Raw genomic sequence first — 72,089 nt, 5'->3', positions numbered from 1 at the left:
AACCTGTCTCTGGTGGATATCTTCTTCATTAACACAACTGTCCCAAAAGCCCTGAGTGGGTTGCTGCTCGCCGACATGCACATCTCTTTCAGCGGCTGTGTGGCACAGATGTTCTTCTTTGCCATGTTTGGCATCACAGATTGCATACTACTGACAGTCATGTCTCTCGACCGCTATGTGGCCATCTGCATCCCTCTACGGTACACAACCATAATGAGAAGTTCAATGTGTGTTCAGCTAGCCTCAGGCTCCTGGATCATAGGGCTAGCCTGTTCCCTTAGCATGAACCGTATGACCTTTAGCTTACCCTTCTGCAGGTCGCGCGAAATACCTCACTTCTTTTGTGATGTTTCATCACTCACAAAGCTGGCTTGTGGTGACACATTTATCGCAGAAGTTGTGATTACAGCAATATGTGTCTTGGTCTTAATGGTGCCTTTTATACTCATTGTAATCACGTACACATTCATTATCTCAAAGATCATGAAGATCCGATCAGTCAAGGGCCGATGGACAGCTGCCTCCACATGTGTTTCTCACATGGTTTCTGTAGTGTTGCTTTACGGCACAACAATACTTACGTATGCACAACCCAATTCGAGGCACTCCATGGATAGGATCTTTTCTGTCTGCTATGCTTGTTTAACCCCCATGTTGAACCCTCTGATCTATAGTTTAAGAAATAAGGAGGTAAAAAGAGCTCTTAGAAAGCAAAAGTTGGTGAACATTTTTTCTGTGCCAATGTGAAGAAGAGATGGTGTATGCTTAGTGATGTACTGTACTGTCATTGATTCAGTCACTCATCAATAAATCTATTCATGTATTCGGTCATTCATTGAGAGCTAATTAATTTTGTCATTCATTTATTTGGCTGTGAAAGTGCTTGTCCATCTATTGATCATTTGTCAACTGGAAACTACTCACCATGTTTGCATATCGCACAGTAATTGTATTTTGATTAGTAGGTTTCATTATGCATGTCCTGATAGAGCAAATATTATTGAAAGAGTTGTAAGCACATAATATTACTATGTAAAACATAGTAGTAAATATAGTGTATTAGTATAGTGAACTGTTTATTATCTTATAGGACCAGATCATGGCAATCAGTTGACCACTTGGTCCAAGCAAACCCATAATTGCTTAACATCGGATATACATTATAAAGGAACTACTTACAGTATATGTTCCCTGTGACAATCTTCAATTAGCCGCTGCTTTTAGCCTTGTATTGCCAAGAATCATCAGAAATAAATGGGGTTGAAGAGGATGTTCTTATGCGGCACCTACTCTATGAAATGCAGTCAATAGTCTTCTCCGGGTTGTCGAGGATCACTTGATCTTCAGGAGATTTTTGAAGACCTGCTTTGGCCATTTTTCCATAACTCACTAATAGCACCAATCAATGAATGAATCAATCAAGCAGTATATGTATATTTTGAATAATCACCTTGGAGGGGTATCCAGGTGCTGTGGGTATCAGTCGAAGAGCCAGGTCTTGAGTTCCTTCCTAAATTGGGTCAAAGAGGGTGCAGTGAGGAAGTAGAGGGGGAGTTTGTTCCAGGCTGTGTGGGTGATGTGGGAAAATGAGCGAAGTCTAATTTGAAATTAGGCTGTTTGTAAAAACGCAATAACTTAACAAAATAAAATAACATTATATGGGCATTATATTTTTTAAGCCCATGTTGAATGCTCTGTTAGAGTTTCATTAATACCTATATAAAAATAAGCAGATGTGATGAACTCATTTTGTGTTATTGTGAAGGGTGCATATGATGTGCTTTTAGATGCACTGTACAGCTCTATTCACATTAATCTGTAACCATGTGTACAAAATGAAAGGTGTGGAACAGCGGCCAGAGCGGCTGACTCCGGAGCACAGGGCTCACTGTTCGATCCATGGTGCTGACTGCAGCTCAGCTCAGCATCATGTAACTCTTGACAATAGCTCACTAAATCTCCCCGATGGCCCACAGTGCCTTGACACACTTAAAGGGTGATATATTTTCACTTTATAAATAGGAATTAATTATTATTTAATACCAGAATTGTGTGAGATATTAAAAGGCATTGGAAATCACCCACTGTGAAGGAAAACTAAATGAGAATGACTTTCTTGTATTGCTAATGACAGACAAAAATACAGACAACTATCAGGTTCTAGGAAAGGCTTGGAGCACTCAAAATATTCAGTGATAACAAACAGGAGAACAAACATCAAAAGCAGATATATTAAACTACAGTATAAATCAACTAGAAATGAAAAATATTCAAATAAAAATAAGAAAATTCCTCTAGTGTCAAACCCTTGTAAAACTTCCAGTTGACTAGCCTCTTATTCTTGATCAGGTTTCTCGCTTACATGTGTTCATCTTCAAATGAATTCCAGTTGATTTAATTACATTTTGTACTTTTCATATTAGGCATACTAATCTCTAATGGTAATTTTTTTGTTATATTGTTTGATTTTATTAACCTATGTAATGCCACTTTTATAGAGATGTAAATGTACAATTATACTGGAGAACCATGCAACAACTTCACCAATGGCTTCATGAACTTCGTCGCACTACTACTTCCTCAACACTAGTATTCTCATCCTACTCGGATACCTGAACTTCCACTTGAAAGGCAATGCCGACCCCAAATTAAATGCACTAATTGAAGATCTTAGAGCCCTCTGCCTCACCTAATGAGTAAAGAGATCAACCCATTTTAACAGATATCTCCTGGGCCCTATTTTCACTACCTTTGACAACACCCGAGTTAGGGAGCCCGCACCAGTGTCCAGGACAGAGGTAGTCCTCATCAAGTTCAGCATCTGTGTCCTAGTTCAAACACACCCCCCCAGACCAGTCTGGCACTGCATTACTGACAAGGACTGAAACACTGCTCTCAACACCTACTGACCCAAACATAGAAACAGCCTCCCCAAAGCCATCAAGAATTTCAATTTTTGGATCACTTCCTCTGTCAACGTCCCATCCCCCTTCAAGCACGGCAACACAAAGATCTAGACTCCAGGCCAAATGGTACATAGAGGATGATGAATCATTTTTTATTCTTCAGTTAATAAAAAAACATTACAATATTGTCATAAAAAGATATTACAAAAAAAAAAACGTCATGAGGAAATTTTGTATAAAACGAGAAATATTAAAATGCTAAAATAAGATTGACTCATCCCACAACTAATCAAAAATCTAGAACATGAGCACATTCATACAATTATTACACCTTATTGACCTTAGTTAGGTTGAAGATTCCCATGACAATGAAAATCTACCAAAAAGCCTATAAATATTCATAGGTGCCTGTGCAGAATACAAAATTAAACAGAGGACCTGATCACAATTTGGCGGTCTCGCTGCTGTCCTGCCATGGCGGTGGGACTGACTACCTCATGGAGCTGAAGGCCTTCCCACCGGGAGTATTTACATGTGGCAACTGGAGACAAACGCCTACCACTGCCAGAGTCATCCCAGCTGTCTGACAGTACTCTGCCATCGTCGGGCTGGTGGTATACCGCCAAGACGATTTAGATGTTCCCGAAGAGTTGGCAGTCTCTTGTTGTCAGAGTCCTGACAGAGTGATGCTTCACTGCTGTAAAGATAAGTAAGTAGTACATGTTAATATCAGAAAATGCATATATATGCTGTGTATGTATCCTAATGTACATGTAGGTTTTGTGTACTGTCTATTTTATTGCACGTAAAATAACATGAGCAAAAAGTAACTGTTACCATACACTACATAGAAGAAGTGACAGAGAAGCCTACCTTTAATTCTGGCAACAACAGGGTTGCTGAGCGTCGTGGTCTGGGGCAACAGCACATGAAGGACCTGGACAATGGCGTCTGACACGAATTCTGAAGTGTGACCCCCAAGAAAGGTGAGTTTTCACCTCCTTTCCTTCCTTTCTGTCAATTTGTGCATGGCCGTGTTCTCGCCAGGAATAGCTCAATGGAGAGGCAGATTGTAATCTGGATGGCTGGAAGCTTGGCGGGACTCTCTCCAAGACCCGCCTTTGGCTCTCCAGCCATCAACGCGGGAGCAGGAGTCTCAGCAGAGGCGGCAGGACTGCGGTGGTCTTCTAGCCAAGTTCCCACCATGATCTAAATCAGGCAGCTAAACCGGCAAGGTAGCGTGCAGGAAAACTGATGAAAAATCAACCGGGGGCATCCATTCTGCCAAGATCGTAATCATCATTATAAAGCAATGGGGTGACCCAAAAGTAACCGGCAGGCCCTGGGTATCTAGCAATGCAGACTACAATGGTCCAATCAGAAAAAGAGAATATTGCACATCTGAGGAACACATGAATCACCTCCTCCTTGTTAATTCAATCACATAAAAATGACGTCAACAAATCTGAACACACACACCAAATTTGTACTCTTGTAAGTTTTTAAAAATATATCACAAAACAGTATAAATATACAATTTACACTGTATTTATCTCAAGAGGAGGGTTTTGTGATAAAGCAGGTGCTCAAAGAAGGTGCTCATGAAAAAATTAAGAGGATAAAGGAAAGAGGAGGTTTTGACTCATTACATATACCATATATCTTTATTTAGAAGCCTGCCTTAGCATATTCTATACATAGCAGAGTCCAATTCTGTTTCATCAGAAAGAGGTACAATATTGATTTCAAATTGCCTCTCTGTGAACCATCTGTTAAATCGAGGCTTTGTATGTGATGTCAATGTTTCCAAACAAAGGAAAGGGCCATTAATTGCCTCAACAGAGGATCTTCTTCAGGACTGGGTAAGTGAGTAACGAAGAAGCAACCTATTAAATAAGGGGCAGTTTCATGTGATTAAAACTAAATAAAAGAGCCATGTGTGTCAACAACTTCCTTCAGTTGCATGTCCTTATTTTTAACCGGAAGTGGGAAGCGAAGTACTACGCCTACCGGTGTGAAGACTCGGGGATCAAACCAAGCTGATTGATGTAAAGTGATGGGTTATTCAGTATAGCTTTATTTCGATATAAATATCATAAAATCAGAAAACACTACATCAATACAGAAAAGATATGGGCTAAAAGTGTTAAGAACATAATACCATTCGAAACATGGCTGTTTACTCCTAAAACATCTCATTGCAAGCTAAAATAACGGATTAAAAAGATTAAAACATAAGAACAAATATTTCATATTAATCCGTAAGTCTGAGGATTTAAAACACCAGTAGATTAACCCTTCATACTACTGTGCATGCCAGGAGGAAATCAGGATCTTAGACAGGCTAAGCTTTGTAAGGCCTTGTATCTGATCTTCCAGGCACAACCCAGATATTTTGCGGTTCCACAAACAAAAAGTGTTCTTGGATCCGATTTTAATATACGCAAAGCCACTTGGTTGTCCAGGGTGCCTAGTTGTTTGCAGATGGGCACAAGCCACCTGGACCTTGCTATGGCATATCCTGGGCAGACAAACATCAAATGTGCGACACTCTTCTTTATGGACCCACAAGATGGGCACTCATCGGTCGTTTGGTATGGGGGACACCACTTTGCAGTGAAAGTGTACCAAACCTGAATTGCATATATAGTGCCATATCTCTAGGGAACTGGACTACGCCCAAGAAAGGTTCGAGTCCGCTTGTGTGTTTAAACTGAAAAAATCCTTCAGTAAGTCTTCCCATAGTAGGGTTGCTAACATCTCTAGCATGTACCCAGTTCCAATAGATCCGTTTGAGATCAATTTTGCTCGGTGGGGTTTGGGCATCCCATAAATCCTTAAGGCCAAGTGTTGTCATTAGGGCCCTAAGGTTAAAGATCCATTTGATGCCCTTGTTAACATCCAAATGGAGTATTTCAGCAAAGGCTTCCGCATAATTAGAAAGCTACGGGGTGTTCCTAAGTGTCAGAACCACTGGGCCTTCGACACGAGTAGTTAATGCAATTTACACATATGAGCTGGAACAGGAGATGTGGAAAATGCACAAAAGATCGCGCTTGGAGTGCCTTGCTGCAAAGAAGAAATTCCAAGATGGCCGCCCCGGTACAATCGCGGTAGCGGTCTAGTCTTTATCTTCACACCTGTGTGGAGCCTTGGTGGAATGCGCTCTCCCTAACGAATGCGCACTTCACCGAAGCGTCGCCCGAGGTCGGAGCTGAACTTGCGCGTCTCAGGAAAATCTTAGAACTTTAAAGATAGTGATTATTTCAGTTTACAGTAAGGGTTTTGGAGAGTCATAGCCTTGTTGCCTAGTTCTTGCCCGATACTTCCCCCAGTCAGGAGATTTCAAGACTCGTGTGAGGAACTCTTCCTGACGTAACTACTCCGCCTCAGCAACTCTTGACAGGAGTTAACTCTAGCGGCCCGAAGGAAGAAGAACACGGAGTCGACTTTCGAAAGCTAAGTTATATGTTGTCTATTTGTGGAAAGAGTGTTACAAGAAATATATTGCTAGTAGAAAAAATAAGAAAAGACATAGTCACAATATAAGAAGAGAAAACTTACCTGAATATAGAGAGAAAAACTGCTAAAGTATCAAGCTAAAAGAAAGGATGAAAACAAGATAGAATTACTGAATAAATGCAATAACAAGAAGACTAACATAGAGAAAGAGTGTTACAAGAAATATATTGCTAGTAGAAAAAATAAGAAAAGACATAGTCACAATATAAGAAGAGCAAACTTACCTGAATATAGAGAGAAAAACTGCTAAAGTATCAAGCTAAAAGAAAAGACGAAAACAAGATAGAATTTCTGAATAAATGCAATAACAAGAAGACTAACATAGAGAAAACAACTACGCAGAACATAAATCCTAGTGAAGGAAAAGACGACGAAATCTTACCACAACGAGAAGAATAGAGAGCGCTACATTAAAAATACTGGTAGAACTGTACAGAACCAATAAGAGAAAACCATTCCAGGCAGTCAACTACCACCCACACGAAGAGAGGCTAGTTCAAGAGGATTGAGGGGTACGTTCCTTCCCAAGGGTACAACTAAATATTTATAGAGTTAGCTAGACAAGTGCAGAGTAGACTAGGGTGCTAAGTATTGTGCTCTATTAGTTCCCTCAGGCATCGTTCAAGAGAAGGTCTATAGAACGGACTGATCAGAAGAAGGGTGCTGTGGAGGAGATCCGAAGAATCCTGAACCAGTCTCTTCTATCTTTTATTATTTTGTCCATTCCCCCTTCCCCCTTTGGGTTTGTTTTAGAGACGTGATCTAATTCAGTCCCTGGAGGATCCTGGAGGGGGCATTGGGATCTAGCATCTCTGTTCCTGTGCAAGTACATGGTAAGAATTCCTCTGTTGTAGATGCTGACAGAGTGAAGTGCCCACGTTTTAATTAAAACTTGCACCCGGACAGAATGGCTGAAGGAATAAACTTGTAAACTTGCAAACTTTGGGATCCGTTTTAGAAGCTATACAAAAAGAGTTAGTAGCAGTTAGAGAGGACAATCAGAGTTTACGACAAGAAGTAATAAATTCTAGGAAGGAGACAGCAGAACTGGCCCAGAGAGTTAAACAACCATTTGGCCCAGGGAGAGAGAGCATAAACCCATCCATTGGAGACCCAAATAAAGTAACCACACAAGTCATACACTCTTTATCCCCTGTCATTCCTTTGGCAACCCCAGAAAGATTTAGCAGAGACCCCCAGAAGGCCCAGGTTTTCATTACTCAATGTTCTCTACACTTTATGTGCCGCCCTTCAATTTTCCCTGATGCACAATCTAGAGTGGCCTTTGTTTTGTCATATTTAAGTGGTGATGCAGCGTCGTGGTCCATGCCCTTGGTTTCACGAGACGACCCACTTTTGCAAGATTATGACCAATTCAAACAAGAATTCCTTCGAATCTTTGATAGACGAAGAATTTCTCAGGCAGTAGATAATGAACTGCTTGAACTACGTCAAGGAAATAGAGACCTCGTGGCTTATTTGGCTCAGTTTAATAAATTAGTAATGGAAACAGACTGGCCAGAAAGCAAAAGAGCAGCAATATTTTATCGAGGCTTAAGAGATGAATTAAAGGACGTTTTGGCGCAAATCCCAAATAGACCTACAGAAATCTCAGCCCTGATAGACCTGGTTTTAGAACTGGACTTCCGTCATGGAGAAAGGAAAGGCGAAAAAAGAAGAGATTTCAAACCGATAGCCCCACGATTCGACAGATTAAAAATAGAAGCTGGAAAGGTTGCAGAAGGAACATTGAGCTCTGAACCTATGCAAATTGGAACTATAAGAGGTCCACTTTCGAAAGATGAAAAGGATAAAAGAAGAATCGGCAATTTATGCATGTACTGCGGCTCAAGTGGACATTTTGTGAGAAATTGTCCAAAGAAACCAAAAACTTCCTTTAAACCGAAGGAAAACTTTCAGCACCACCTGTAGAAGGAGTTGGACAGGTGGATGCTAATTAGGAATCAACTCCGAAAGGACACCAAGTGGCGAATACCTTGCAATCATCGTCACCACACTTAATATTGTCCATGACGATAAACTTTCGACAAGTTACATTGACGGGAGTGGCAGTAATGGTGGATTCGGGAGCCACCGGAAATTTTTGTGATGTAAAATTTGCAACCAAGATTGGGTTGAAGGCCATCCCAAAGACCAAGAGCAAGCCAGTCCGAGCGGTGGATGGAACGAATCTTTCCTCCGGACCCATTGTGAGCCACACGGAATCAATGCAAATGATTTCTGAAGATGGGCACAGAGAAGATATCCAGTTTAATTTGATTGATGCCCCACAGTTTCAACTCATATTGGGGTTACCATGGCTCACTGAGCACAATCCAGCCATCGATTGGAGCACCAGAACAATTGAAATGAATTCGAAATATTGTGAAAGAAACTGCTTCAAGATGGAAGAAGGAACAACTGAGGAGAATCCGGCAATCTCCTTGTGCATGGCAGAAGCTTCGGTCTGCGTCATAAATTCACAGGAAATACCTCAAGAATACCAGGATTTTAAAGATGTGTTCAACGAGCAAGAAGCCGAGCAACTACCACCTCACCGTGTTTATGATTGTAAAATAGACTTCGAACCAGGCTCCAATATGCCTTGTAGTCGGGTCTATGCGCTGACGGAAAAAGAGCACCAGCACCTGAAAGAGTACATAGACAAATATCTGGCGAATGGGTTCTTCCGACCTTCTCAATCGCCGGTATCTTCACCTTTGTTTTTCGTGCCAGAGAAGGAGGGAGATTTGAGAATGTGTATCGATTATCGAGCAATTAACAAAATTACCAAGAAAAATCGATATCCTCTTCCGCTCATCTCCGTCCTATTAGATCAGGTCAAAGGGGCACAGATCTATACAAAGTTAGATTTGAGGGGAGCCTACCATCTAATCAGAGTGAGAGAAGGCGATGAATGGAAGACGGCATTCAGAACAAGGTTTGGATTATTCGAATACCAAGTTATGCCGTATGGACTGTGCAACGCTCCAGCTGCTTTTCAGCACTTTATGAACGATGCTCCTAGCAAATTTATCGATCAATGTGTAATTGTGTACATTGACGATATTTTGATTTATTCAGTCGATCAGAGCCAGCATCGGAACCAAGCGAGAAAGGTGTTACAAAAACTCAGAGAGAATCGACTGTTTGTGAAATTGGAGAAGTGCGCCTTTAACGTGTCACAAGTGGAATTTTTGGGTTTTGTGATTTCACCATCTGGAATCAACATGGATAAGAGAAAAATTCAAGCAGTAATCGATTGGAAGTCTCCAACAAGTGTCAAGGAGGTTCAGGGATTTATTGGGTTTGCAAATTTTTATCGAAGATTTATCAGTGAGTTTTCACGAAAAATACTCCCACTTACACGCCTGCTCAAGAAAGGAGTACATTTTGAGTGGTCGAATGAAGCTGAGGAAGCCTTTGAATCCTTGAAGGAAGACTTCACTTCGGCGCCCATCCTGTTGCACGCTGACCCAACTGAGCCATTTTATGTAGAGACTGACGCCTCCGATCTGGCAGTGGGAGGAGTTCTTTCCCAAAGGCACAAGCAAACGGGTCAGCTGCATCCTATTGCTTATAGATCTCGAAAATTGACACCTGCTGAAACTAATTACACCATAACCGAAAAAGAGCTGTTAGCTATAAAAGATGCCTTCAAGGAGTGGAGACATTATCTCATGGGAGCTAACCATGTGGTAACAGTCTTCACTAACCACCGTAATTTGAAGTTTTTGAAGTCAGCCAGAACGCTCACGCCTCGACAACTTCGATGGTCTCTGTATTTCGCTGACTGCGACTTTGTGATTACCTACAGACCAGGAGCTCAAAATGGGAAAGCAGATGCCTTATCTCGAATTGGAACTGAAGAAGAAAAGGGGGTGCCCAAAAATCAAACAATAATTCCAGATTCCAAAATAATTTGTGCCACCACTCTTATTAATTTGAAGGAACTAATCGCTCAGGTCTTAAACCCAGAAGACATGCAGAAATGGGTCCAACAAGAGGATGGAAGAGAAGTCCTAAACCGTTTACCTTACCATAAAGGAGCCCTATACTTGCCTACGCGTGAATTGCAAACTCAAGCACTGTACGAATGCCACGATGACCTCTTGGCAGGTCACAAAGGAGAGCTCAAGACTGCAGACCTGGTAAAGAGAAAATACTGGTGGCCTCAAATGAATAAAGACATTGAACAATATGTCAAGACATGTGAGATTTGCGCTCAGGGAAAATCGGAACGGCAAGCTCCAAAGGGTTTGTTGCAACCTATGCCAACCCCCCCTTTTCCATGGCACACAATCACCTTAGACTTGATAACTGACTTGCCTTCCTGCCAGGGGTTTAATACAGTTTTAGTGGTGGTAGATGCATTTTCAAAATTGACTCATTTCCTAGCATTGAAAGGGGTTCCTACAGCAAAACAGTTAGCTACTCATTTTAGCACACAAATAGTGAAACTACATGGGATTTCGAGGGTCATCATTTCAGATCGGGGTTCACAATTCCTGTCCCATTTCTGGAGAGCTTTTGTAGAAGGTATGGGAATTGAGAATAGGTTTTCAACCAGCTATCACCCAGAAACAGACGGTCAGACAGAGAGGGTGAACCAAGAGTTCGAGCAATACTTAAGACTTTTCCTGTTAAAACAAGATAAGGATTGGCCAGATTACCTATGGGCAGCAGAGTTTGCTCATAACAATGCAAAAAACGTATCCACTGGTTATTCTCCGTTTTACCTAAATTATGGGAGGCATCCTAATTCCACAGTCCAAGAAGTTGAAATCTCAGTTCCAGCAGTTAAAGATTTAGTCTCTCATCTTAATCAAATTCACCAAACAGCATCAAGGAATTTGGAACAAGCCAAAGAAAAATATAAAATCTATGCAGACAAGAAAAGAAGGGAGGGCCCTCCCTTAGTAGAAGGGGATGAAGTTTGGTTGAATACAAAGAACCTCAGATTAAAAGGAAATCGAAAATTCCAACCTAGGTTTATTGGTCCCTACCCAATTGTGAAAAAGGTGAATCCAGTAACCTATAGATTGAAATTGCCACCCAAGCTTAAGATTCATCCAGTCTTCCACGTCTCCTTGTTAAAACTAGCTTCCCCAAACTTGAGGAAAGAACTGCCCCCGAAACCTATTCAATTGGAGTCGGGAATGGAGTTTGAAGTAAAAGAAATTCTGGACTCAAAAAAGGTTAAAGGAAGGCTGTACTATCTAATTGATTGGAAAGGTTATGGGCCGGAGGAGCGGTTCTGGGAACTTGCATCTGATGTTCACGCTCCTAGACTTGTGAGAACCTCTGTTGTTGGGGGGTACTGTCAGAACCACTGGGCCTTCGACACGAGTAGTTAATGCGATTTACACATATCCGAAAATGAGCTGGAACAGGAGATGTGGAAAATGCACAAAAGATCGTGCTTGGAGTGCCTTGCTGCAAAGAAGAAATTCCAAGATGGCCGCCGCGGTACAATCACGGTAGCGGTCTAGTCTTTATCTTCACACCTGTGTGGAGCCTTGGTGGAATGCGCTCTCCCTAACGAATGCGCACTGCACCGAAGCGTCGCCCGAGGTCGGAGCTGAACTTGCGCGTCTCAGGAAAATCTTAGAACTTTAAAGATAGTGATTATTTCAGTTTACAGTAAGGGTTTTGGAGAGTCATAGCCTTGTTACCTAGTTCTTGCCCGATACTTCCCCCAGTCAGGAGATTTCAAGACTCGTATGAGGAACTCTTCCTGACGTAACTACTCTGCCTCAGCAAGTCTTGACAGGAGTTAACTCTAGCGGCCCAAAGGAAGAAGAACACGGAGTCGACTTTCGAAAGCTAAGTTATATGTTGTCTATTTGTGGAAAGAGTGTTACAAGAAATATATTGCTAGTAGAAAAAATAAGAAAAGACATAGTCACAATATAAGAAGAGAAAACTTACCTGAATATAGAGAGAAAAACTGCTAAAGTATCAAGCTAAAAGAAAGGATGAAAACAAGATAGAATTACTGAATAAATGCAATAACAAGAAGACTAACATAGAGAAAACAACTACGCAGAACATAAATCCTAGTGAAGGAAAAGACGACGGAATCTTACCACAACGAGAAGAATAGAGAGCGCTACATTAAAAATACTGGTAGAACTGTACAGAACCAATAAGAGAAAACCATTCCAGGCAGTCAACTACCACCCACACGAAGAGAGGCTAGTTCAAGAGGATTGAGGGGTACGTTCCTTCCCAAGGGTACAACTAAATATTTATAGAGTTAGGTAGACAAGTGCAGAGTAGACTAGGGTGCTAAGTATTGTGCTCTATTAGTTCCCTCAGGCATCGTTCAAGAGAAGGTCTATAGAACGGACTGATCAGAAGAAGGGTGCTGTGGAGGAGATCCGAAGAATCCTGAACCAGTCTCTTCTTTCTTTTAATATTTTGTCCATTCGCCCTTTGGGGTTGTTTTAGAGACGTGATCTAATTCAGTCTCTGGAGGATCCTGGAGGGGGCATTGGAAACTAGCATCTCTGTTCCTGTGCAAGTACATGGTAAGAATTCCTCTGTTGTAGATCCTGACACTAAGGCGGGCCCAATAGATCAACGGGCGAAGTTTTGCCAAGTCCTTGAAGTGACGCCTACCCAGGTCATATAACAGTGGGGTTAAAGGAGTACCCTGGGGCAACATGGTCAGTTCCCTAAAGAACTTATGTTCTGAGCTGCTGATTTCATCCAGATTGTCGAAACCCCAAAGCTCAGCACCGTACATGTAAATTTATAAATTGTAAATTTGATACTTGTATAGCGCACTACTCACCCGCAAGGGTCTCAAGGCGCTTGTACGAATACCGCTGTGGAATCCATCCTGGCTTTCCCTGAGAGGCGTCCACTCCTGGGCACCCTCAAGGTGGAGGCCAGGCATCCTTAGCATTGTGGGGGCCATTGTGGAGATTAAGCAAGCTATTGCCCAGAGTTGCAGAGTGGGACTCCATGATTGGAATAGGCACCGAGGCGAGAATTATCAGGTCCGTGGAATTTTTTAGCCCAAGACCCGCCGAGGCGGAGAATTGAACCCTGGTCCCGGGCTAGACCTCTGCATCAGGGTCTGCCGCTATAATCATTGAGCCACACTTCTCCACGTGGCCGAGCTCACTGCCTTTGCTCCATACACAATGAGCACCGGGGCCACAGGTCTCGTAATTGAGGAACGATGTTCTCTACTCAGTGTCCCGGCAGTATGTTTATGATTCAGGAGCATTTTATTAAGGTGGGGTCTCCAAAGCATATTATCTGAGAGCCGTATCCCCAGGTAATCAAACATGGTGACTCTCTCTAGGTATAACCCATCTAATAAGATATTGTTCCTGAACGATTTGTGGGGCTTGCAGGTCATGAATTTTGTTTTTGATGTATTAATTACAAGCCCACGCTTATCGCAAAAGGTTTGAAACCTGTTCAGGAGTTTTTGCAGTCCTAACGGGATCTTGGAAATCAGCAGTGTGTCGTCAGCAAACAAGAGCATGGGCACCTTGTTACCAGCCAGGGCCGGGGCATCATTTGGTACATCTTGTAAAAAGCTAACCTCCCCATTCATATACAAAAAGAACAGGGTGGGTGCCATCACAAGGCCCTGGTGAACTCCCCTGTTTACTGCGATCTTTTCAGTGAGTTGCCCCTGGGACCCCCATCGTACCTGGGCATAGTTGCCCTCATGGAGCCTCACTAAGAGGTTAAGGATCACTGGGGGCATGCACAGGCCTTGCAGTGTTTCCCACAACCTGTTCCTGGGAACCAGGTCAAAGGCAGTCTTTAAGTCGATAAAAGCGAGATAGTGGCTGCCTTTGCCTAATACTACCACCTTCCAATGTGACAAAAGCAATCTAAAGACCTGGTCCATCGTGCCAGTGTTGGCCCGAAACCCTGCCTGGAAGTGCTAGAGAATGTGCTTCTCCTCAGCCCAGGATTGAATTCTTTGTAAAATGACCCTGCCAACTAACTTCTGCATGCTGTCAATAAGACTAATCGGTCTGTAATTCGAGGGTTCCTCTCTTTCCCCCTTCTTAAAGATTGGAACAACCTCCGCACCCTTCCATGACTCTGGGACTGGGCATCCTCTTACAATAGAGTTGATAAGGAGGAGGACGTATTCAGCCCATTTATCCCGATCAGCCAAAAAGAGGTCTCCAGGGAGACCATCTGGGCCCGGAGCCTTTGCGGGCACTAGCCTGTTTATGGCAGATAAAACTTCCTCCAGTGCAAAAGGGTCGCTGTCAGGGTCCTCAGGGCCCAGAATACAGTGTACTGAAGTGATCAAACCAAGACTGCGACGGTATATGATTAGCAAGCTGATCTGTTTCACCCTTACTTGTCCGTCTGATCAATGTCCAGAAAAGTTTGGTGTCCCTTGCTAAGCTCGCGTTTTTGAGGTCTTGCCATCTGACCTCGTCCCAATCTACCTTTGCTTGGCTCTGGGCATCTTTATATGCTCTCCTTGAGAGTTTAATAGCTACACTATTCTTTGTCCTTATGGCCACTGCCAAGGCCCTCCTCTTGAGTCTACAATCTTTGTTATACCACCAGTGAGCACTTGTGCTACAGACTTGGTTGGCCTGGTAGGGACTAAAAAGTGAGTGCTAATTTGTCCAATAGTTTAAGAATCGATAGAAAGAGCCATGGAACGATCCGCTCCTGATTCTTCCTGTAGCTCATTAATGCAATTATGCAATACCTGTTTAATAACATCCAATTTTCAGGCTGTAGGGCTACATTGGGCTATTTGAGAGCTCTTCTAGAATTGAAGGGGATCACCTCTTTAGTGGTAAACTGAGACTGCTGGGGCAGTGTGGTGCTGGAAGAGACCCAAAGGGACCTAAGAGACATGCACTGGGGGTTGTTGTTACTGTCAAGTGTGTTCCCCACCACCATATCTAAGACGTGGCTCCACAACCTAACGTCCACTAGAATATAATCAATACGTGATGGGCAGGTTACTCTATTATAAGTGGGGGCTCCCTGTAGATCTGACTTAGTCCTCCCATTTACTGCCCTTATACCATATTCCATGGTGAGTGCATTCAATTGGATGGCCAATTGTGACCATCTTTTGACCGGGGAAATGGATAGTGGGGAATGCCCCATTGGCTGTCTTTCTCTTTGCTACCTATTATGTCCTCTGTACTGAGAGGCTCAAATGTGCTATTAAAATCACCTACAACCAAGACTCTAGATTGAGACCGACAATCAGTTAGATCATGTTTGAGTTGTGTAACAATAGGGGAAGGTGTGCCCCCAACTGTACCCCTTATATATACATTAAACAGATCCAGCATTATCCCCCCACTTGAGCCCTTCAATGTGAGCCTCGTGATATATGGGCTTGAAGCATGATGAATAGATACTCTACAATTCAGGGCAATTTTGACCCATACTATAGGACCTCCAGAGGGGCGACCCTTCCCTGTGATGGTTGCTGGAGTGTGATAGCAACTGTAACCTGTTTTATATAAAGGAGCCAAGCTCCAGGTTTCCTGCAAGGCGCAGATATCGTAGTCCTCCACAAGATTATTCTAGTGTGGGAGGGATAGTTTGCTACTAGTAAAGTGATGGGCTGTGGGCGCTGTAGCATACTGGCCGCTGCAGTATAACTGTAAGTAGTGTTAGTATGCGTTTATCCTATACAGGGAGTGGGAAGCAAACTACTCACCCCTACTGGTCTGAAGACTCGGGATTTAAACCGTGAGCTCATTGCTGTAAAGTGATGTGCTCAGTGTACTATTTCAATGTAAGTCATAGTCCAATGTTAGTATGTAATGATACTATAATGTAAGTATGTAATATTAGAATGTAGGGCTGTCATGAGGGGAATCTTGGGGAGTTTGTACACGGTGCTGGAGAAGACGGTTGCCTTGGTGTCTGGTCCTGTTGGTGGCTGTTTAAGCTGTCTTTTTTCCTGCAATAAATCTACTTATCGGATCCACTGCTGTCTTCCTGTTCACTACATAAATTTGGCTAAGAGCGGGAGAAGGTGAACTTACCAAGATTTTGCACTTGCTTGCATTGTGCTGAAGACCCGTTTTCTTGGTGAATCTGTTTCTTCTCATCCCAGGGTCGTGTGCTGAAGACCCGTTTTCTTGGTGAATCTGTTTCTACTTTTCCCAGGGTCATCGGCTGATCGAACTATGTAATCCTACCTCTGGTAGGATTTATATTTTTTGATTTTGGGCTTCCTCTGCCTCTTCACTACATTCTGGCTGCTGTACTACACGTGTGCAAGTACTGTTAGTATGCGTTTATACTAATTCTTTAGTTATGCAGTAACCAATGCATCATGGCCCTATGGAGTGCCACCTCCCAGGCGCAGCTCATACAATGTCCCGGGGTGTGCATCCGCGGGATATTTATGTTTGCTATTACAGGGCGGGAGTATGGCTTCCACCCTGTGATAGTAAATCCTCAGTTGCCTTGATAAAGCGAGAGGAGGAAAACAGCGTATCGCTTAAATAAAGCGGATCCAGATGGTAAAAATGGAGACAAAAAAATGAAGCGGGGTCTCACCCGTTCATTTAAATGAGCCCCCTGGTGGGTAATGTTCCAGGGCCAATCCTATTATTATATTATGGGGTCTCGGGATCTTAATCTCACATGTAAATTAGGCGCGGGAGGGCACAGAGACGTTTCGCAGACTAGGGGATCGATACCTCCCCGGGTATTGTTTATGAATTGTTCAGGGGGCTTTGAGGCCAGCTCAAGACCGGTGATCGGCAACCTCCGGGGCTTTATTTAAATATGCAGAGTGGGCCTCGCCAGTCCTTGAAGCCTTCGTGGCTCTAGGCAGTGCCTTATTGGTTCTGAAATCACACGGGCAGTACTCATGGTGTTATAAAGTGATACACTCATAGAACCCTTGCCATTGTACAATTACCCAGGCTTCATTTATGTAATAGTCTGTTGGTTTATATTTGGTAGGTGCACCAGAAAATTAAACAAAATTTCCCTTATAACCTACTATCAACCGCCGATTTTCCCAATAAACTACAGACAAGTGTTGTCAGAAAAAGAAGGCCCATACACTCAGTTATCTATTGGTAAAAAAAAATTACTTTTATTAACACAACACAAATAAATGGAAATGTAACTTTATTAGAACAACAGTAAAACATGAAAGAAGTGGGTGGGACTCCTCCGGAAGCAGGGTACAAAACCTACAAGACTAAAAAGAAACATAAGAATGTGTGCCATGTCTAAGAGAAAAAGAAAGATAGTGAGAATGAATGGAGGAAAGCGAGAATGGGACAGAGAGTGGGTGGGTGGAAGGGAGAAGGGGAGGGAGAGTGAAAAAAACAGAGGGAGGAGGAGACAGAGCACCGGCCTACTGCACCCAGCCCTCATTGTTCACCTCCCGTCACCCGTGTGTCTGGGACACTGGGGTCCGCGAGAAAGAGTGCAGTCCAGCAAGTCCTTAAACTGAAACAGAGATATGAATGAGGCCAGAGATTACATTATTATCTATTGAAACATCGTTTGCCTGCACCTGTGCACCCAGGCTGCTGTACCCCAGCCCCTTTCTCCGCACTGTGTTCAATTGCAGCTCCTGCGCGCCGAGGATTGACTGTTCACCTGCCACCACTGGTGTGTCCAAGCATGTGCCGGTGTGAGCTCCAACCCCAGGGTGCCGCTATCAGGGTGGCCCAGCAGGTCTCTGGTCGGGGACGGTGTCTTGAAACCACGGTGGAAGACGTCAGAAGGCCCAGGGCATCATCACAGGGTGAGCACCCGCTCTGCGCATTTTGGCTCCACTAACCCATTGTCTGAAAAGGGAGAAAAAATATAATGTTGGAAATGTCTTGAGATAAATGAAGGTTTCTTTCAACATTAATAGAGAACACGAGTTGAGTGCATCCTTCCTTCTTGAAGTACGATCTTCGAACTGTTAGTGGTAATCGTGGTTCAAAGAGGAGTTGGAGTGCTCAAGAATACCCAAGGTTAAATAATAATATGTTATGCCAACGTTCACATACAAAGGAACAGAGCGCATGCTAGAAGGATAATGTGCGTGTGTATTGCAGTGGCGCAAGCCTGTGTGCATGTACACTTAGTAATCATCTCGCTACAGTGCCCCAAATGCCAATGCCATGTGTCTGTATGGCAGCGCGTCCCGCTGGCTCAGGCCTACAGTACGGTCCAGCAGGTCCTTAAAATGAGAAAGAGATGCAACTGAATGAGGTCAGAGTCAAAGCACGTGGTGCAGTGAAATATACTTTAGGTGCACAGGATACTCTCTTGCAGTTCTGTGGCGCTGGTAATCTGAAGCTGCTTCTCGCTCTATTGTTCTTTAAACATGACTTAAGCATTGAAAGTTCCGCTTCTCAAGAAGTCAAATAGGTCAACGCGCAAAAAGGAACAGGGAAAGGGAAAGAAGGGTGGAAAGGAAAAGGAAAGGTCGCCAAAGGAAGGAAAAGGAATGCTGGTCCAAACGCTCTAACACTCTCTTACTGACTCTAGTTGTTGTTGCAGAATTGGCATCTTGTTCTCCTCAGGAAACTAGAATTCTTACTGCGACAACCCTGGCAAGCTGCTACCAACTTGCGCTGAGAGTAAGAAATAAGCGGCAGCTCAGGAAAGCCGCTACTGACTTGCGTTGGTTTCGGATGACAGAAACCGCTCAGATAAGCCGCTACCGGCTAGCGATGACGTTCGGCTCCGTGACAAACACTGCAATGCCCCCCTAAGCCTAGAGAGGCAGCCGGAAAGGGTAATAACCCTTCTAGAGTGCTGAAAGTCCGCCTCCCACTCAATTAAGAGGAGTGGACCAAAAACAAAACTCCTCACAGAAAAGTCACGATTGAAGTGTGCAGATTACCGTGCGCTCAACCGTCTTGTAACATCCTGCCTCAGATGTACAGTAATTCAAGGAAAGGGCAGAGGCCATCTTGAAAGGTCCAAATGCCCACTGTAACACTATAAGTTCCAATAGAGATTTACCATTTGAGGCTTCACAAGAGTTTGCTGTCTTTTCGACTTTCTCAGTTTACCCTGAACTACAGATACTACACTAATCTGGTTCCTGACAGTACCCCCTCTCAAAGGCTGATTTATCGGCCCAGGTTCGAAAGGGCACCGTATGTGAAATCTCCACAAAAGTCGAGGAGCATGGACATCTGTAGCTAACTCCCAGGACCTATCCTCTGGCCCATAACCTTTCCAGTCCACTAACTAGTAAAGCCTTCCTTTAGTTCTATTAGAATCGAGTATATCTTTCACTTCATATTCAGTATGCCCATCTATCACTAGAGGTGCTGGAGGCTTAGCTATTCTGGTGTTTGGAGTGCATTTCTTTACTAAAGAGACATGGAAAACTGGATGAATGCCTGAATTGGAGGGCAATTTTAATTTTACAGTGACAGGACCCAGCAACTTTTCAATCACATAAGGTCCTACAAAATGTGGTTGGAATTTTCGATTACCCTTTAAATGGAGGTGACGCGAAGACAGCCACACCCGATCTCCCACTCTGTATTCTGGTGCAATCTTTCTATGTTTGTCTGCCTGTCTTTTATAACTCACTTCAGCCTTGACTAAATTGGACTCTGCTGACTTGCGAGTATGAAGAAGATCTTTCATTAGGTCTCTTACTGCTGGAACCCTCATGTCTCCCAGCCCCATGAAAGGATTGGGATGTCTGCCATAGTTTAGGAAAAAAGGAGAAAACCCAGTGGACACATTTTTAGCATTCTTAAATGCAAACTCTGCCATCCATAACAAATCAGACCATTCACCTTCCTGATCCAGAAGGAACATCCTAAGATATTGCTCCAACTCTTGGGTGACTCTTTCGGTTTCACCGTCTGTTTCAGGAAGATTACTGCTCGAAAGTCTGATCTCTACTCCTAGACCTTGCATGAAGGCTCTCCAAAAAAAAACACGAACTGGGAAATCACTATTTTTGGAACCCCATGTATCTTGACAATGTGCTCACTGAAATGTTTTGCCAACTCTTTAGCTGTGGGAACCCCTCTTAAAGGTATAAAATGGCTCATTTTAGTGAAGGTGTCTACAAAAACGAACACAGTATTGTACCCATGACTTGGAGGCAGATCGCTTATTAGATCCATAGTGATTGTGTGCCAAGGTTGGGACGGAGTGGGTAAAGGATGTAAGAGTCCTTGTGGAGCTTGTCTCATGGCTTTTCCTCGAGCACAGGTTTCACAAGTTGCCACATATTGTTTGACACTGGACTGAATCTCTGGCCACCAAAAATATCGTTGAATGAGTTTGAGAGTCTTTAGAACCCCTTTGTGTCCTGCTAAAGGTTGGTCATGGCATGCTTGCATTGCTTTTAGTTGAAGTTCTGTAGTTGGTAAGTACAAGGCACCTTTAACGTAATGCAACTGTTCAAAGATTTCTCTTCCAGCATCTTGTTGAATCCAATCCTGTATCTCTTCTGGAGTAAATGTTTTCTTTACCTCTTCTTTAAAATCCACCAAATCAAGAGTATAGATGATCTTAGTCTCTGGAATGATAGTTTCTTGGGTTACAGAAGGCTCTTGAATTTCGGTTTGAATTCGAGACAAGGCATCTGCCTTCCCGTTCTTATTTCCCGGGCGGTAGGTGATCACAAAATCGAAGTCTGCAAAATAGAGAGACTATCTTAAAAGACGAGGGGTCAGAGTTTTAGCAGATTTCAGAAAGTGCAGATTCTTGTGATCAGAATAGACCATAACTGTATGTCGAGCACTCAACAAACAGTGTCACCACTCCTCAAAAGCGTTTTTGACAGCAAGCAATTCTTTTTCAGCAACCGTATAATTAATCTCTGCAGGTGTTAATTTCCTAGATCGAAAAGCCACTAATCTGGTTCCTGACAGCCGCACAGCTCCCCTCCCACTATTTTCAAAACCCCGGAGAGATGGTGTTTCCTAGGGCTTCAGGGAGCACACAAAGCCCCCCTACACATTTAATTAAAGCCCCGGGGGTGGAGATCCCCGGGCCTTGGGGGGGCCTCGCCCCCCCAAAAAAAAATTACAAAACAAGCCCTGGGGAGGTGGCAATCCCTGGGACTGTGGGAGGGCCGTGTTCCCTCCTGCACCTAATTTACATAGCCCCGGGGAGGTGGCAGTCCACAGGGCTGCGAGGCCCGACAGGCCCCCGCAATATAATTATAGGATTGCCCCCGGAACCTGGCCTACCCAAGGCCTCATTTAAATGAAGTGGGGCAGCCCCCGCTTCTTTTTTTTTCTTTTTTTCATCCGGATTCACGCACCGAGCGCGCATTCTGACGTTTTTATTTTTAAATAGAAAATACTTTTTGGGCCTGAGGGTCCTTGTGGGACCCCGTGAGCAGAACTAGGCAGTCAGGGTGTTTCTACCCTGCCCCCTTTTCTTCTCTTTTAATCTTTTTTCAACTGTTTTCTTGTGACTCGGTACTACCGAGTCACAATGTGGCTGCCAAAACTTCCTGGTTTGGAGTGTTGGCAACCAATCACAGTGAAGCCCGTGGTCAGGGCAGCCAATCACAGTGAGGTAGGTCGGGAGGGTGCGCGAACCCACCGCTGACCCAGATATCAAAACTTTATTTTTTTTAAATTTCTCTGTAACTGATGAACAGATTTACACCATGTAAATAAAAAGTACATTTCTGAATCAAGCACTGTCTTTTTGCCAAATTTGATGTGATTCCGTTCAGCAGTTCGGGCTGTAGCCTTGGCGAAAGATTCCTATGGAAAATAGATTTTTTGATTGTTAGTTTTTTTAATTTCTCAACAACTACTGAACAGATTTATACCATTTAAAAGAAGGTCGCTTTCTGAACCAAGCTCTACCTTTTTGCTAAATTTGGTGTAATTCCGTTCAGCAGTTCGAGCTGTAGCCTGTAATAACATTTCCTATGGAAATTAACATGGATAAAACACTTTTTGGGACCCCCCTTGTTTCTCAGCCCCCGCTTGTTGAATCACCCCCAAACTTTCAGGCTAGGAGCTGACCCGGATTTACCTTTTTTTTGAGGATTTTGCGAACATTCGTCAAACGACGCCAAAGTTATTAGCAAAACAAAAAATGCTTTTCCTATGGAAACTAGGTTGTAACTATAACTACCTACTGGCGCCCGCCAGTAGGTAATATATATATTTGTATATCATTATGACTAATGTTTTCGGTAGACAAAGCAATTTTTATTTTGCTATTAACTTTGTCACCATTTCACAAATCTTCATAAGTTAGTCCAGCTGCTGTCTGGAAAGCTTTGGGGTAATTTGTCAAGTGGGGGATGAGAAAAGGGGCTGTCCCCAAATGCTTTTTCCTCATGCAGTGTTGATGGGATACTTAAAGTTCCAGAAACAGGTACAGCCATAACCACTGCTTTTTGGGATTTGGGGTAAATCTGTTCAGTTGTTTCACGTTTTCAAGGGAAGAAAAATATAGATATCTGGGTGATGCAGATCCTTCTTGGATCGGTGGGTACCCACGGATACTGGTGAAAAGCAAGGACCTGATTGGCTGGCCACAACATAAAAGGACATTTTTGACCACCATTTTGTTTTTTGCCTGGGCCACCAGGGAGAAAACGTTAATAAAAAAAACACATAAAGGGGCAGTAAAGATGTATCCTGGGTCCATAGGATACTTGGAGGAGTCTCATGAGCAAACAATTCTTCAATTATTTGGGGGGGCGATTTGCTAATACACCATGGTACACAGTGTAACCCCCAGTGTAAATCTGCCATGGATCCATGGATTCAAAGCCCAATGGAAAAAAAACTTCACCAACTCACACCATACCCCCCCCCCGCGTGTAGCCAAAGGGAATACACAGCGTGGGGTTTGGTAAATGGAGGGTTAGCCGCAGGGCCCTGCTGCAGACCTACCCCCAGCATGCATGGCCAAAGGTTGTGCACGGTGGTGGTGTATTAATGTACGGTAATTTTGTATTACTTTACGTAAAAATAAAACATATAATAGAGCAAACGTTACAAGGCTGTTGTAGTTACCACACAAAACCATTGAAAATCAGCAGTCTTGGTTTTACTTATAGTTATACTTATATGAATAAACTGTAACTTGTGCAGTTGTGTAACTTTAGGCCATGAGTTATTGTTTCTGAACATAAGAATACATATAAGTATATGGGCACCGCTGCCATGCACTGCTTATGACCTCATACATTACATCACTCATGGCATATTCTAGGACACCATTTATTAAATCACTGATGACATCTCAAATGACATAATTGATGACCTCACTGTTACCATCACTGATTACATCAATGACGACCGCCCGCAGAATTGGTAGAATTTGGCGACTCTGTGTTACTCTTGTAAAGCAGAGTTCTGGCCAAATTCTGCTAATCACCACCATGGTTCTGATTGACCATGTCGAATGCTGCTGAATGCTGCTGATAGATCCAACAGCACCAGAGCTGATACCTACCCTTGATCATCTTTCCATCTCAGATTATGCAACACAATCATCATTACAGATGTTTTACTGTGCTAGGGCAGGATGGAGAAAGGTAGTGTTCTGTAGGTCTTTTTTATACTTTTTATGCCACTGTCTTTCTAACTGACGTAATTTGAGTCTAGCCTCCTTCATGTACTTTGTGTATCATGGTGCCGGTTTTGCACTGTTAATTTGAAGTCATTATGGTACATTTCAGACCTTTCAAATCTACATCAATCCAGAAATTGAAGTTTCCAGTAACCATTATTTGTGAGTAGTGAGACACAAGTTGATAAATTAGTTTAGACTGGAGTGGAAATAATACATTTCCACCTTAAATGTCCAAATCCTTCCCAACTGGAGTTTAGAGGGGAGTGGGAACAGTACATGTAACCTGTTCAATGAGTAATACATTCCCCAGTGTAGCTTAGATTGAAGTAGTAATAGTTAATTTAACCCATTTAATGTCCAACACCTCCCACAATGTACCATACATTGGAATGCTAATAGTAAATATTATAACCCTTCAATGCGCAGCACCTTCCCTAATGTGGGTTAGATTGGACTGGAACTGTTACATAGCATTTGTATAACATGTATTTAATATGCATTGTTTTATTACAGCTGGGTGCAGTGCAATGGTGGCAGTGTTTTATAAATAATAAATAAATATTGGTTTTGCATTACTTTTATACTTACATATGATCTTTTTACCCTTAGTATCACAATGTTGATTTTTATGCATATTTTGTTTATATGAGTTTGACACTTTGTTTAACACCATTTGCATTGAGAACTGCTTAAAAAAAATCATACATGTTTTACTATTTTGAAAATACATATTTTACATTTTTTTTATATATTTTGAAGCAATATGTTTCCTACAATGTTTTTTACAATTAAATATTTTAAACCTTTTCCCCAACTTATTTATACTTAGTATATATTAATAATATTGCTCCCTCCCTCTGTCCATATCCCGGTCCCACCCGTGTCACTCTTCATTTCCAGCTGTCGCCTGCTTGCTTCTATAGTCCTCCCAATGGGCCCAAATCTTTTACCATTTTTGGGGCATCCCCTATTTTGATAAATGAACTTCTCCGCCTGTTGGCACCAATCCATGTTGTGCTCCTAGTCTCGTACCCTGGGGTGCCGCCACACCCCATGCATGTGCAATATTTCTCTTTGCCACTCATGAGGCTAGCATGAGCCATGTTCCCACGTGCTTGGGCCACCTGTCCTCTTCCATTAACCAGAGTATAAACCATCTCACCTCTAACGGGACATAGAGACCTGTGGACTCAGTCATAATCTTGACGAGTTCCTCCCAATGCTGTTGAATAGTGGGCCATGCCCATATTATGTGAAGAAAATGAGTATTCTTTCCCTCACCCTGGCACACCGGTCAGAGTATCCCCATTGATGCTGCAGTGTTGAGGAGGCATATGAGCTGTGCAATAGTCTAAGTTGACTCAGTCGGAAGCACACCCTTATGAATATCTCACTATGGCACTGTAATCCCTCTGCCTAGTCATCTCCCTCTATGAGCCCCATGTCAGATTCCCGTACCTCCTTAGGGGGCAAAGGCAAAGGGGTCTGGAGAGTTATTTATGTGCTTGACCCTCTCTACCATCGGATCCAAGAGGAGCCACTCCTCCTGAGGGGAGTATTCAGGTAACTGTTCCCCATCCAGAACATGACATCTCAGGGCTTGTTTTAACTGTAGGTACTATAAACGTTCTCTGTCTGCCATTTGAAATTCAGGTTTGAGGTCCTGGAAAGAGATCATTCATTGCCCCATCCTGCCATATTCCCCAAGATGATCAATGCCAATAATACTCCATCTTTGGAAGTGGCCCACCTCCCGCAGCCCATCGTAATTTTATGACCTCACGCCATGTTCACACCACTGTCTGTGTGTGTGTTGAGAGTTGTCTCTCTCGCAGCCCTTCCAAAATAGCACCATTGGGAAAGCTCTTCTGCCCATGGGCTGCCGGTCCACACGGTATGCAGGCTCAGTGGTAGCCATAAATATTCAGTTGTTGATATTTCCCAATGTATTATTTGTGATGCCAGGTAGGAGCATCTATTTTCCGGGGCTGCCAGTCCACCCTCATACACCACCTACTGAAGCTTGTGCGGTAATTTAGGTGGACTCCAAGAGCAGGCTGCACAGTTCGCAATCTATTACCCAAAATAAGTCATTTGAAATCTTATAGGGGGTAGTCCGTTGCACATATAATAAGCAAAGTGGGGCCATCATTTTAAAGAGGACGGCCCTACCCATCAAAGATATCCGAAGGTGCTGCCAATATACAACATCCCCACGCAATCTCTGCAGTTGCCGGAGAAGGTTGAGAGACAAAAACTCCCCTCAGACTTAGTAATGCAAATGCCCGGATATGTGAACTCTTTCCTCTGCACCAGTACCTAGCAGGCAGTCATTGGGGGGGAGTACTCCGGCCAGTGGGAACACCAAGGACTTACTCCAGTTTAACTGGTATACTGGGTAGCTTCCAAACAGCTGGAATATGTGAAGGAGTCTATGGATCATCTGTCGGTGTTTGTGTTCATATAAGAGGATATCTTCAGTGTACAGAGATACACGCTATTCCCATACTCCCTCTCCCATGATGCCGTGGACAAGTGGATCATGCCGCACCCATGCTACAAGTGGTTCTAGCGCTAGCAGGAAGATTGAGGGGGCAGGGGCAACCCTGACATGCAGCTAGAAAGGCCTGAAAACCGTCCCGTTGACCCTGACTCTTGCCATTGCTTCACAGTACAACAGTCTGACCCATTCAAAAAATTTGCCACTGAAGCCCGTTCCGGACTGCACTGCAAACAGGTATGGCCACTCTATGGTGTTGAAAGTCATAATGATACCAAAGGGGATGATAGAGGAGGCGCTTGAGCAAATCAAACACTCACCCCCAGTCAACTGATCTGGGTTTAATCCATCATCATTCTTTAGCTCACCCCACCACCCCAGTTCAGACATGGCCATATGCAAATCAGTCTGACCCTGTGCCTCATGGGAACAGTCCAGCCCGAACTACCTAGCCATGTCTTTCCTGGACCGGAAAAAAAGCATCGTGGGACCGGTTTCGGGTTCATAACCCTCATCAGCCAGGCTATCTTGAATCCAGTGGCAAAGTGAGCAAGGGACCCACGTCTGGGCATACCCTGCCAACTTAGGGCGTACAAAGTGATACCAAAGGGGATGATGGAGGGAGCGCTTGAGCAAATCAAACACTCATCCCCAGTCAACTGATCTGGGTTTAATCCATCATCATTCTTTAGCTCACCCCACCACCTCAGTTCAGACATGGCCATATGCAAATCAGAAAGGGACCACCTCACAGGGATAGCCAGGACGGGTTCCCCAGCGGTCTACAGCGCCGGGATGCCCCATTGCTGGGGTAGCTGTGCGCTTTACAAGTCTACAACATTAACATTATTAACATTAAAGCAATATCAAGATACACATAAGTCAAAAAAGCACCAAAACTACAAAGACATTTCCGTATGCAGAACCCCCACACCCTGCACCGTTGACTTACAACTACTGACAATCCCAATTCCCAGAGTGCCTGTTGCCCGGTAGAGATTATTACCATAACTAGGGATAACATTGACAAGTCCAAAGTTATGGGGATTAATCCTCATAGGTTCTTTAGAGCAAAAATGAAAATTGATGGTTCCCTGATAGAGCAGACCATTCATTTCAGCTATCTGGGCATAAGGATGTCAGATTCACTAAAATGGGGGATGGAATTAGATACAGTCAGACTAAACCAGCACACACTCTTAATCAGAATGAAGCACAAGTCCATGGCAGGAGGGGCTGTGTCACAGGCCATTAAAATCTATCAAGCCACCACAGTGTCAGCCACCCTTTATGGGGCAGAGATTTGGGGCTACACTGATGCCTCCATCTATCCATTGGGAAAAGCAAATGTATTAAAGGTCTTTTTAATTTGCTGCAAAGCGTCCCGTTCTTTCTGTTGAAATTTATTCCAGCCCTTGACCCCATCCACTTGGTATCTTTTCTCAAACCATTGTTATATTGGGTGAGAGTTTGGTCTATTTACAGAGAGGTACTCATGGAACTGATTAATTGTAACAAACTCATCCTCACCTCATGGTCATAAAGCAGTTTAAATCGATTAATTTGAGAAACGTATGGATCACTCATGATGAAGTAACTAAAGGTTATAAGCTCTTCCTAAATAAAATCTGCTGGATCGGGCTTTGACTGGAACCTGAGTTTAGCACAGGAATGGGTCCCTAACAGGGCAATTTCTGCTTCACAAATGTTCACCCAGTGTTGAAATCCATTTGGACAAGATTTATCCTGCCAGGGCTTATTGTCTTCATTTCCAGTTCAGATCTGACACCCTACCCTTAAGATCCTGTACCTCAAGATGGTGCAAAATGGAGTGTGATCTAGAGACCTGCCTTTTGCCCATCATCAAAGGAAACAGAGAACCACTTTCTGCTTTTTGGTCCCAGATATTCCATTTTACGCACAAAATGGATAATTGCATTGTGCAAGTTGGAGGGTGTTGAAAACTAATGGGGGGCAATGCGATTATTGAAAAGTGACAGGAAAGAGCCAATAGTATTTGAGGTCTCACGTTTTGTTTGGGGGCTTGGTCGATACGAATGAAAAGTCCAACATTAAGGAATCCGTAACCATTATTGATGCTACTTATGTATGAGGTGTACTTCTTAAAAATCCAGTACCAATAGACTAAATTGTTTTTAGCAATTGATTTTAATCTTGCCTCATTTTATGTGAACTTTTAAAATTATTTAGAAACATAATATTTATGGACATTGTGATAGGGATTATCCTTCTCTTGTTGTGGCTAGTCTCTTAGGCTACTATTGAGGTTTATGTTGAAAGAGGTAACTCTTTTCCCTGAGATCTCCTACCACGCTTATTGCATTGCTTACTGTTTATCATAAAGTTTATATATCATATTTGTCTGCTCTATGGTTTATTCATTATAATGTATGTATTGCAACTGCACTTTTATAGACATCAGACTGAAGTAAAGCATATTGATCATGAGTCATGACTAGGGTAGGCTAGAACCACATTATCAAACCAGTTAGCGGCCCTTTACCCCGTACGCATTACATGTGCACTTATTGTCCTCTCACACCAGTCAATGTAAGTCTCTGCACTTACATACATTCAGGGCTATCCAGTAGTCCACCACCCATCTACCAGACCAACATCTCGGGAGGCATCTAGGTTGTTGGTTGCTAGCCCAAGCTCCCACTTACCACGGAGTGCTATCTCTTAACCAGACTCAGTGAGTGCTCCCTCCGGGAGGGCTTGTAATTCACCACTGCTGCCGGTTGTCCCTCTGAGCAGGCCCTTCTCATTCTCTTCATTGTCCCTTGTCCTTGTCCGGCCTCTGCTGTTTCTTAGTCTCCCTTCTGCCTTCCAACCAGGTCCACGCTTCCTCAGATGTCTTAAAGTACGATGAAATGTCATTATACAGTACCCTGAGTTTAGTTGGTAACAGCATCATACACTTGATGTCAGGAAATTGCAAGCGTGTGGACTTTGGGGAAATTTTCTGATTTGTGCTTCCGATGTTAGCACCCTTTGTAATCATGTATGTCTCCCTTACATGTCAGAAATTGGTTCAGATAACTGTTTGGCATATACATCATGAGCAATGTTTGTTTGTTTTCTTTTTCCCAGAAAGAACTGAGGTTTCCTTTAAACATTTTTATTGTCCTTTCTGCAACACATGCTTATTTGATTACTTGCATGTTTTAGAAACGTTCGTTTCCACGTGTTTGCCAAGCACGCGTTGAGACGCTCCCCAATGGCTTGGAAACACGTGCGCTGCTGGGAACACCTGGTAATGCCTATAAATAGCCTGCGCGCTATTAATCGTGGCTTGACTTCGTCTTGAACTGCCGAGTGAATCAGGAGGACGTCGTTCATCAAGGCGCCATCAGGAACGAGACATTTGCAAAGGCCTCTCTCCAGAAATCCAGAAAACCGTGCTTGGCAAGCAGGAGAGGGCTTCAGTTAAGTCCCGAATTACTCGGGTTTTGATTATTTCATTTTCCTTTGCACGCGCGCCTCGCGCTAGACTATTTTCCTGCCAGCAGTGGAACCAAATGACATGAAAGGGGGCGCTCGCTATTTCAGAGCTTGAAGAACTTGGAAATGCACTCTCGTATTTTTTGGGCCTTTGATTTTGACAGCAAGAGACAATGCAACGGACTTTTAGGAATTGTGTAATTCGAATAGAGTGCTTTATTGTGAAACGCTTGAGTTGATTTGAAATACTAATTCCTATCGATATTTCATGCACATTTGTATTGTGTTACGAGTATATTTCAGAGTGGTCAAAGATGGTTATGAAGGCACTAGTCAATACTAATAGGTAGTACATAGGTTGTTTTCCAAAGGGGTTTTGTCTTTTCAGGAACAAAGCAAACCAGATTAAAAAGAACACTAAAGGGAATAAGTGAGAAGGTGAGCATAAGCGGAAAGAGTTTAATTTAATGTTCTTAACGAATGAAAAGGATTTCATGACAGTTTTGTTTCTTACTACAGTGTTGTCTACGGTCCAATGCCAACGGTTCTAACACTCAGAAAGAGGTGCATCTTTGAAGGCAATTGTACTATTAATGCAAGGTGAATTAGCATTTTATACAGGAATTGCTTATTAGAGTTTGTCGTCGAATAGACCTTGTGAATGTGTTATTGTATTTTCTTTAGCCCCCAAAAGAATGCGAGCAAGCTTCTCTAACAAGAATCCGGCTGGCCCAGAAGAGAAGTAGCAGTGTCTCTTTCTTTGCGTGTTGTTCGTTGTCCCAATCCCCTTCCCTTTTGGCGTATCTGCCAACATCATTGCTAGTATCAGTGAGGTTGAGAGATAGTCCAGGAGGGTTTGGGAATATCGTCTCATCGCCCCTGTCAACTACCTGGATTTCAGGTGAGTGGTTCGACATACACGACAGAAAGTCAAGCCATAACATTTACAGTTGACCTGGGCGATGGATTCCCCTGTAGATAAAAATATCCCATCCATGCAGGAGTTGTCGCAAGTGCTACAAGGCCTAAGACAGGAAAAAGCCGATTTAAGACAGGAAAATTCCCAGTTACGTAATGATTTACAGCGCTATAAACCTCGAGATAACCCTTGGGATTCTACAGTGCGACCCAAGGTGGTGCTACAGCCATCCCGTTTCACTTTTCAGGCTACCAATTCAGATGCTCCTTCGGTTCCACCTATCAATGTTTCAGTCACCACTCCTACTTCTGTTCCTTTAGCTCCCCCGGAGCGGTTCCTTGGGGATCATGCAAAGTTTGATATTTTCCTTAATCAGTGTCAGTTGCATTTTTTGTGTCGCCCAGCGGCCTTTCCCAACGATGAGGCTAAGGTGGCTTTTGTATTATCATATTTGGGTGGTGTCGCAGCAAATTGGTCTATCCCTTTTGTGGATAGGGATGACCCTATTTTACATGATTTTTCTCGTTTTAGATCTGAATTGCGTAAACTGTTTGCTAGACATCAGTTCATACAGGCCAGTGATAATGAACTCCTAAGTTTACGACAAGGTTCAAAGGATTTACTGACTTATATGACGTCCTTCAATCGTTTAATAGCTGAAACTGAATGGCCTGAAGAGAAAAGAACGTCGTTGTTCTATCGTGGGCTGCGGGATGAGCTCAAGGATGTTCTGGCTCAAATAGTTGATCTTCCTACAGATTGTTCTGATTTTATGGATCTAGTGGTCCGATTAGACCATCGGTTAGGGGAGCGTAAAGGGGAGAAATTGCGACCCAACGCACCAAGAGTTTTAGTTTTTAAAAATGAAAGAAAGGAATTGACCCATACGCAGGCGTAGATTGAAACTCTGTCTGTACTGTGGGAAATCGGGGCATTTTGCCCGAGAATGCTCTTCTAAACCACCTATGCCCCGGAAAGTAGTTGGTAGCAGTGATTCTCCTTTGGTTACTGATGATCCTTCGGGAAACGTACTGGCCCGATAAGGAATAAGACCCCCCTATCGAGCATCTTGGTTTCCCGGGTCTCCCATCAAAATTTAGCTAATACTATGACGAGTGTCTCTCGACATTTAACGCTCATTGTCACCTTACTTTTGTCTAATCAAGTCAGGAAGGTTATCCCTATTCTGTTAGATTCAGGAGCTACTGGAAATTTTTTAGACATCAGTTTAGCTAGAACCTTGGGTATTGCAACATCCAAAAAATTGGTTCCAGAACCTGTTCGAGCAGTAGATGGATCTGAACTAACTTCAGGTTTGATCCAATTTCAGACTCAACCATTAACCATGGTTTGTGCTGATGGGCATTCTGAAGAGATTCAATTTGATTTGATTGACACACCTGATTTTGGGGCTATTTTAGGAATACCTTGGCTTCAGACACACAATCCCAAGATAGATTGGGTAAAAAGGACAGTAACCCTGGATTCTTCTTTTTGTGCTCACTCTTGTTATGCAGATAAGAGGATGCCCATCGCTCCCTTACATTGTGCCTCTATTAACATCCCGTGTGAAGAACAAGAGACTCCGGTACCTCATCATTACAAAGATTTTTCTGATGTCTTTTCTGAGGTGCAAGCCACGCAACTTCCACCTCATCGGTCTTTTGATTGCCGAATTGATCTCATTCCAGGAGCTACCTTACCTTGTAGCAGAATCTATGCTCTGTCTGACCCAGAAACACAATATTTACGGGAATATCTGGATGATTTACTCTTGAAGGGGTTTATACGTCACTCTACCTCCCCAGTAAGTTCTCCTTTATTTTTCGTTCCGAAGAAGAACAAAGAACTCCGCGCTTGCATAGATTATCGCGCGTTAAACAAGGTCACAGTTAAAAACCGATACCCTCTACCACTCATTCCTGTCCTCTTGGATCAAGTTAGGAATTCCACTATCTTTACCAAACTTGATCTTAGAGGTGCTTACCATCTTATCCGTGTAAAGGAAGGTGACGAGTGGAAGACGGCTTTCCGAACTAAGTTCGGACTGTTCGAATATACTGTGATGCCCTTTGGGCTGTGTAATGCGCCTGCGGCGTTTCAATATTTCATTAATGAAGTATTACAGGATTTTTTGGATGTTTGTGTCATTTGTTATATAGATGACATTCTGATCTATTTCACGTCTACTGAGGAACATGTACTCCATGTCAGGGCAGTGTTGCAACGTTTACGAGAACATCAGTTGTTCATTAAACTAGAGAAATGTATGTTTCATGTTTCCACGGTTGAGTTCCTTGGCTATGTACTCTCTCCTCAAGGTATTGGCATGGATCATTCTAAGGTTCAGGCTATTTTGCGTTGGGAATCCCCTAAGTCGGTGAAAGATATTCAACGTTTTTTGGGATTTGCTAACTTTTACCGACGCTTCATTCCAAGTTTTTCTTCTTTGGTGACCCCAATCACGCAGTTGTTAAAAAAGAGGGGTCCGCTTCTGTTGGTCTGATGTGGCTGAGAAAGCCTTTCAAAGTCTAAAAAAGGCCTTTACCGAAGCACCCGTTTTGCAACATCCTGATCCCACGCAACCTTTTTTTGTGGAAGCAGATGCTTCACAAGTAGCGGTGGGGGCCATTTTGTCGCAACGAAACCCTACTACCGGTCATCTTCACCCTGTTGCCTATTTTTCCAAAAAGATGTTACCAGCCGAACAAAACTATACGGTGGCAGAACGAGAGTTACTGGCCATTAAATTGGCCTTTGAGGAATGGCGTCATCATTTATTGGGAGCACATCATACAGTCACTATTTACTCAGATCACCGTAACTTACAATTCTATCAAAATGTTAAAGCTTTAACACCTAGACAGTTGCGCTGGCTTCTGTTTTTTAATGAGTATGATTTTGTCATCACCTATAAGCCTGGGAAAGAACAACAGAAGTCTGATACTTAGTTTCCAAGGTACTGAGGTAGATCAGGAAGAGAATAAATCGATTATTCCTGACAATCAAATTGTTGCTCTTTGTGGCCCACAGGAGTTTTGGTTACAAATTGACAAAGCACAAAAAGAAAACAAGATCTTACCCGAGTTACAAAAAAAAGGGGATTTGTGGTATCATAATGATCAGGTTTATGTTCCAACAAAAGAACTTCAACAAACGATTTTATCTTGGACTCATGATTCTGTTTTTTCTGGTCATCCTGGGTCTAAGAAAAATGCTGAGCTTATTGAGCGACAATTTTGGTGGCCAACTCTCTTAGATGATGTTAAACAATATGTTCAAACATGTCCAGTTTGTACTCAATCAAAAAGTCCCCATGTGGCTCCAGCAGGATATCTTCACCCTTTACCTATCCCCTCAGCCCCGTGGCACACAATAAGCATGGATTTTGTCACAGATCTTCCTGCTTCTAACGGTTGTCATGTAATTTGGGTAGTGATAGATTATTTGACCAAAATGGCTCATTTTGTTCCCCTTAACCCCTTCGACGCTCATGACGGAACGGTTCCGTCATGAGCGTCGGTTGAGCTGTGCTCATGACGGAACCGTTCCGTCATGACCACGCCCGCGCAGGTAACGGTCAGCACAGCGGGGGAATCCGCCCCGCATGGAAGGGGTTAAAAAGTTACCTACTGCCAAAGAACTTACCGATTTATTCATCCAACATATTGTAAAATTTCATGGTTTGCCATCTGCCATTGTTTCAGACCGGGGCCCTCAATTTGTGTCTAGGTTCTGGCGAACCTTTTGTTCAGTCATGAAAATTGATGTCCGTCTGTCTTCTGCTTATCATCCGCAGACAGACGGACAAACTGAAAGACTAAACCAAACTATGGAGCAATTGTTACGTTGTTTTTCCACTAGTTGGTCCTCAGCTTGGGACAAAGCTTTACCCTTGGTAGAATTTGTATATAATAATTCTGTTCACTCAGCAACAGGGGTTTCCCCATTTTATTGTTTATTAGGATATCACCCACGCATGTTACCCGTTCCACAACGGAATCTTGACATTCCTGTTCCTGCTGTTCCTGTTCATCATGCGAACTTACATGATATACAGAAAAAGGTCATCGATCATATGTCTCATTATCAACAGCAGGTAAAGACACAGGCAGATAAACATAGAAGGGAAGCTCCACAATATTCCGAGGGAGATTTAGTTTGGTTGTCATCTAAGAACCTTAGATTCAGTGGTTCTCGAAAACTTCAACCACGGTTCTTAGGACCATTTCCAATAAAGAAAATCATTAATCCAGTCACCATGGAATTGTGTTTTCCTACTGACTATCAAATCCATCCAGTATTCCATGTTTCCCTTTTGCAACCTTATATGACTCAAACTAGATCTGGTCCACCTCCTCCTCCTGTTAAGGTAAACGGGCAATGGGAGTACGAGATTGAAAGAGTCTTGGATTCAAAAAGAAACAAAGGTATTTTGTATTATCTGTTAAGTTGGAAAGGTTATGGCTCTGACGAGAAATCATGGGATCCGGCTTCTTCCATACATGTTCCCCGTTTTCTTTAATTATTCCATCTGCAACATCCCACGAAACCTCGTCCTATATCGGGGGTTTTGAGGGGGAGGACTGTCAGGAAATTGCAAGCGTGTGGACTTTATGGAAATTGTCTGATTTGTGCTTCCAATGTTAGCACCCTTTGTAATCATGTATGTCTCCCTTACATGTCAGAAATTGGTTCAGATAACTGTTTGGCATATACATCATGAGCAATGTTTGTTTGTTTTCTTTTTCCCAGAAAGAACTGAGGTTTCCTTTAAACATTTTTATTGTCCTTTCTGCAACACATGCTTATTTGATTACTTGCACGTTTTAGAAACGTTCGTTTCCACGTGTTTGCCAAGCACGCGTTGAGACGCTCCCCAATGGCTTGGAAACACGTGCGCTGCTGGGAACACCTGGTAATGCCTATAAATAGCCTGCGCGCTATTAATCGTGGCTTGACTTCGTCTTGAACTGCCGAGTGAATCAGGAGGACGTCGTTCATCAAGGCGCCATCAGGAACGAGACATTTGCAAAGGCCTCTCTCCAGAAATCCAGAAAACCGAGCTTGGCAAGCAGGAGAGGGCTTCAGTTAAGTCCCGAATTACTCGGGTTTTGATTATTTCATTTTCCTTTGCACGCGCGCCTCGCGCTAGACTATTTTCCTGCCAGCAGTGGAACCAAATGACATGAAAGGGGGTGCTCGCTATTTCAGAGCTTGAAGAACTTGGAAATGCACTCTCGTATTTTTTGGGCCTTTGATTTTGACAGCAAGAGACAATGCAACGGACTTTTAGGAATTGTGTAATTCGAATAGAGTGCTTTATTGTGAAACGCTTGAGTTGATTTGAAATACTAATTCCTATCGATATTTCATGCACATTTGTATTGTGTTACGAGTATATTTCAGAGTGGTCAAAGATGGTTATGAAGGCACTAGTCAATACTAATAGGTAGTACATAGGTTGTTTTCCAAAGGGGTTTTGTCTTTTCAGGAACAAAGCAAACCAGATTAAAAAGAACACTAAAGGGAATAAGTGAGAAGGTGAGCATAAGCGGAAAGAGTTTAATTTAATGTTCTTAACGAATAAAAGGATTTCATGACAGTTTTGTTTCTTACTACAGTGTTGTCTACGGTCCTATGCCAACAGTTCTAACACTCAGAAAGAGGTGCATCTTTGAAGGCAATTGTACTATTAATGCAAGGTGAATTAGCATTTTATACAGGAATTGCTTATTAGAGTTTGTCGTTGAATAGACCTTGTGAATGTGTTATTGTATTTTCTTTAGCCCCCAAAAGAATGCGAGCAAGCTTCTCTAACAAGAACCCAGCTGGTCCAGAAGAGAAGTAGCAGTGTCTCTTTCTTTGCGTGTTGTTCGTTGTCCCAATCCCCTTCCCTTTTGGCGTATCTGCCAACATCATTGTTAGTATCAGTGAGGTTGAGAGATAGTCCAGGAGGGTTTGGGAACATCGTCTCATCGCCCCTGTCAACTACCTGGATTTCAGGTGAGTGGTTCGACATACACGACACTTGAGGTCTCCAGCACAGAGCTCTCTTTTGACCTCTTCAAAGGTGTGCTGCTTTTTCTGCACCTGCAGCGAAAAGTTGCGGAAGAATATGATATTAGCATTCTCGTGTGTCAGGTCTCCCCATGTATGGGCCACTGGCAAAATAGCGTCACTGTCTCTCTAGTTGAGAATCTTAGCTATTATAGTTCTGGGGGGGCAACAAGCCTCTGTAGTGGGCCCTCTCAATGGTGGAAAAGTTGGATAGGCATTTAGGTTTAAGTTTATTAACAATGAGATCTTCCAAAAAGAGGTCCACACACAGCCCCTCTGCCCCCTCCGGGACCTTGACTACTCTCATGTTGTTCCTGGGGGCCCTTCTTTTAGAATCCTCCTGCTTGGCGGATATTATCTTATGTTGATGGGTTAATTGTTGCACTTTTTCTTCCAAATTGTGCATCACGGATTGAAGCAGACCCCTATTGTTCCCCACCAATGTGACTTTCCCAGATATCTAATTCATATCAGCTCAATAAAGGGTCAATCCATGGTCACCCTATCGATCTTGGGCTTAAGGGTCATTTTTTGGTCAGTTATAGCTGTCATTATGGCCCCCAGCGAGGGTTCCACCACCTCCAGACTCTCTGTGGCTGCTACACCTACCTCCACCCCCATTGGGCACAGATAATTTATCCATCTTTTTCATTTGGAGAAGGGGTGCCCCTTTTGGCCTCATCATGGGCTCCCAGCGGGGACCCCAGTCCTGGAGCCACCTTTGTTATTGGCTGCATGCATGTGCTATCCAGGCTCTTACCTGCTAAACTCTGCGAGGCACCCTGAGTCGGGTGTTGCTCATGCCATGGGGTCCGGGGGTCCTTCTCATCCCTCTTCTCCTGCAAACAGTCAACACTGTACTCAGGCAGCTCTGCTCTTCTGTGCCCACAACTCCTTCAGCCCACCGAGGGGAGGGACGGGTGAAATCCAGGCCGAACCTGTCCCCTGATGTACAGCTGCTCATGGGTGGCCCGCCTTCCTCATTTAAATTGCGTGCTAATCTAGACACACCAGGGCCCGGGCTCCTTTGCCCACAATACCATAACAGCCATTCAGTCCCACTCCGAGCTGTGGCCCCATGCCTGCTCCTAAACTAATTGTGGTTTATTGTTAGTAAGGAAGGTCCAACAGGGTTTGCCTCCTCAGCCTTCATAGAAGTACAGTGTGTAGCCATCTGTGCACACCTCAAGATATCGACTGGCTTCAAGCAACTTCTTTCAAGGGGGTTTCACCTCATACACCCCCACCCCTGACCTCGGGGGAGAGAGAGTCTTTTCTCTTAGACCCCGCTGTGTTCCTCTGTGGCTTCATGGATCCCTGGCCGATTTCTGCCACTAGTGTTGTCTTCCTGTGCCGGCTCCATCTCCTCCTGCCAGCCTTGCTCTGTTGCCCCCACCCCCACAAGGGGGGTTTCCGCTGCCTCAGTCCAAGCTCCGGCCTCTGTGACTTCAACGTGGGCCGGTTCTGTCACCTGTTGCTGGTGCCGTGTTACTGAACACTCTCCCTCTGGGGTGAGTCCACCGCTGCTGGGTTCCTCCCATGGCCACTCCTGCCAGCGGGTCCCAGATGTAAGAGTTCTTGGCTCCTGCCAGCGACGACGGTCATATACTGCTGCACCAGGGGTACAGCCCCCCATGCCTGCCCATGCCTGGCTCTCCCAACAGGCTGACTCTGCTCAGCCGGATCTTCAGTGCTGCTGTGCTCACCTGCTGTGCCGCCCTGGTCCCTGCACTGCTCCCGGGGGTTCAGCAGGTCTTGAGGGACACCCCAAACTGCTCTATGTGGCAGAGTCGGACAGATATTTGGGGAAAGACTAAAGGCCCCTACAGAGCTCTTCTGTTAAACAGCCATCTTGGCTGGTGCCAAGCCACTCCCTTAACATGTAATTTGAATAGTAATTCATCTCTATGGATAAGTAGTTTAGTTTTTTACATGTTTTCATTTAGCTGCCATTTCTTTTGCTGCCACCTTTTTTTGCATTCTGTTAACTTCATAGTAGGTTGTTTCTGGTTGCTGCCAATTTGGTTCCTGGCTGCTGCTCTACAGATCAATTAAAACTTGTTTTAAGTTTCTTTTTGGAGAATTGAAGTTAGGCGGGCTGTGTTTAGGGTTAGTAAAGTTATTTTAGTGCAGTATTTTGTTATAGTTCAGTGGTTTTGTGCTGGTTTGTAGTTTGAGCATTCATACTGTAGTGCTGCAGGACTTAGTGTATTATGTGTAGTTTAGTATAGTGTATTAAATCATAGAATTATTTATTTGCTGTTAGACCTGGCACCATTGGCGTGGGTCTACCTTTCAGTTTTTGCTTTTGTCTCCTCTGTGTTTGCTGGTAATAGATGTTCTGGGCGCTGTGCCACTGCCATTCAGTACCACAGCGCGAATGCTCCCTATTGTAAATTGACTGTATGAATTGGTATTCCCATAATTGGCTCATTTGATTTACCTGTTAGTCCCTAGTATAGTTCACCGTGTGTGCCCAGGGCTGATGGACCGAATGCTGCTGGTGGGCTTGCATCACTGATTGTGTCACCATAATTGGCTCATTTGATTTACCTGTTAGTTCCTATTATAGTGCACCATGTGTGCCCAGGGCTGGTAGACCGAATGCTGCTGGTGGGCTTGAATCCCTGATTGTGCCACCCACAGAAGCAGCTTGTAAAATGTGTCTCAGACCTGCCATTGCAGAGTCTGTGCGCAGTGCAGAACTTCCATTTTGACTGTGAAGTAAACCCACTTCCCAGTCCCTAAACCTTCCGTTGGCATCATGTAAGTCACCCCTATGGCAGGGTGCATTGTATGGGAAAGGTAGGACCTGCCTTGGTCTGTGTGGCATGTCATGATAGTGAATTACACTCCATTTAGTTGTTCACTATTGCAAGGCTACCTGTTCCCTTAGGCCAGAATGGGCAGTTTGATTATTACATCCTATAATCCTAGCTGACCCAAGGAACATGTTTGGAAAGTCGAATTTAGTGTGCCTGAGCTCAGAATATTAAAGTACATCTTTTTGTGAGGATTATTTTTATATTCTGCATTTGAAAATACCAGTTTTAGAAACTAGGAATTATCCTGCCTAAGTCTTCCAGTGTGCTCTGCTGTTATGTATATTGGCTGTCTGGTTTTGGAGGGACAGGGCAAGCTGAGCCTGACCTGGATTGAATAGAGAGATCTGCAGTTGGAGTATGGGGAGGGGTGACCCTTTGATCTGAGCAGGGCTGTGCCTGGCAAGGTGAATGATGGCTCCACCTCCCACTGTGTGTCTGATGGCAGACCCCATCTTCCTGAAAGGCAGGATGCAGCCTTGTAAACAAAGTGCTCCAGGACCATGAGGTTCTGGACTTTTTAAGAGTCCAGAGGTGTCAGGGAAACAACACCCAAAGACCCCTGAGTTCCTTCCTGCCTTGGTGCACAAATAAACAGAGACGCGGGCTTCTCGATGGTGGCGTCAAAGACCAAGATTTATTTACTGCAGGGACACAGAAGTCATAGGAACCACACAGAGGCAGAATCTACGAGACTGTTCGATTTGCAAGAAGTGGGTTGCGCCTTAAATACACGAAATATGTCTTTAGGCAACATTACACGAATATTTCTCATGCCCAACCCGGTATCCCAAACAGACAATAGACATACATCAAACAATAATTAGTCGTAGGTTTTCGGTATTCGATCAAGTCTCCTTGTCAGTTTTCCATTCTTTGCCCGATCCTCCCCATCATAAAAATCGTAACCTCCCCATTGTAAAAGCCCAGAAGGAGAGGAGCAGAGCCAGGTGCAAGGGATAGAAGAGTCGGATAAGAGGTGTTTATGGATCGTAAACGGGCATGGCTACCGTATTCGGCCTCTCAATCAGGACAATGGACACGAGAACCAGTATAGCAGGATTGGCCTCAGGCAGGGGAGGCAGCTTGGTTCTGCCTAGTCACGCAGCATCAGCTTTCTCGGGGCTTGAGCTTACGTGTCCTTAACAAGGTGATTCTGCCGGGGTCATCGCTCGTCCATTGACTATGTGAGGGCAAGAAACAAAATGGATGCCGTATCTAAAATGGATGCCATGATTTAGTAACAGAATGCCCTATTTCTCAGTGAATTCATGCTCGTTGCGTAGCGAAAACACTGTCATGCATATAATGGATCATTTACGGTTCATTGGTACCAAAATCGTGTTAGTACTACGATACCGAATATACGGGTTCGGATCGCTACAGAACCTCAGACCGTCCTTTTGCCCTTACATAGGCAATAACTCACTCTATATCAGAATCCATCTCTATGTTCATCAGGTCACTGATATGTTGCTGGAGCATCATTCTATCTCGTGGCATATCTCTAAAAACAGGTGGTCTTCTTACGCATGTTGAAACACAAAGGCCACACAAGGCAGGACCACACTGAACAATGAGACAGCATGAGAATAAAAATACCAATGCAACACCAGTGACTATCAGAACCTTCCATCCCCATGCAGATAACAGACTCCAGAACCATCCCATTAGTGACCAGTTACCTTCCTCTACATGAATAGAGTCAGAGATTTTGTGTAACTTAGAAATGGCCTTATATACTGTTGGCGCATTATCTGGGATAAAAACACAGCAACTCGATTGGATCATCTTACATACCCCACCTCGATCTGCAAGTAATACGTCAAGGACCATACGGTTCTGTAACGTCATGAGGCGATCCGCTTGAAGCTCAGCTGTCAGGTTACTAAGGGCACCCGCAGTTTCGGTAATAGTGGATTCAACTACCCGTGTTAGTTGACGTAAGTTTCTACTGTTGGCCATAGGCCCCCAGAACGGAAGGAAACCTTTGAAGAAGTCTCCTGCTTCTTGGCCAGCAGTATCTTCCTTATTGAAGACACCTCTCACAACTCTAGTTTTGTGATAATCCGGTGCAGCAGTGTATGTCGGAGGCAACAGTTGAGCGATATAACATGAGCCTGAAAAGTCAGCAGGCAACCATGTATATGCTCTGTCTTGACAAACAAAATAGGTGCCCTTAGCAGCTAAAAATGCAGGGGAAGACTGTGACGGGAAAACGTATGTTTCGGTACAGTCGCTCTTCCCTAGTCGAGCTTTCGGATTCCTCCCATTTCCTTGCAAGCAGACCTGACCTTGGTGGGGTACGACCCAGATCGTAAATGCCATATTCCGTAACGTTCCAACCCATGTAAACTTGCAATTCATCCTTGGGAATAAACGGAGTGTTATTGACATCTCTAACCATGTCAGTAATTCCCTTTACCAAGGCTCTATTAGCGGAGTTATACCTAGTGGAACGCGGAGGTCGTGGGGGATAGGTCTCTAAGGCATAGTCGAACATGGTCTGAAATGCCCAGAATGATCCATTATAACTGAAGGGCAGGACCAGATAAGGGATACCCTTGTCCATGGTATGTGGTATCAAGCCACACACCCAGCAGTTTGTTGTGTTAACCACTAGTTGATGTTGGTGCAAGAGCTGAATGAAAGTGTTATTTATAAACTCGGAGCGTCGAGCTTGCTCATGTGCAGGAAAAGGATGGAAAGAATGAATAGAAACAACAGTCGGAGAAACAGAAACATGGGGAGATACTGTAGATGTAACAGGTGCAAAGATCAATTGAATACCAAAAATAATTCCGCCTGCCAGAGTTATTAAAACAATCAGAAGTGTCAGAGCACATTGCATCAGAAAACATTTGCTATACAATATTTCATATAGTTTTGTCTTGCGAGCATTTATGACGTAAGCCCGTCGCAGTTCAGGAAGCTCCATCTTCTACAACCGTTCGCAACGGATGGTTTGTACCTGTTAAAAAATTGCCTCTGTCTACCCTGGGAGTTCCCAAAATAAACAGAAGAAACCGACCTTGTGTCTGGTTCCCTGCAAGTTAAAACAAGGCACACGTTACGACCCTACGGTAACCCAGATGGCATGGTGAGAAAACGACAAAAAATTATAGAGCGAACTTCCTGACTGAATGGAATGCGATAAGATCAAAAACAGTTTCAATAGAAAGGTAATTATACAATGTCATGAGAACGTAGGTTATATCTGTATTTCCCGGGTCTTGTCTGATCTTGAAACAATTGTTCTACAGGTACAGTAATGTTCGAGTCCACAGGTGATGAATGTTCTTCTTGTATGACACTCTGTTCAGGGTTCGAAGGCACAGTTCCTGGTGGGGTATCAGAGTTCTGTGTTTCAGTTCGTTTGTCCGTTATGTACTCTGCATCACTGAAGGGAATGAGCCTAGGAACAGGTTCTGTCTCGGATGTACCAAATCCCTGTCTAACCCAGTTGTCGTAGGGGAGTGGGAGAGGGACACGCTTCGTATGGCTAGCGTGTACCCAATTCTTTCTTCCAGCTATGCGTACAGCAGTTCATGTTGCCAGGAGCACCTGGAACGGGCCCACGAATCTTGGCTGGAGGTTCCGGGTTCGTTCAAAATTCCGCACCACAACTTGATCACCGGGTTTCAATGTGTGGCCTGGACTCTCTGGCAGCTTAGGCAAGGATTCGAATACCTGTTGATGAATAAGGCTTAATTTAGCAGTCAGATCAAAAAGGTAATCAATCAACATAGGATATTCGATCTGTTTGAATTCCTTTGGCCTAGGGACTCCCCAAACATTAGCAGGACGACCGAACACAATCTCATATGGGCTAAGCCCTACTCGAGAGTGTACAGTCGCTCTGGTGGACAGTAAAGCTAAAGGCAGTGCGTCTGGCCAAGAGAGACCAGTGGAAGCTTGAATTTTAGCAAGTTTCAGCTTCAAGGTACCATTGTATCCTTCAACCAAACCTGCTGATGTGGGTGATTCGCACTGTGGAATTTCTGGACGATTCCCAGACCCGCACACACACTCTAAATAACTTTTCCTACAAACTCACTTCCATTGTCCGACCAAACAATCCGTGGCATACCATATCTGGGGAAGTACTCTTTGAGGAGGATTTTGGCAGTGGACATAGCAGTGTTATCCTTTAATGGATATGCCTCAATCCATCTTGAAAAGGCACAGACTACCACTAGGACATATTTAAGATTGTTACACCTGTCCATGTGGATAAAATCCAACTGAATCACTTCAAAGGGACAAGAAGGGGGAGCAAAGTGACCAACTGGGGTTGGGGTTCCCTTGCCAGGATTATGCATCAGGCATATCATGCAATTTTTCACCACTCTTTCCGCACATTTAGTAATTCCATCATTCTTCCATAATGGAGCTAACAGTTTACAGATCCCTTTTGAACTAATGTGCGCCGCTCCATGCGCTATCGTGACTACCGCAAGCACATACGCATCAGGTAACATCCAACGTTGATGTTCTGACAGATCAACCCAACATCCACTCGAATCCAATTTACCCGTTTTCTCCCTCCACGCATTCTTCTCATTTTCAGTTGCTTCATTCTGGATTGCCTTCACACTTTCAATCGTATTCTCACACATTCCTGATTCAGCAATCCATCTTGCAGACGTTGCAACGTACATTCGGCTCATTCTTTTCACGTGGGTCGCACTCCGCTGGTCTTACACGCAAGTAGCCCCATAGGATTCTGGATAATCGAGTAGCAGCGGCGAGTACACCTATGCTACAAAGTGTAATAATATATGCCATCCCTGGACACGTGTTTCGAGGTAGTTGCCTCTCGTCAGCAGGGAGCAGGACTGTGTGAGGGGTGCCGTAGACTGCCAAAAAATATGAGGTTTAAGTACCTTTCATGGCGGCGCGCGGGTGCAGACTCCAGGCTCGTCAGCCAATCGCTCAGGGAGCTTATAACATTCTTTTCACGTGGGTCGCACTCCGCTGGTCTTACACGCAAGTAGCCCCATAGGATTCTGGATAATCGAGTAGCAGCGGCGAGTACACCTATGCTACAAAGTGTAATAATATATGCCATCCCTGGACACGTGTTTCGAGGTAGTTGCCTCTCGTCAGCAGGGAGCAGGACTGTGTGAGGGGTGCCGTAGACTGCCAAAAAATATGAGGTTTAAGTACCTTTCATGGCGGCGCGCGGGTGCAGATTCCAGGCTCGTCAGCCAATCGCTCAGGGAGCTTCAAACATTCTTTTCACGTGGGTCGCACTCCGCTGGTCTTACACGCAAGTAGCCCCATAGGATTCTGGATAATCGAGTAGCAGCGGCGAGTACACCTATGCTACAAAGTGTAATAATATATGCCATCCCTGGACACGTGTTTCGAGGTAGTTGCCTCTCGTCAGCAGGGAGCAGGACTGTGTGAGGGGTGCCGTAGACTGCCAAAAAATATGAGGTTTAAGTACCTTTCATGGCGGCGCGCGGGTGCAGACTCCAGGCTCGTCAGCCAATCGCTCAGGGAGCTTCAAACATTCTTTTCACGTGGGTCGCACTCCGCTGGTCTTACACGCAAGTAGCCCCATAGGATTCTGGATAATCGAGTAGCAGCGGCGAGTACACCTATGCTACAAAGTGTAATAATATATGCCATCCCTGGACACGTGTTTCGAGGTAGTTGCCTCTCGTCAGCAGGGAGCAGGACTGTGTGAGGGGTGCCGTAGACTGCCAAAAAATATGAGGTTTAAGTACCTTTCATGGCGGCGCGCGGGTGCAGACTCCAGGCTCGTCAGCCAATCGCTCAGGGAGCTTCAAACATTCTTTTCACGTGGGTCGCACTCCGCTGGTCTTACACGCAAGTAGCCCCATAGGATTCTGGATAATCGAGTAGCAGCGGCGAGTACACCTATGCTACAAAGTGTAATAATATATGCCATCCCTGGACACGTGTTTCGAGGTAGTTGCCTCTCGTCAGCAGGGAGCAGGACTGTGTGAGGGGTGCCGTAGACTGCCAAAAAATATGAGGTTTAAGTACCTTTCATGGCGGCGCGCGGGTGCAGACTCCAGGCTCGTCAGCCAATCGCTCAGGGAGCTTCAAACATTCTTTTCACGTGGGTCGCACTCCGCTGGTCTTACACGCAAGTAGCCCCATAGGATTCTGGATAATCGAGTAGCAGCGGCGAGTACACCTATGCTACAAAGTGTAATAATATATGCCATCCCTGGACACGTGTTTCGAGGTAGTTGCCTCTCGTCAGCAGGGAGCAGGACTGTGTGAGGGGTGCCGTAGACTGCCAAAAAATATGAGGTTTAAGTACCTTTCATGGCGGCGCGCGGGTGCAGACTCCAGGCTCGTCAGCCAATCGCTCAGGGAGCTTCAAACATTCTTTTCACGTGGGTCGCACTCCGCTGGTCTTACACGCAAGTAGCCCCATAGGATTCTGGATAATCGAGTAGCAGCGGCGAGTACACCTATGCTACAAAGTGTAATAATATATGCCATCCCTGGACACGTGTTTCGAGGTAGTTGCCTCTCGTCAGCAGGGAGCAGGACTGTGTGAGGGGTGCCGTAGACTGCCAAAAAATATGAGGTTTAAGTACCTTTCATGGCGGCGCGCGGGTGCAGATTCCAGGCTCGTCAGCCAATCGCTCAGGGAGCTTCAAACATTCTTTTCACGTGGGTCGCACTCCGCTGGTCTTACACGCAAGTAGCCCCATAGGATTCTGGATAATCGAGTAGCAGCGGCGAGTACACCTATGCTACAAAGTGTAATAATATATGCCATCCCTGGACACATGTTTCGAGGTAGTTGCCTCTCGTCAGCAGGGAGCAGGACTGTGTGAGGGGTGCCGTAGACTGCCAAAAAATATGAGGTTTAAGTACCTTTCATGGCGGCGCGCGGGTGCAGACTCCAGGCTCGTCAGCCAATCGCTCAGGGAGCTTCAAACATTCTTTTCACGTGGGTCGCACTCCGCTGGTCTTACACGCAAGTAGCCCCATAGGATTCTGGATAATCGAGTAGCAGCGGCGAGTACACCTATGCTACAAAGTGTAATAATATATGCCATCCCTGGACACGTGTTTCGAGGTAGTTGCCTCTCGTCAGCAGGGAGCAGGACTGTGTGAGGGGTGCCGTAGACTGCCAAAAAATATGAGGTTTAAGTACCTTTCATGGCGGCGCGCGGGTGCAGACTCCAGGCTCGTCAGCCAATTGCTCAGGGAGCTTCAAACATTCTTTTCACGTGGGTCGCACTCCGCTGGTCTTACACGCAAGTAGCCCCATAGGATTCTGGATAATCGAGTAGCAGCGGCGAGTGCACCTATGCTACAAAGTGTAATAATATATGCCATCCCTGGACACGTGTTTCGAGGTAGTTGCCTCTCGTCAGCAGGGAGCAGGACTGTGTGAGGGGTGCCGTAGACTGCCAAAAAATATGAGGTTTAAGTACCTTTCATGGCGGCGCGCGGGTGCAGACTCCAGGCTCGTCAGCCAATCGCTCAGGGAGCTTCAAACATTCTTTTCACGTGGGTCGCACTCCGCTGGTCTTACACGCAAGTAGCCCCATAGGATTCTGGATAATCGAGTAGCAGCGGCGAGTGCACCTATGCTACAAAGTGTAATAATATATGCCATCCCTGGACACGTGTTTCGAGGTAGTTGCCTCTCGTCAGCAGGGAGCAGGACTGTGTGAGGGGTGCCGTAGACTGCCAAAAAATATGAGGTTTAAGTACCTTTCATGGCGGCGCGCGGGTGCAGACTCCAGGCTCGTCAGCCAATCGCTCAGGGAGCTTCAAACATTCTTTTCACGTGGGTCGCACTCCGCTGGTCTTACACGCAAGTAGCCCCATAGGATTCTGGATAATCGAGTAGCAGCGGCGAGTACACCTATGCTACAAAGTGTAATAATATATGCCATCCCTGGACACGTGTTTCGAGGTAGTTGCCTCTCGTCAGCAGGGAGCAGGACTGTGTGAGGGGTGCCGTAGACTGCCAAAAAATATGAGGTTTAAGTACCTTTCATGGCGGCGCACGGGTGCATATATTATTATACTTTGTAGCATAGGTGTACTCGCCGCTGCTACTCGATTATCCAGAATCCTATGGGGCTACTTGCGTGTAAGACCAGCGGAGTGCGACCCACGTGAAAAGAATGTTTGAAGCTCCCTGAGCGATTGGCTGACGAGCCTGGAGTCTGCACCCGCGCGCCGCCATGAAAGGTACTTAAACCTCATATTTTTTGTCAGTCTACGGCACCCCTCACACAGTCCTGCTCCCTGCTGACGAGAGGCAACTACCTCGAAACACGTGTCCAGGGATGGCATATATTATTACACTTTGTAGCATAGGTGTACTCGCCGCTGCTACTCGATTATCCAGAATCCTATGGGGCTACTTGCGTGTAAGACCAGCGGAGTGCGACCCACGTGAAAAGAATGTTTGAAGCTCCCTGAGCGATTGGCTGACGAGCCTGGAGTCTGCACCCGCGCGCCGCCATGAAAGGTACTTAAACCTCATATTTTTTGGCAGTCTACGGCACCCCTCACACAGTCCTGCTCCCTGCTGACGAGAGGCAACTACCTCGAAACACGTGTCCAGGGATGGCATATATTATTACACTTTGTAGCATAGGTGTACTCGCCGCTGCTACTCGATTATCCAGAATCCTATGGGGCTACTTGCGTGTAAGACCAGCGGAGTGCGACCCACGTGAAAAGAATGTTTGAAGCTCCCTGAGCGATTGGCTGACGAGCCTGGAGTCTGCACCCGCGCGCCGCCATGAAAGGTACTTAAACCTCATATTTTTTGGCAGTCTACGGCACCCCTCACACAGTCCTGCTACCTGCTGACGAGAGGCAACTAACTCGAAACACGTGTCCAGGGATGGCATATATTATTACACTTTGTAGCATAGGTGTACTCGCCGCTGCTACTCGATTATCCAGAATCCTATGGGGCTACTTGCGTGTAAGACCAGCGGAGTGCGACCCACGTGAAAAGAATGTTTGAAGCTCCCTGAGCGATTGGCTGACGAGCCTGGAGTCTGCACCCGCGCGCCGCCATGAAAGGTACTTAAACCTCATATTTTTTGGCAGTCTACGGCACCCCTCACACCGTCCTGCTCCCTGCTGACGAGAGGCAACTACCTCAAAACACGTGTCCAGGGATGGCATATATTATTACACTTTGTAGCATAGGTGTACTCGCCGCTGCTACTCGATTATCCAGAATCCTATTGGGCTACTTGCGTGTAAGACCAGCGGAGTGCGACCCACGTGAAAAGAATGTTTGAAGCTCCCTGAGCGATTGGCTGACGAGCCTGGAGTCTGCACCCGCGTGCCGCCATGAAAGGTACTTAAACCTCATATTTGTTGGCAGTCTACGGCACCCCTCACACAGTCCTGCTCCCTGCTGACGAGAGGCAACTACCTCGAAACACGTGTCCAGGGATGGCATATATTATTACACTTTGTAGCATAGGTGTACTCGCCGCTGCTACTCGATTATCCAGAATCCAATGGGGCTACTTGCGTGTAAGACCAGCGGAGTGCGACCCACGTGAAAAGTACATTCGGCTCATCATGTTCTTGGCCATTTCTTTGGCGATCTCATCAGCAAACGCATTCCCACGGCCAACATCATCCGTAATCTTTCGATGTGCACTGCACTTCACAATCGCAACTTCATTCGGTAGGGTCAGAGATTCCAATAGATCACTGACTAACTGTCCATGTTGGATCTTAGTCCCATGGGACGTGAGAAAACCTCTTTCTTTCCACAGACGTCCAAAGCTATGTGCTACGCCGAAGGCGTATTGGCTATCAGTAAACACATTCACTCTCTTTCCCTCAGCTAAAACACACGCTCTTGTTAGTGCAATTAATTCTGCAGCCTGGGCAGAATTCTGACTCCCTCTTGCGGTCTCCACAATCGTACTCAAAGTCGTAACTGCATACGCGGCCGTCACATCACCATTCTGTAGTTTAAAACATGACCCATCGACGTACAAAGTGCCATCTGGACCTAGTAGTGGAGTATCTTTTAAGTCAATCCTACCTTTTGTCTCTTCCTCAGTTCTAAAACAACAATCATGAGGCTCTGAATCACTCGACTCTTGAGTAGTCGGCAACAGCGTTGCTGGATTCAATATGTTGCATCGCTTGATCTGGATGTGACTTGCCAAAAGTGTCAGCTCATAGCCTGATAGTCTAGCACTGGTGAGGTGCTGAGTTTTCGTTCGATTCATGAGTGTATCCACAGCATGTGGAACCATGACTACTAACATGTTGTTCATGACTAGTCCAGCAGACTGTCGAATAGAAACTGCAGCTGCTGCTGTAGCTCTCAAACAACTTGGCAACGCTCTGGCTACCGGATCTAATGTGGATGAGAAATACGCACAAGGTCGTTGTTTGTCACCAAATTGTTGCGTTAATACACTCAACGCACAACCTTCTCTTTCATGGACATATAGTGTAAAAGGCTTACTGTAGTCAGGAGTACCCAACACAGGAGCTGAACACAGCGCATCACGTAAGTCGGAGAAGCTTTGTTGACATTCATCAGACCATGGCAAAGGGCTCGAAACACCTTTTCCAGTCATTGCTACCAATGGTTTTGCCATGAGAGAAAAATTTGGGATCCATTGCCTGCAGTATGACGTGATACCCAAAAACGCACGCACTTCTCTAAGTGTGCTTGGTACAGTCATCTGTGAAATTGCTTTGATTCTCTCTGGGGTCAACCTTCTTCCCTCCTTTGACAAAAGATGACCTAAGTAGGTCACTTCTTGGCAACAATATTGCAGTTTAGAAGGGGAAACCTTGTGATGTAAGTCTGACAAATGACGTAATAAAGAAATTGTAGCTGTTTTGCAAGTTTCCTTGTCATCGGTAGCCAGTAAAAGATCATCTACGTATTGGATCAGAGCAACACCAGGAGGAAGTACAAGAGCATCTAATTGACTTTTCAATGCTTGGCTGTAAATTGAAGGGCTCTCACAATAGCCTTGTGGAGCGCGCTTGAACCTGAAACTGCGACCTCCTAAGGAGAAACCAAAAATGTCTCTACTTTCCTCCGCTATCGGAATGCTGAAAAAGGCATTCTTCAAGTCGATCACCGTAAACCATGAGGCTGAGGCAGGAATCAACGTCAATAATGCAGTGATATCTGGTACCACAGGAAACTGTGGAATCACGATTTTGTTAACCTCTCTGAGGTCAATCACAAATCTGTAGATTGGAGGTTTGGAAGGGTCAGTGCGTTTTAAAATCGGCAGAACGGGGCTATTGCAGACATTTCCTCTAGTTTCCTCTATCACATCTTTCTGTATTAAGTCTTTCACGATCAGTAAAAGTGCACGTTCACCTTTATTTGAAATCCGATACTGTGGGATTCGTGGGAATTTAACATTCGCTTTCAGACTTACCACATAAGGGGGAATTTCCAAAAGGCCTACATCGTTAGGACCAGTCGCCCAAAGAGTATCAGGGAGAGAACGCAGCTCCGGTGGGAGCTTATCCATCGACATGTACATTGGAGAAATGACTCTCTTGCCTAATGTGAGCTGCACTCCCGAAGGAGAACAGTACAGTGTCGCATGCAGGCGTTTCAACAGATCTAAACCAAGCAGATTCTCATTACAACCGTTTGTTAGAATCAGGGGTGCTTCTAGTTCGCATGGCCCAACAGAGATTGACAAAGGACTAGAAACAGGATTGTGAACAGGGGCGCCTGAGAAACCTACTGAAGTGTTCGTTAAGCCAGACAAAGGTGCGCCAGGGAGTTTCGCATGCATAATTGAACTTTTTGCCGCACCAGTATCCAACAGAAACGGTTCGACCACGCCTGATGTAACTACTGCGACATAAGGTCCACTCTGATCAACTGGAACTGATACTACTCCCTCTCTTTGCCTGTGGCTGTCCTAGTAATCACTTCTCTGAATCTCTTCATTATTTTCATAGTAATCCTCAACATGATACTGTGAAGATCTACCTGGTTGCGTAGGTTGTATATTTCGCTGATCGAAATAATTTGATGGGCGATCAGCCTGTGGAGTCGTTGCACCACGTCCTCTACCTCTAGGAGCTTGCATAGACCCGCCATTACCTCTCTGAGCTGGGACACCACTGGTCTGTGCGTGCAGTACTGGACTCTCGTTCTTATAATGGCCCTCCTTTTTACAATAGGCACACTGATTCCATGCTAACTGTTGTCGAGGAAATCCATAATTAAATCTTTGGGACGTCCCTTGTTGGAATTGTGGCTGGTGCTGAAACTGGGGTCGCTGCTGTGAATCTGACTGATTCGGGCGAGGCAGATATGCTTGTTGCAATAGTACTTTAGTCTTTAAATCTTTTGTCTTCTTTTCTGACTTTTCTTTCTCTTCTTTCTCTCTATTCTCATAATACTGAGCAGTTGCAAGTATCTGTGCTGTCGTTGATACTGCGCATGCACTCTCGGAATCTTTTAACTTGTTACTAAGCTCAGGTAGTAAATTAAACACGAACTTGTCGACAAACAACCTCTGACCTCCCTCAGTACTCATATCTTGTCCACTGTGGTCTACGAACGTTTCTTCAAATCTAGTGAAGAAGTCAGAGACGCTTTCATCCTTCTTCTGTTTGCATGCTGATAGTTTATCCCAATTTACCCGTAACACTGGCATCAGTGTTTTCATTAGATTAATTATTCTGCCAGGTAAAGCAGCAATCAGAGGCTCAGGTTTAGCACCACCAACTTGTTGCGCGTCTGCCGCTATAATAGCTGGCCAGTCACCTCCCAGGGCAACTGGGTGGTTCTCTTGCCGAATCTTGGCCCATATAGGCTGTGGCACTACATTGCCAAATAGCATTTCAATGTCTGCCAAATTCATGACACACGCTTGAACTGTCTGCGTTAACTCTTTATAATAACCAGCAGGATTTTTACGCGGGTCCGGCAATGCCTGTTTTACTGCTAATACTTCGGCCCGCTTCCAAGGGATGTGTATCCACACTCTATGGAAATGTGCTGGAGCAGCTGCAATACCATTAACCGCATCAGCGTCAACTGCTTCGCGCCATATGGGCGGAACTTCCCTCATCGGATATTGACCTCGTCTTTTCCTAGTAATCGGTGAACCATCAGAGGCCCTTAGTGCTCGAAGAGGAGAATCATCCCTATAAGCTAAAATCAGTTCTATCGCATCCCTTACTTCTGAACCTATCACCATACCTGTGGCAAACTTTTGCTGAACATTTATCAAATCAGAGGGGACGGAATTTAAGTCATCATCATCCCATTCCTCACGCACAAGAGAACACATCACGTCAAAAACATAACGTTGAGTTGGTTCATTCCATTGCATAAAGGTATCTAATACTCTTCGTGCATCATACTTCGCGGCTTTCGACATCCACCTAAGAGCTGTCGAATCTAACATTTCTCGTTCCTGGGGACCAGGAAGCTGGCTACGTCTCTGCGTAGAGTCAGAAACGGGGGTCCCAATTAAAGACCTGTAGAGAGGAGTTAAGATATTAGTTACAGAATCGGTTATTTTCCGACGAACAGAAAGCGGAGTCAGAATGACAGGGCTTGGGGACAGGGCAGCTGGAGCAGATGAAATAGTAAGGGTGGGAGTAGTAGGTAAAGCAGTTTGCGAAACGACAGGCAAAGGCGGAATAGGCGACCCGGGAAGAGGGGGTGCCGAGGGAACATTAACCACAGGAAAGACAGGAGCTGGAATCAAAGGAAGTGGAGCAACTATTCCAGGCTGACCAGCAGCTGGCTGTACAACAGGTAGTAACTGTGGTGCTGTAATAATACCCTGTGCATACGGTGGAGGTGATCTCAACAGGTAAGACAACAGAGGATCCTTTTCGTGGTCCTCTATCGGCTTAGCAGGGCAAGATGGCAATACAGGGTAGCATTTATCAATTGCCAAATTATGTTTTCTATTCGCCATCTCCATTGCTTTCTCAGTCTCGTTGACATGCAACTGCCTAGCAGACTCCATTAACGTCAACCCTTTCTCTTTCTGTTCCTTCTTTGTCTTCCTAATTTCTCTCTGTTTGGCTTCTTTACGCCATACGCGAAAAGAATCAAACATTGCCGGCCGGGCTTTCTTTTTAAACAACTTCATTTCTAGATTGTCTAGAATTTCAGTTTCAATCAATCAATCAATCAAAGGCATTTATAAAGCGCACTACTCACCCGGAGGGTCTCAAGGCGCTGGGGGGGGGGGGGGTCCGCTACTGCTCGAACAGCCAGGTCTTGAGCTTCTTCCTGAAGGAGAGGTGGTCTTGGGTCAGGCGTAGTTCGGTGGGGAGGGCGTTCCAAGTCTTGGCGGCCAGGTGGGAGAAGGATCTACCTCCTGTAGTCGCTCTGTGGATGCGGGGGACGGCTGCGAGGGCGAGACTGGTCGAGCGGAGGTGGCGTTTGGGAGCGTAGAAGTTGAGGCGGCTGTTGAGGTAGGTCGGGCCTTGGTTGTGTAGGGCTTTGTGTGCGTGGGTGAGGAGCCGGAAGGTGATTCTTTTGTTGATCGGGAGCCAGTGCAGGTCTCTCAGGTGTCTGGAGATGTGAGTTCGTCTGGGGACGTCGAGGATGAGTCTCGCCGAGGCGTTCTGGATCCGCTGGAGTCTCTTCTGGAGCTTGGCGGTGGTACCGGCGTAGAGGGCGTTGCCGTAGTCCAGTCGACTGGTGACGAGGGCCTGGGTGACTGTTTTCCTGGTCTCGGTGGGGATCCACCGGAAGATCTTACGTAGCATGCGCAGGATGTTGAAACAGGACGAGGAGACGGCGTTGACTTGTCTGGTCATGGAGAGGGAGGAGTCCAGGATGAAGCCCAGGTTGCGTGCGTGGTCTGTCGGTTTGGGTGCGTTGCCCAGGGCAGGGGGCCACCAGGAGTCGTCCCAGGCGGAGGGTGAGGAGCCCAGGATGAGGACTTCCGTCTTGTCTGTGTTCAGTTTCAGGCGGCTGGTCGTCATCCACTCGGCCACGTTTTTCATCCCTTCGTGTAGGTTGGCTCTGGCGGTGGCGGGGTCGTTGGTCAGGGAGAGGATCAGCTGGGTGTCATCGGCGTAGGAGATGATGTTCAGGTTGTGTTGGCGTGCGATGGCCGCAAGGGGGCTCATGTAGACATTGAAGAGGGTGGGGCTGAGCGAGGAGCCCTGAGGGACGCCGCAGGTGACTTCCGTGGCTTCTGATCTGAACGGGGGCAGGCGGACTCTCTGTGTCCTTCCGGTGAGGAAGGAGATGATCCATTCCAGTGCCTTCTCCTTGATCCCGACGTTGCTGAGGCGCTGCACTAGGGTGCGGTGGCAGACAGTGTCGAATGCTGCGGAGAGGTCCAGGAGGATGAGGGCCGCTGTTTCTCCGTTGTCCAACAGGGTTCGGATGTCGTCTGTGGCAGCGATGAGGGCGGTCTCGGTGCTGTGGTTGGCCCGGAAGCCTGACTGGGAAGGGTCGAGGGAACCAGTCGTCTCGAGGAAGGCTGCCAGTTGCTTGTTGATGGTCTTCTCGACGACTTTGGCTGGAAACGGGAGGAGCGAGATGGGGCGGTAGTTCTTGAGTTCGGTGGGGTCCGCCGTTGGTTTCTTTAGTAGAGCGCTGAGTTCGGCGTGCTTCCAGCTCTCAGGGAAGGTGGCGGTGTTGAGGGAGGTGTTGATGATGTCCCGCAGGTGGGGTGCGATGACAGCGTCGGCCTTGTTGAAGATGTGGTGAGGGCAGGGGTCGGTTGGGGAACCGGAGTGGATGGAGTTCATCGTGCTGATGGTGTCTTCGAGGTTGATCGGTGTCCAGGCGTTGAGGGTGGTGGTGGCTACCATGTGGTGGCCAACTAAGGACACCATCTTTTCTGGTATAACGGACCCATACTTCATTATAAGTGATAGGACCTACACCATGTTTACAATAGAGCTCATATGTAGGAGTTCCAATTGGAGGAACCGAACACGAATCCTCCAACCGGGAATCCCCATTGCAACTTAACCAGGACAGGAAACAATTACTACTATTAGTCATTATCAACTAAGGACAAATTCCAACCAAATTGCGCAAAGAACTTAGGCCTACCAAATGAACCAATACCAAAACAAAGATTATCTTAACAAGAGCAACCAATGATAATCTACGAATTCAAGAACAAACGTATCCAGAGAGCAAAATAAAAGCAAAAAGGAACACCCAAACTGAGCGCTACCCACTTAATACTTAACTGAAATGTGGAAGACGTCACCAAGGAGAACCCGTCTACGTCTCGCCGTACTAAGGTCTGCACCTCGGGTCCAAGACAGGGCGACAGTCAGGGCAGCGGTCCTCTGTAGCCGTCTGAGAACGGGAACCCTCGTGGAAGAGATCGTCGGGCCACTTTTACGACATACAGGGATCGATGAAGCGGGGTACCTCCCTCCGGAATCTTCACATGAAGCTCCTCGAACTTTTCAGGCTTTGGACCGGTACCGGATGACGTCGCCCCACATTGGGCGCCAATTTGAGGTTCTGGACTTTTTAAGAGTCCAGAGGTGTCAGGGAAACAACACCCAAAGACCCCTGAGTTCCTTCCTGACTTGGTGCACAAATAAACAGAGACGCGGGCTTCTCGATGGTGGCGTCAAAGACCAAGATTTATTTACTGCAGGGACACAGAAGTCATAGGAACCACACAGAGGCAGAATCTACGAGACTGTTCGATTTGCAAGAAGTGGGTTGCGCCTTAAATACACGAAATATGTCTTTAGGCAACATTACACGAATATTTCTCATGCCCAACCCGGTATCCCAAACAGACAATAGACATACATCAAACAATAATTAGTCGTAGGTTTTCGGTATTCGATCAAGTCTCCTTGTCAGTTTCCATTCTTTGCCCGATCCTCCCCATCATAAAAATCGTAACCTCCCCATTGTAAAAGCCCAGAAGGAGAGGAGCAGAGCCAGGTGCAAGGGATAGAAGAGTCGGATAAGAGGTGTTTATGGATCGTAAATGGGCATGGCTACCGTATTCGGCCTCTCAATCAGGACAATGGACACGAGAACCAGTATAGCAGGATTGGCCTCAGGCAGGGGAGGCAGCTTGGTTCTGCCTAGTCACGCAGCATCAGCTTTCTCGGGGCTTGAGCTTACGTGTCCTTAACAAGGTGATTCTGCAGGGGTCATCGCTCGTCCATTGACTATGTGAGGGCAAGAAACAAAATGGATGCCGTATCTAAAATGGATGCCATGATTTAGTAACAGAATGCCCTATTTCTCAGTGAATTCATGCTCGTTGCGTAGCGAAAACACTGTCATGCATATAATGGATCATTTACGGTTCATTGGTACAAAAATCGTGTTAGTACTACGATACCGAATACACGGGTTCGGATCGCTACAGAACCTCAACCACACCAAACTGGTTCTGGCTGGGTTCAGTGACTTGTAACTTTTGAGAACAAAGACTTTTGGGGTATAAATATCTGTGTTACTTCCGGATGTCAAGACGAACCTCCGTCTGTGTAACTAGAGGGAAAGGACTTTGAAACTTTCATCCATCTTGCTGAAGCAACTACCCAAGGGCCTGATTTAAGCTTGCCTCCTGCTGATGTCTCAGGGATATTAGACTTCACGCATCAGCCTTCTGAATTCCTATTGAGGGGGATTCTACTCGCAGGTGAGGCTTCTGTTGAGAATTCCAGAGCCTCTGGGTCTACTGCGGGGAACGCGGGCCGAGAATCATCGCTATCGCATGCCGCTGCAGCTGAGGAGCTGTTGCAGCTGAGAGTCCGCATTTGTCTGTGTTACAAGAATCATTGCTGTCTTTATAGTGGGCCGCTGCAGCTGAGGAGCTGTTGCCGCTGAGAGCCCGCATTTTTCTGTGCTACGAGAATCATTGCTATCTCTATAGTGGGTCGCTGCAGCTGAGGAGCTGTTGCCGCTGAGAGCCCGCATTTGTCTGTGCTACGAGAATCATCGCTATCGCTATTGTGGGCCGCTGCAGCGGAGGAGCTGTTGCCGCTGAGAGTCCGCATTTGTCTGTGCTACGAGAATCATTGCTATCTCTATAGTGGGCCGCTGCAGCTGAGGAGCTGTTGGCGCTGAGAGCCCGCATTTGTCTGTGCTATGAGAATCATCGCTATCGCTATTGTGGGCCGCTGCAGCTGAGGAGTTGTTGCCACTGAGAGCCCGTATATGTCTGTGCTACGAGAATCATAGCTATCGCTATTGTGGGCCGCTGCAGCTGAGGAGTTGTTGCCACTGAGAGCCTGTATATGTTTGTGCTACGAGAATCATCGCTATCGCTATTGTGGGCCGCTGCAGCTGAGGAGGTGTTGCCGCTGGGAGCCCGCATCTGTCTGTGCTACGAGAATCATCGCTATCGCTATCGTGGGCCGCTGCAGCTGAGGAGCTGTTGCCGCTGAGAGCCCGCATTTGTCTGTGCTACGAGAATCATCGCTATCGCTATTGTGGGCCGCTGCAGCTGAGGAGTTGTTGCCACTGAGAGCCCGTATATGTCTGTGCTACGAGAATCATCGCTATCGTTATTTTGGGCCGCTGCAGCAGAGGAGGTGTTTCCGCTGGGAGCCCGCATCTGTCTGTGCTATGAGAATCATCGCTATCGCCATCATGGGCCGTTGCAGCGGAGGAGCTGTGCCGCTGAGTACCCGCACTGGTCACCAAAACAAGGATCTATGTTATCACCTGCGTGGGTCGCCGCCACCAAGCACTGTTGCCGCTTGGTGCCCGCCTTTAATCACCATCCCAGGATCATCGTGAGTGCACGCCGCGGACCGCTGCAGCTGGGAGCTGTGGCAGCTGCGAGTCCACCTGTCATCATCGCGGCTTCCTCACGAAACTGCGTGCCGTGCCCCTTTAAACCTCAAGTACATTGTGCATTACCGGGTCGCGTAGGCCCTGGCCTCGAACTAAGTTTGTTTCACACGCTTTTTAGTGCTTTTATTGCTTTTTAAGTGAATCTATATTTACGTGCATTGTGGCTTCTTGATCGCTTTTGAGCCTTGTGTTAAGCCTATATAAAGATACTAATTTTTCTATAGCTACTTGTGTGGTGTCGCTTTGCAGTGTCTTCACTGCGTTATTGTGTATGGTCATAAATGCTTCACACAACTGCCTCTGGGATAGGCCTGTCTGCTCGTGCTACATTGCCAAAAGGTTTAGCAGAGGTTATCAAAGTGTGTAGCCCCCTTACTCTGACTTAGGAAGAAGGATCCCTATTTGGACATTGGCACACCCCCCCAATATTATTCAAAATAGTCCATCAGGGGACTTAGATTGTGACTGTGTGTTTGGCAATAAGGTGACTCAATGAAGAGGCTGTAGTGGTTTGCTAATTCTGTAATTGGTACATATGCAACATGGCCACTACGCTCTATAATAAGAAATCCTTATCCTGGGGATGAAGCTTCAATAGAAGTCAATGTGAAAAAGTATCAGGTTATCCCTACAAGCAATACATTTTATTCTTTTGGATATCTCATTTTGGGGATGACTATTCTGTAGAATTTAGTGAACAAACAAAAGCAGCTTTGCCAATGCCGCACGACCTGAAGTAATCACTGTAAGAACGATCCCACGTCGCCACCTCTAATGACCAGCTGCTTGTTGACCATACATCCAACTATTTACGAAAGACGACTTTCTGATACAACTTCATGTAAGCTGTACATGGCTATACTTGATGACCCAGTGACCCCAGCATTAAGGCGTTACTTGTTGCAGACACATATTGTGAACTATTGTACATGCAATTTTGACTACACAGAATGAACGCTCATGAAGATTAACCACGGGCACACAGTACAGTTTGTTGTTGGACTCTAAAACATTTAAAGACTCTCTTAGATGGAATGATGTGACTGAAGCAATCCTTTCATTGACCACCCTGAATTGCAGTCATGTTTATCAGAATATTGCTTATTGTGACTTATGAATGTGTGGAGAACAAGTAGATTTACCGTCTTGCTCTGAGTAAACATTTGTAGGGTGAATCGCTTGGTCTGCGCATTTGTAATGTGGTTGATAAATAAAGAAGAACTTACTACCTTTGTGACGAGGACCTATGCGTTTTGATTTATGTTAACTGCTACTCTGTGCTCAATTGACTTTGTTGCCTCTCTTTGTTTGTGCATAAAATTCTGAAGAATTTAACTCAAGAAGATATCTAGTTATTCCCACCAACAACAAATTGAACTACTGTAGATTTCTGTGTCTCCGACTGATATTTTCTTTCTAGCATTTATTGCATTAACAGGAACATTGATTCATCAGCCTTGAAGAAGTGACTGCTGTTGCGAAACGTGTTGGCTGTTTATCACAAATAGTTTATATGAAGTTATGAAAACCAACATTTACATACATTAATGAATTAAAAGGACTTTTAATTTACAAAAAAATATTGCAACACTCAAGATTGTTTTGTTGCCACCTTTTATAGAATGAATGATGGACTGTTAGTAAGGTGCCTGTTGACACATAATTGCCGTTCCATTCCAAATTTCCAAAATCATTGTTGGTGTAATATAAAAGACAATGAAAGGCAATGACTATCGTCCTTAGCCAAGCCCATTTTCTGTGTTAGACTTTCAAAGAGGTAATGGAACAGGAGTGTCTTGTGGTTGTGAGATGGCAGCTACTGAGACCAAACACACTGAATCACTTAGCTGCAGAGAAATGTGATTGGCTGATCCTAAACATGTTGGACATCCCTTTAGGTCAGTGTCTGAGATGATTCACCCAAATATACCAATGGCTCAAGTAAGACCAAAAGCTGCTCTGTACATTGTATGCTGTGGTTTGTGCATGTGTTGTGCTGACATGCGTTTTGTCAAGGCACACATAATGAAGCCTAAGGAGCCATCCACACAAATGACTAAGAGAATCATGCTCAGTGCAAGATGCCATCCAGTGCTGATTTGTTGGTATCAAAATATTACTAAGGTTTATCGAGGAGAGGGGCCATTTACCCTGAATGATAACTCCCTGATTGCACTTTGCTTTAAATATGGCGTGTGCCTTTGCTCTCATCCTATTTAATGGTTGGTTCTCTGATCCCCTTACCTCTTTCACACTTCCCTACTACCTCCTTTATCACAAGACCCTAAAATATTAAGATGAATGTTCTGATAACAAGATAATATCAGAATCCTTGCCAATTCAGTCACTGTCGGGATAATAGTGAACACATTCATGTATGTATGAGTTACTGGTATAGTGCAAGTGTATTAAAAAAACAGCCAATAGAAAAGAAAACTTATTTGGGATATACAACTCTGCCCAGACCTAAACAGAGTCAAGCTCTGAATCCTTGGCAGGAAATGTTTCTATTGCAAAGTTTATTCAATGACCTGACCACCTCCTTGTTCCGTAGAGTGTAGATGAGAGGATTAAGTGCTGGAACCACCAGACAATGCAATACAGAAAATGATTTCCTCTTCTGAGATTGAAAAATCGATGAGGGCAAGAGATATGTCAGCATGCATGATCCATAAAAAAGTGTAACAACTAACATGTGCGAACCACATGTCGCAAATACCCTTTGCTTTTCATCTGTTGTTGCCATTCGCAAGATGGTGGCGATAATTTGAAAATAAGAGAAAATAATGAAGGACAGTGGGGTAACAAGACTGACAAGAGACAACAGAGGAGATAACAACTTGATGTCTATGCAAACCAATCGCCCAATAGCTTCAGCTTCACAGGATGCATGGTCAACAATGTTACGTCCACAGAAATGGGACGCTGGAAGAACAACTAAAGATGACAAAGAGAAAAGAAATGCGCCTGTCCATATGGTGCTGGCGAGCTTGACACATACTTGTTTGGTTATGATTTGTTGGTAACGTAAGGGCTTGCAGATAGCAACATAGCGATCCCATGCCATCACAGCCAGAAGGAAGCATTCAGTTTGCCCAAGAGAGAGGCCAATGTACATTTGAGTAATGCATAGAGAAAAGCTGATGGTGCTCCTCTTAAAAAGGAAGCCTTTAAGGAGGGTAGGAGCATAGACCGATGAATAACAGAGATCCATAAATGACAGGTTACAAAGAAAAAAGTACATCGGTGAGTGAAGGCGAGCATCTGTGAGAGTGACTATGATAAAAAGGCAGTTTGCAATCAGGGTGGCAAGAAAAACTGCTAGAAGACTCACAATTAGTACAATCTTCGTTTGAGGGTGATAGGAAAATCCAGTGAGTATAAATTCAGTCACTAGTGTTTCACTTCTGTTTCCCATAAGAATTCTCTTGAACGTGTAAAAGGAAAAGAAATTGTCAGTGCAATTCTTCTGAAAGTGAAAGAAACATTGTATTGCAGAAAAATGCAGATGTATAAAGGGAAACACTTGTCTTAGGGCCTCATTTAAAGGTAATGGTTTACAACAGCTGACCCTGACGTTGAATCACCATTGTAAATCCTTTACTCTGTTCTGTGTCCCAGATCAGTAGCATTAGCCCAGTTCTGTTTAGGTAAGGGCTGCTGTCACTGATTTTACCTGTTCCTGGTCTGCCATGTGTGCTTTAGGTAGTGCACATGTATTGCAGCTGTAAACCTTTGGAGAACATTGATGCTCTTTCACTTAGCGTTATACGCTCATTTAGCATTGTCGTTTTCTGCCTACTTTTCTGAGGGTTTCTCTGGTCATGATTTGTTTCCATTTTCAACTAAGTCCCCAGAGTCCTGTAATGGCTTCTGCAACATTTTCTTTCAAGTTGCAGCCAGCCAATCAGAGTGCTTATTCCCACAAGACCTTTACTTCCGCACTATTCTCTGTTTTGGAAGTTATTTTTGTACCTTGATTTCTCAAAACTGCTGAAAAGATTTATACCAAATCACAAAAACACACTTTCTGGACTGAGATCTAGCTTCCTGTCAACTTTAGTTTCATTCTGCTCAGCAGATTTGCAGTATCGCGTTAAAAAAAAGGCCTAATTCTCAAAGGTAAATTTAAATTTAAGTCTAAGTTTATGACTTTTTGTCACTTATGATTAGCATTTCTATGACTGTGGAGGCTCTGCACTAAGGTTGGAATCTCCAGAGTTGTAAAGACACATTAACTTTAACTCATGCACTGCTTACACCCTTACATATTACATTACTTACAGTGTGTGAAATCAGAGCATTTATAACAACACTTGTGACATCTCAAATGCCATCATTTGTGAGAACACTGTATGGAAGAGTGGTGAGTTATAGGTTATGTAGTTTGGCTAGCGAGTTGACAATAGAGTGTGAGTGTGCAAGTTATAGTGATTTGGAGGTGGTGTGTAAATTATAAATTTAAGTTGTAACTGTAAATTTAGAATTTCTAATGTTCATGTACTTTAAGTTGGGTTTTATAGAAAGAATACATTTTTCCTAACTCTAACTTATCTTTAACCTTAGGTTTTTTATAAAATGTTAATTTTTTAAATTAAAAATGTGTTTCAAATTGAAGAGTTGAGTGCCTTTCAGTGGAGTGTCATTAAGTGGAGTGTCGTTGAGTAAACTTGATGAAAGTGTCATGGAGTGTAGTGTCTGAGAGTGGAGTATCATGGAGTAAAGTACAATGGAGCAGAGTACAGTGGATTGGCATAGCGTACAGTAGAGTAAAGTGTTGTAGAATGGACTGTTGTCCACTGGAGTGTCATGGAGTCCAGTAGAAAGGAGTAGGGTGGCGTAAATTGCTCTAGAGTGGAGTAGCATAGAGTGGAGTACATTGGAGTACAGTTTTGTAGAGTGAAGTGTTGAGTGGAGTGTCATACATTAGAGTAGCATAGAGCCTCGTACAGTGTAATGTTGTGGAGTGGACTGTCTTGGAGTGGCTTGCCGTGAAGTGGTGTGATATAGTGTCTTGCAGTGGTGTTGAGTGGAATACAGTGCTGTAGAGTGGAGGAGTATACAGTGTAGTAGTGTCTTCTAGAGTGGAGTGGCATAGACTGAAGTGGCATGGTGTACAGTGCAATAGAGTATCATAGAGTGGGTTGGAGTGTTGTACAATAGAGTAGAGTGGCATACAGTGGAGAAGATTCGATTGAAGTGGTGTGTCATAGAGTACAGTGAAGTGTCATAGAGTTGAGTGGATTTTCATTTAATGGAGTGCCCTACAGCGTAGTGTCGTACAGTGCTGTGCCATTCATAGGAGTGCTTTTGCATGGAGTGTCAGCGAGTTGAATGTTGTAGAGTAAAGTGTTGTACACTGGTATAGAGTGACGTAGGTTGTTGTAGAGTGAAGTAGCACTGTCATAGATTGGAGTGGACTGTCATAGAGTGGAATCTCGTACAGTATAGTGTCCTACAGTGCTGTCTTATTCAGAGGAGGTTTGTTGAGTGGAGTGTCATTGAGTGGAGTGTTGTTGAGTAGAGTGTCATAGAATGGCATAGAGTGAAGCAGCGTGTTATAAAGTGGAGTCTTGTAGAGTCTTGTGGAGGAGAGTGTTGTAGAGTGGAGTGGCGTATCATAATGTGGAATGACATGTCGTAGAGAGGAGTGGAGTGCTGTGTCATACAGTGTAGTACAGTGACACACAGCGGCGTACAGTACATAGGTATAGAGGGCAGTAGTGTATAGAAGAGCGGCATAGAGTGTAGTAGATTACTGGAGTGGAGTTGCATATAGTAGAGTATAGTGCTGTACAGTGGAGCGAAGTAGAGAGGAGTGTTGTACAGTGGCACAGAGTCATCTAAAACATTGCAGAGTGCAGTAGAATGGAGAGGAGAAAAGTGGAGTGGTGTAGCATAGAATGGAAAAAAGTATCATAAAGTGGAGGGGATGTCTTAGAGTAGAATGAGAGGGAGTGCAGTACAGTTGAGTGGTGTACCGAAGAGTCGAGTAAAGTGTTGTAAATTGGAGAGGTGTGTCATACAGTAGATTGGATTGGCATAGTATGTGATAGAAGTGAATGGTATAGAGTGGCGTGGAGCGGCATTGCATACAGTGGAGAAGTGGAATACACTGGAGTAGAGTGGAGTACTGTCTCATATAGTAAAGGGGAGTAAAGTAGAGTGGCATACAAAGAGTTGTGCAGAGTGTCGCAGCATATAGAAAGTATTGTAGAGTGGCATAAAGTGGAGTAGAGTCTTGTACAATGGAGTGTGGGGGCATAGAGTTGAGTAGTGTAGTGTATAGTGGAGTGGCATAGAGTGTGGTAGAGTGCTATAGATTGGAGTTGCATAGAGTGTAGTAGAGTATGGGACAGTGGAGCAGCGTAGAGTGTAGTGTCATGCAGTAGAATGGAGTGAGGCAAATTCTAGTACAGGCGATTAGAGTGGAATGGACTGGAGTTGAGTGGAGTAACACAGAGTGAAGTGTGATACTGTGGACTGATGCATCGTAGAGTAGAGTAACATGGAGTGGAGTACAGTGCAGTACCGTGTTGTAGAGTGGAATAGCATAAAGTGGAGTGGTGTGGCATAAAGTCGTGTGGACTGCCGTAAAGTGGAGTGGCATAGATTGCAGTGGCCTAAAGTGGAATAGTGTGTAGTAGAGTAGAATACGTTCTTGATAATTTTTCGTGAGTGGTGTGAAGTGGAGAGGTATGGCCTAGAGTGGTGTGGAGTAGCATAGAGTGGAGTATGTTATGTTATGATATGTGCAGAGCACGCTTAACACCCGAGGAGTATCCAGGTGCAGGTGAGGAGGCCCATCAGGCTACTAGTCGCATATCAGGTCTTCAGTATCGAGCAGGGATGGGTAGGTCCTTGGAATGGGGGTTGGAGGGTAGGGCTAGGGAAGGGCAGGGCGCAGGAGACGGAAGAAGGCATGCAATGGAGATTCAGGTATGAAGCAGTGGAAGTCGGTAAGTATGAGAGGGGGAGGCAGGAGGCGGGAAAGAGAGGTAGTATCGGGGGGTGCACAAAAATGCACATAAAAAGAAAAACGGCACATAGAAGGAAAAACAAAGAGAGCGGAGAGTGGAAAAATGGGGACAATGAAGGCTCAGAAAGAGAGTGGAGAGTGGAAAACGGGCAGAAAGACACCAAGAGAGGAAGTGGAAAATGGGCACAAAGAGTCACAACAGAGTGGAAAGTGAGAAGAGGTCACAACTAGGCCCAAGAGAGTGGAAAGTGGAAAACAGGAACAAAGAGAGAGAAAAGGACGGCGAGCAGGGCAAGATGAAGGAGCAAAGAGCGAGAGAAAAAAAGGAATGCAAAAGTGAACTGTGGCTTCAAGGTAGCGAGAGTGGGTCTGAAAGGGCCTTAGACTGGTTAAAGAAAAGTCCAGGTGAGTGGAAGCTGGTGCCTGGGCACCTGCTGAATGGGGTCACACCTAGCGGCTGCCATTAAGTGGTTCTGGGAGGGAGGAATATGTGGAGGAGGGTGGGCTAGGGAAGGGGGGCCCAGGAGGTGGGTGAAGGCACACGACAGAGATGCAGGTAAGGAGTGGGGGAGGTAGGAGGTAGGAAAGCACAGCGGAGTGGAGGCAAGAGGTGGAACAGCACAGGAATATTGGATGGGGCACACAGACGGATAAACAGGACAAAACAGTAAAAACAGGGCACAATTAGTGTGGAGAGTGGAAATCACAAGCACAAAAGAGACCCAACAGAGAGAGTGGGAAGCGGGCAGAAAGAGAAAGTAGAAAACAGGCACAAAGATGTCTAAAAAAGTGAGCGGAAAGTCAAAAATGTGCACAAAGAGGACCAAAGAGATTGGAAAGTGGAAAATGGGCACAAAGAGTTCCAAGAGAGAGAGCAGAATGTGGAAATGGATAAAAATAGACCCAAAAGAGAGTGGAAAGTGGTAAGCAGGTACACAAAGAGGCCCTAGAGAGTGAGTGAAAAGTAGAAAACTGGTATAATGAGGATTAAGAAAAGGAAGACAGTGGAAAAAGAGCCCACGAGAAAGAGTGGAAAGTGGAAAACGGGCACAAAGAAAACCCAAAAGAGAGAGTTCAAAGTGGAAAAGGGGCACAAAGAAAGAGAAAAAGAAAGAGAAAATGTTGGGAGGAAGGAGCAGAGGGTGAGAGAGAAGAAGGACTGCAAGAATGAGACGGGATCTCTAGGCTGGATACGAAAGAGATTTAGACTGGTCAGAGGACCAGTTTGGGTAAGTGAGAGCTGTGACTTGGAAACCTGCTGAATGAGCTTGTGCACCAGTCGCCATTAGGTAGGCTTTGGCAGGGGGAAGTGGCCTGGGCTAGGGAAGGGCAAGGGTCCAGGAGTTGGGAAAAGACACTTGACTGAGATGCTGGTAGGAGCAGCGGAGGCAGGAGGTGGAAAAGGACAAAATGGACAGGCAGGGCAGAAAGAGGCACAAAGAAAGAAAAATGGGTCACAAAGAGAGTGGAAAGTTAGAAAAATAGACACAAGGGAGGCTTAATAGACAGAGTGAAAAATGGAAAATGGGCAGAAAGAGGCCCTAAATTGAGTGAAAAGTGGAAAACGGGCACAACGAGGTCCAAGGGAGAGAGTGGAGAGTGGAAAATAGGCATAAAGAGGCCCAAGAGGGAAAGTGGAAAAAGGGGGAAGGGTAATACAGAATGAAAAGGAGAGAGCGCCACAAGATCACAAAAGGGAGACATACTTTACCCTTAGGTGTGTGTAGCATGAGAAAATGAAAGGGAGCAGCTCCAGGAAAATAAATGGGGATGCCACGTCTAAACCTACAGAAGTGTGCAAAATCCAACAGAATATGGAGGTCACATTTAACCCATAGGAGGGTGCAGCAGAAGACAATGAAAGGAGTACTCACACTCAATCCACAAGAGGGTGCTGCACAAATCAACAACAAGGGGAGTCTTGCTGACCCTACAGGACTTTGTGGCACAAGTTAATAAAAGCGGGATTCACACTGAACCACCAGGCGGGTACAGGACAAGAAAACTAATGTGGGAATCAAACTGAACCCACATGATACTGTGGCACAAAAGAATGAAAGATGGAGTCACACTGAACCTAGAGGAGGGTGTAGGACAAGATAATTAAAAGGGGAGTGACACTCAACTTTCAGGACTGTGCTGAACAAGACAATGAAAGGGGGACTCACTCTTTACACACAGGAGGGTGCAGCCATAGACAATAAAACCGGGGTTCAAGTTGAAAACTTACTGAACCCTCAGGAGGATGCCGCCAAAGATACCAAAAGGGTGAGTCACACTCAATTCAAAGGAGTATGCTACACAAGACAACGAAAGGGGGAGTAAAACTGAACTGCAAGAGCATTCTGCACAAGAGATTGAAAGGAGGAGTCACATTAAACCAATAGGAGGGAGCGGCATAAGGCATCAAAAGGGTTGGTCCCACTGAACACACAGGAAGGTGTGGCACAAGACATCATCGATGCGGAGTCACAGAAAACCCACAGAAGGATACAGCAAAAGACAACAAAGGCAGAAGTTGCACTGAACCAACAATAGTGTACGGTACAAGGCAATGAAAGTGAAAATCACATTGACCAACAGCAAGCTACAGCATAAGACAATAATAAGGAGGGGGGTCTCAATAAACCCATATGAGGGTATGGCACAAGACAATGAAAGGAGGAGTCACACTAAACTCACAGAAGGGTGCTGCATAAGATAATGAAAGAGAGAATCACACTAAGCCACAAGGAGGGTGTGTCACAAAACAACAAAGGGGGGGTCACACTAAACACTCAAGAGGGTCAGGCACATGTCAACAAATGGGAAATTCACACTAAGCTCACAGGAGTGTGTGGCACACGACAAATAAAGGAGAAGTCCCACTGAACCTACAAAAAGAATAGGCACAAGACAACGAGTGGGAACGTCACACTGATACCACAGACGGGTACAACACACGACAATGAAAGGGGGAGTCACACACAAATGGGAGGAAGGTGTGGCTCAAGGCAAAAACAGGAGTCACAATGGATTCACAGGAGGGTGCTGCACAAAGTATGGAAAGTGATAGTCACACTGAACCTTGAGGACTATGCGCTATGCCTTATGTAAACTAAACGGTGAATCACAGTGACACATAGAAGGTTATTTTTAGTCCAAAGAGGACAACCCAATATTCCCTTGAGGACTTGGGTCAATTTAATATGTCAGGTAAAGGAATCATTCCCACAGTAATATGCAAGTTTCTGAACGTTTCAATATGCCAAAATCATGACTTTACAACTTAATTGAAGATTATTTTCAAAATAATATATAAAGGAATAGAATTTCAAAAAGCAGGTGTACATGTAAAAAATTGTCTTTATATTGAAAAAGATAAATCTTCTAATGTACAATAACAGGGGTTCACAAAACAAATCTTATAACACATTGACGTTGGTCATTAGTTAATCATATCTAACTTCGTATGCTATATGGCAATGTGTCAAACAACCACTTCCTGTATAAATGGGTCTAGCCTGTCAAATAATATACTAGCCTTTAAATGGCATACTTAACAAAGAATACAAAGGAAGTTGGAATGTACGTCGACGTTTCAGTCCTGGTCATTAACAAATCAGTGAGACCATCTTTAGGACTGTAGACCTTTGAAGAAGATAAGGGACCCCTCCTAAAAAATGTTACAAAGAACATAAAACTAACATGATTCAAGATACAAGAAGGAATATACTCCCGCTGTGAAAAGAGCTTAAGCATGCCCGAAATGATGCAAATATACAGAGACATCACATCTCAATGGAGTTATGAAGATAAACTGAAACCCTTTCATCTGACCCTACTCTCTAGACACTTCCTTGGGACACAAACTCTAGGCATCACATTGAGCATAACACAAGTAACAGCAGAACTAAGACTCACCGAAACTTTTTCATCTGACCCTACATTACCGTCACTTCATTGGGACATAAACCCTCAACATCAGACCGTGCATAACACAAGTGACAGTGGACCCAGTCCTCACTGAAAAACTTTCATCTGCCCCAAAACTCAAGACAATTATTTGGGACACAAACCCTCAACAACAGAGTATGCATATCACTATTGCCATACTAACCAGGGGAAATATTTACCAAAGAATGTTTTGGTTGGAAATGGCCTGATTCGCAGAACAGGACTATTTCTGACCACAACAATGCCTTTTCAAATGTACAGAGCACAAATTGTGATTCAGCAACATGTTATCAAATCACAATTTGTGTTTAGCGATTCGGTATTTGGAAGGGGTGTGTTTAGGACCTCCCTTCCAAATACCATATTGCAGTGCTATGTATGAATGTTTAGCGACCAAATTACGTTGGTGGTAATCATTCGCAAATGGGAAGAAATTCCTGCGGGACATCTTCACCTTTGTGAATGTTGAAACCATTTTTTTTAGGAGCCGGCATTGGTCCAAGGGACCACTGCCTACTCTTGAAAATAAAACAAATGTTTCATTTTGTTTTTTTAAATGCATTTATGAAAAACAGGCTAAAAAAACTTTATTAAAAAGCAATCAAAGACGTGGTGGTCTGCTGACCCCAGCAGGCCACTATCCCGTGATGGCTGCAATTGCTAATGGACAGCAAATTTTGACCTACCTCATTAACATTCATGACGCAAGTCTATTTAAGACCCTATTAGGAATTGCTACCTGAAGTTTGTAAGTTTTCTTACATTAGGAATTACAATTTCTTAATTGAGATTTGGTAAAAATCACAATTTGGAAATTGCAATTCCTATATTTTGTACGTATGGCCCCAAGACTCACTGTAAATCTTTCATCTGACCATAAACTCCAGACAGAACAGACATAACAGAAACTCTTACCAGTTCATGGATGCAGCTACATCAAGCTCTGAACCAGGAACATGCTGTGCTGTGCCCTAACACAGACCGCAACTCCAGAACCTTGTATAAGCCATCTTTTGTTTTGGCGTATTTTCAACAGACTCGCACTGGACAGCCAAAGCTGCCCTCTCTTGAAACCTAATAGAAGGAAAAGTGTTAAAAAACGAGGGGGTTATTTAGTGGATACACAGTGCACCAATGTCACATCATCACAGGAAGAGGTGTCACAGCATTATCATTCCCACCTTTGCAGTCACAGCAGAGGTAAAACCTTTGCAATTAATGTTACAAATGCAAGTTAACTTATGATTTACATGAGCAAACCACATACAGAAATCTCAGGGAGTTTTGAAGATGTTATATTTCTATTAGGGCCCTGAAGATCAGAGCATCTCATCATCAAGGGCTTGGAGATCAGACCAAGCCACCAACAAGAGCTTGGAAATCAGACCACATCAACAACCTCAATAACAAGACTAGGAGATAAGACTATCTCCCAAACAAGGGCTTGGAAATTAGAATATCTCAGCAACAAGGGTTTAGAGATTAGTCCATCTCACCGACAATGGCTTGCAGATCAGAACATCTCTACACCAAGGGCTCAAAGTTAAGATCATCTCACCAACAAGGGTTTGGAGATGAGAACACCTCACCAACAAGGGCTTGGAGAAGAGACCACCTCACCAACAAGGGCTCAGAGATTAGAGCACCTCACCAACAAGAGCTTGGAGATCAGACCATCTCAAAAACAAGGGCTTGGAGAGCAGGGCATCTGATCACCAAATGCTTGGAGATTAGACCACCTCACCGGGCTCAGAGATCAAATTACCTCACCACCAAAAGCTTGGGAATCAGACCATCTTGCCAACAATGGCTAGGAGGTTTTGACCACCTCATCAACAAGTGCTTGGAGATCAGAACATTTTGATAACAAGAGATCAGAGTATCTTACCAAGAAAGGTTCAGAGATCAGACAATCTCCCCAACAAGTGCTCAGAGATCACATAATCTCACCAAGAAGGGCTTTGAGTTCACCTAATGTCACCAACAAGGGCATTGAGATCATTCTGAAAAGGGAAATCTTTGGTGTTCCAATTTAATGGATAAACAATTGTAACACATTCTCATGTTTAAACTGTGATACAGAGAGTATGCTGTAAGCAATGCACAGTCTTGCCTCTCCAGACATCATTTTGGATGTATGGCTATTTGGGGGTGTATATGTTTGCATCATTATAGGCATCTAGCTTTATTGTTGCAGTGAGATCTTCATCTGCAGTTATCATGGAGCCATTTGAATGCAGTCCCGCTGCAGAAGTGCTTGGTCTCTTCCATTGAATAAGATAGACCCATGGAACTCTTTCTAACCTTTTTTTCCAGTTCTTTTCATAGAATTAAAAGGGGGATCGCACATGCTCCACATGACGTTTGCTTGCTTTACTGTTGAAACACTTGTACTTATAGTGACTGCATCTTCTCAATGTGCTCTATCTCATTCCACTTTATGTTTAAAGTCCCCTTCCATTGCAACTCAATACCCATCTAAGACAGCCAATGGGACCGCAGCGAAACCTACACAAATTATATGGCATTCGTCCTGGACAGCTTACTGTACAAAGCAGGGCATCACTCTTTTCAAGGTAATATATAATACAGATGACTCCCAGGGCCCTTGATTCAGTTCAGTGTGGCTGTTATTGAAACTGAACGTTCATTTTGTATATCCCACTTGTCTACATG

The sequence above is a fragment of the Triturus cristatus genome, chromosome 12 (assembly GCF_964204655.1).
Source record: "Triturus cristatus chromosome 12, aTriCri1.1, whole genome shotgun sequence".
In the NCBI taxonomy this organism is placed as follows: Eukaryota; Metazoa; Chordata; class Amphibia; order Caudata; family Salamandridae; genus Triturus; species Triturus cristatus.
The sequence above is the reverse complement of the archived record's forward strand: the minus strand, read 5'-3'. Positions refer to the sequence as shown.